General features: G+C 47.8%; 1 long non-coding RNA gene across 9 annotated transcripts; it reads left to right on the top strand.

The window, feature by feature from the left end:
• The first annotated feature begins 44,985 nt into the window (after nucleotides 1-44,985).
• Nucleotides 44,986-50,921, top strand: LOC109768061 (uncharacterized). 9 transcript variants are annotated; one of them, XR_012202361.1, is made up of 13 exons: nucleotides 44,990-45,617; nucleotides 45,709-45,878; nucleotides 46,277-46,336; nucleotides 46,421-46,509; nucleotides 47,260-47,353; nucleotides 47,456-47,556; nucleotides 47,755-47,843; nucleotides 48,328-48,429; nucleotides 48,511-48,611; nucleotides 48,753-48,858; nucleotides 49,533-49,585; nucleotides 50,136-50,286; nucleotides 50,611-50,921. It is a non-coding gene; the product is annotated as an uncharacterized lncRNA (long non-coding RNA). The 9 variants fall into 9 exon arrangements; XR_012202366.1 differs by having other exon boundaries at nucleotides 45,012-45,612; nucleotides 45,696-45,878; XR_012202365.1 differs by having other exon boundaries at nucleotides 45,015-45,617; nucleotides 45,696-45,878.
• Nucleotides 50,922-72,089: the final 21,168 nt, after the last annotated feature.

Raw genomic sequence — 72,089 nt, 5'->3', positions numbered from 1 at the left:
GTTGATAGCGCTGCAAACGCGCATCCAAAGCATGGTGGACAAAAACATCAAGCTCGTCGACATGATCCAGGTGATGCTAGTTCGCCGGATCCTCCCCTGCCAAAGCCAAATCTGCCCTCTATGGGAATTTGATCCGGAGAAGCACCAAACCTTGGAAAGGCTCTTCGGAACTACTCACGAAGATGCCTGGAAGTTGCTCTTTAAGGGCAATGAGAAGCCGCCGGTCATAGATTCAGACCGCGGGCATGATCTTGCCCATCCCGCTAATGTGGTAAGTCCTTCACGTCTCGGGACGCATCCTCTACCTGCTTGTTCAAGGAGGATGTCTAAACTTTACTATATTTTTCAGGTATGGAGAGAGAAAGCGGAGCGGATTCAATGTTCGGCTCCGCTGCCTGAAGAACCAGTCATCCTGCTCCTGGCGAAGATGCTGGTCCCGGCGCCCTATCAGCCGCCAGAGAAGAAGGCCAAGGGGGCCAAAGGTGGCCCCCGTCGCAAGGGTGCTTCGGACGTGACGTCCGAAGACGACGAGACCCATTCCTCTGCCGCTGAGGATGACGAGGAGGAGGAGGAGGAAAACAACCCTCCCCCTGATGCGGGGAGGAAGAAGAGGGCAGCCTCCATGAATCTGGAGGCGGAAGCGTCCAAGAGGGGGAAGGGCTCCCTTGCGGATAACTCCGCGTGGGACATCGACAGCAGTCCGAAGCGACACCCCCGGAACAAGCTTCTGGCCGCATAGTAAGTACTGAAACTCGTATATGTCCATATATCCGGCCTCTCCTCTTTACGGCATTAACCTGGTTGATTATGTTATTGCAGTCCGGCCCACGACAGCTCCCAGCGATCCTCATCAAGAGTTTCGTTGGATTCAAAGGCGATGGCCAGCGAGTCGCCGCCGGCCGCTTACTCTCCCACAGCCAAGGGCGACGCCGAGGTGCTGTCGTGAAGGACCTTCCCAGGCCAGGGAGAGTCTCAGGAGGCCGTTAGGGGGGCACCGGAGGGCGAAACCTCGGCTGCCGGACACATGGGGGAGCCGGTCCCCATGGAGACTGGCGATGGGGGCCATGTTCAGTTCGGCCCCCATCCACATACGATTCCGAAGACCTATACGGCTCCAGAATCCGGCGTGCAGCCTCCTTCAAAAGAAGGAGGTGTACCTATCCCGCCGGTGACCTCTGTCCAACCAGGGGCACCGGACAATCTTCTGGAAGCGCTACGATGCGCTTCCATTGTGGAGGAACACCGTATCCTCATGGGTACGGTGATTGAGAGGGTTCAGTCCGTCAAGAGCAGACTGACCGAAGCCTGCAGCGACCTGCTGACAAGTTTTGAGGTAAGCGATGCAGAAGAGAAAATCCCAATATAGACAGTAGCCCCTGAGACACTGTCCGGTGTTCGGAAAGAAAATCCGCACAGAGGATCAATTAATTTTCGCAGGAAGCTAACTAAGTATGTCTTATGTGAATAAGCAGGCGTCATTGCTGGCCGCGACCTCACATGCTGCCAAAGTCTCTGGACTAAAGCAGAGACTAGAGCGGGCCGAGGAGGAGCTCGGCCAAGCGAGGAAGCAGCTAGAAGACAAGCACGGTATGTAATGACTCGCTATATATTCGGAAAGAATAAATGATGTGTATTGACCGTAGTGTCATGATATGTGTAGGAGCGACGACCGAGGTCGAGGCCCTTAAAAAGGCCCTGGCCGAAGCCGAGGAGAAAGCTGCCAAGGAGCAAGCCGCCCGTAAGAAGCTCAAGGCCAGGCTTAACGAGGTCCAGCAAGAGCTCCAGGACGTTGTAAAAAAGTGCGAGGCCTTGGAGTGTGATGTTTCGGCTCGAGAGACCGAACTCGCCAAGGCTCGTCAAAGCGTGGAAGAGGCCCGGGTTGAAGCCCAGGGCGCCCTCCAGGAGATCCAGGAGGCCAAGAAGATCGCGGCGGGTAAGGCGTTTAGTATGCAAAGCAAGTATGTTAAGAAGAAGTATTTCTTACTAACCCGGATTCGGAGTTCTCCAGGGGTGTTTGCGGATCTGCCGCGCAGTGTGTCAGACGCTGCGGAGTTCTTGCGAGCCGAAGAAGGGAGCTCAACGGAGAAGCTGTTCTGGTTGCAATACCTTGCGCCAGAACATCCAGTGCCCTTCACCGATCAGCTAAAACAGCTGGTCGAGCTGCATAGGGTGGCCGAACTGGCCATGAAGGATTTAGTAATCCGGCTGTGGCCTGCCGCAGCTATACCCGGCAGCTACTTCGGGCTCGTGAAGCGGCTGGTGAGTGTCTATCCTTGGCTGGCCGTCGTCAAGCGATCGGCCTGCATCGAGGGCGCGCGCATGGCCTTCGCCCACGTCAAGGTATGGTGGGCGAAGATGGATGTCGTCAAGCTTGTGACTGAGGGGCCGCCCGAAGGCAAGGAGCACCGCATGCCCGAGCGGTATTTTGAAGACGTCCTGGAGGGGTCTCACATTGTGGCGACGCAATGTGCGCAAGACATTATCTTTGAATGAATACATTAATGCTGTCTCTGCCTTGTATGATGAAACAAAGTTGTTATGTAAAAAAAAATCACCTCCTGTGCGGCTGTGTTGTATGAAATCTGAGAGTTGGCCAGTCGTCGGCTTCTGCCCCCACGTAGGTAGTACGGGGGTGTTCGGGGTGTAATCTAAACACTCTTGATCCAATTGTTTGGTCCTTGAAGGAGGTGTTTAGCGCAGTGAACCAGGCAATCAGACTATTCGGCTTGAACACCCTCACTTAGCCATAGGAGTTTGACAATAAAAAGTTAGGCGCAGCCCCTGGTATCCAAACTAGGAAACTGTAAACACCTAATCGGGCAAGTACTGATCCCTCGCGTAATGCGGAAGAAATCTCTAAGGATTTGAAACCTCCGAAGAGCTGACCGGCTCTCGCCGCATCATGACAGTCAGTTTTCGGCTTTCTCTACTGAGGTGCTCCTTCGGGTAAACCAGGGCACAATCGCAGTAGTTCTCCCTTTACCACCTTAGCCAATTTAGCGGAATGTAAGGTAGCAAGCACAGGAGCCGGGAAACCCAACTATTGACCAAAGACATGATTCGGAGCCAATGCACATAGTGCTAAATTCGGGGTGCCGAACTGTAAAAAGTGTTTGGACTTTGTTGCCGTAGTGCGGGGCGCTATGAAGCCCCTGGCAAATTGAAACGTACCAAAGTGTACGGGTGCTATTTGAAAAGGTTATCAACAGAAAAAGGAAAACAGATAAGGAGCAAAGGTAATGAGCAGGGGCCCTAAAATTTGGGCCGCAAACTGTTTCCATTATAATTTGGTTAATGCGTCAAAGTGCATTGATACAAATAGTGCGATAAGCAACAGGCTATTTAGCATGCCACAACCAAGGGAGAGTTGTGTGTGGGTCCTGAAAATAGGTAGGGTGGTCGTTAAAGAAACCACCTAGAAATTCCCCTCTACATCCAAGCTGACTGCCGTCTTGGTGTATTTGTCCTTCGAAAGGACCTGCGATCAAGCCGTCAGGGAAGGCCTGTGGAAAAGAAACCTGAAAAAGGGAAAAAAAAGAAATAGTGAAATTATGTGTGCCCGGGAGCGGTCGAGCCATATTGTGGATCAAACTATATGATTTTCTAGGGATGAGCTTTCTTTGGCTATGTTATTTTGAGAGGACATAATTGCTTGGTTAGTATGCTTGAAGTATTATTATTTTTATGTCAATATTAAACTTTTGTCTTGAATCTTTCGGATCTGAACTTTCATGCCACAATAAATAAAATTACATTGAAAATTATGTTAGGTAGCATTCCACATCAAAAATTCTGTTTTTATCATTTACCTACTCGAGGACGAGCAGGAATTAAGCTTGGGGATGCTGATATGTCTCCAACGTATCTATAATTTTTTATCATTCCATGCTACTATATTATCTATTTTGGATGTTTAATGGGCTTTAATATGCTCTTTTATATTATCTTTTGGACTAACCTATTAACCGGAGGCCTAGTGCCAATTGTTGTTTTTTGCCTATTTCAGTGTTTCACAGAAAAGGAATATCAAACGGAATCCAAACGAAACGAAACCTTCGCGAGGATCTTTCTTGGAACAAATGCAACCCAGGAGACTTGGAGTGGAAGTCAGATATGCAACGAGGCGGCCACGAGGCAGGAGGGCGCGCCCCCCACCCTCGTGGGCCCCTCGTAGCTCCACCGACGTACTTCTTTCGCCTATATATACCCTTATACCCTAAAAACATCCAGTAGAGCCACAAAACCACTTATCCACCGCTGCAACCATCTGTACCCGTGACATCCCATCTGGGGTCTTCTCCGACGATCTGCCGGAGGGGGATTCGATCACGGAGGGCTTCTACATCAACACCATAGCCTCTCCGATGATGTGTGAGTAGTTTACCACAGACCTTCGGGTCCATAGTTATTAGCTAGATGGCTTCTTCTCTCTCTTTGGTTCTCAATACAAACTTCTCCTCGGTGTTCTTGGAGATCTATTCGATGTAATATTCTTTTGCGGTGTGTTTGCCGAGATCCGATGAATCGTGGGTTTATGATCAAGATTATCTATGAACAATATTTGGTTCTTCTCTGAATTCTTATATGCATGATTTGATGTCTTTGCAAGTCTCTTCGAATTATCGGTTTAGTTTGGCCTACTAGATTGATCTTTCTTGCAATGGGAGAAGTGCTTAGCTTTGGGTTCAATCTTGTGGTGTCCTTTCCCAGTGACAGTAGGGGCAGCAAGGCACGTATTGTATTGTTGCCATCGAGGATAAAAAGATGGGGTTTATATCATATTTCTTGAGTTTATCCCTCTACATCATGTCATCTTGCCTAATGCGTTACTCTGTTCTTATGAACTTAATACTCTAGATGCATGCTGGATAGCGGTCGATGTGTGTAGTAATAGTAGCAGATGCAGAATTGTTTCGGTCTACTTAACACGGACGTGATGCCTATATTCATGATCATGCAGAGATATTCTCATAACTATGCACTTTTCTATCAATTGCTCGGCAGTAATTTGTTCACCCACCGTAATATATGCTATCATGAGAGAAGCCACTAGTGAAACCTATGGCCCCCGGGTCTACTTTACATCATATAAGTTTTTGATCTATAATTCTAGTTTATTTATTTTGCAATCTTTATTTTCCAATCTATAAAACAAAAATAAAAAATATTTATCTTATTATCTTTATCAGATCTCACTTTTGCAATTGGCCGTGAAGGGATTGACAACCCCTTTATCGCGTTGGTTGCAAGGTTCTTGATTGTTTGTGCAGGTACTAGGTGACTTGCGAGTAGTCTCCTACTGGATTGATACCTTGGTTCTCAAAAACTGAGGGAAATACTTATGCTACTTTGCTGCATCACCCGTTCCTCTTCAAGGGAAAACCAACGCATGCTCAAGAGGTAGCATTTGTCAGCAAGGTACTTGATACGTCCATTTTGCATCATGCTTTTATATCGATATTTATTGCATTATGGGTTGTTGTTACACATTATGTCACAATACTTATGCCTATTCTCTCTTATTTTACAAGGTTTACATAAAGAGGGAGAATGCCGGCAGCTGGAATTCTGGGCTGGAAAAGGAGCAAATATTAGAGACCTATTATGCACAACTCCAAAAGTCCTGAAACTCCACGGAAGTCATTTTTGGAAATAATAAAAAATACTGAGCAAAGAAAATACCAGAGGGGGCCCACACCCTGGCCACGAGGGTGGGGGGCGCGCCCTACCCCCTGGGCGCGCCCCCTGCCTCGTGGGCCCCCTGGTGGCCCTCCGGTGCCCATCTTCTGCTATATGAAGTCTTCCGTCTGAGAAAAAAATCATAAGCAAGCTTTCGGGACGAAACTCCGCCGCCACGAGGCGGAACCTTGGCGGAATCAATCTAGGGCTCTGGCAGAGCTGTTCTGCCGGGGAAACTTCCCTCCGGGAGGGGGAAATCATCGCCATCATCATCACCAACGATCCTCTCATCGGGAGGGGGTCAATCTCCATCAACATCTTCACCAGCACCATCTCCTCTCAAACCCTAGTTCATCTCTTGTATCCAATCTTTGTCCCAAAGCCTTAGATTGGTACCTGTAGGTTGCTAGTAGTGTTGATTACTCCTTGTAGTTGATGCTAGTTGGTTTATTTGGTGGAAGATCATATGTTCAGATCCATTATGCATATTAATACCCCTCTGATTATGAACATGAATATGATTTGTGAGTAGTTACGTTTGTTCCTGACGACATGGGAGAAGTCTTGCTATTAGTAGTCATGTGAATTTGGTATTCGTTCGATATTTTGATGAGATGTATGTTGTCTTGCCTCTAGTGGTGTCATGTGAACGTCGACTACATGACACTTCACCATTGTTTGGGCCTAGAGGATGGCATTGGGAAGTAATAAGTAGATGATGGGTCGCTAGAGTGACAAAAGCTTAAACCGTAGTTCATGCGTTGCTTTGTAAGGGGCTGATTTGGATCTATATGTTTCATGCTCTGGTTAGGTTTACCTTAATACTTCTTTTGTAGTTGCGGATGCTTGCAATAGGAGTTAATCATAAGTGGGATGCTTGTCCAAATAAGGACAACACCCAAGCACCGGTCCACCCACATATCAAATTATCAAAGTACCGAACGTGAATCATATGAACGTGATGAAAACTAGCTTGACGATAATTCCCATGTGTCCTCGGGAGCGCTTCCCTTCATATAAGAAATTGTCCAGGCTTGTCCTTTGCTACAAAAAGGATTGGGCCACCTTGCTGCACGTTACTTACACTTGTTACTTGTTACTCGTCACAAATTACCTTATCACAAAACTATCTGTTATCGATAATTTTAGTGCTTGCAGAGAATACCTTGCTGAAAACCGCTTATCATTTCCTTCTGCTCCTCGTTGGGTTCGACACTCTTACTTATCGAAAGGACTACGATAGATCCCCTATACTTTTGGGTCACCAAGACTCTTTTCTGGCGCCGTTGTCGGGGAGTGAAGCGCCTTTGGTAGGTGGAATTTGGTAAGGAAAAATTTATATAGTGTGCTGAAATTTACTGTCACTTGTTAACATGGAAAGTAATCCTTTGAGGGGCTTGTTCGGGGTATCTTCACCCCGACCAGCAGAGCAAATAGTTGCTCCTCAACCTACTGAACCTATTGAAAATGTTTACTTTGAAATTCCTTCGGGTATGATAGAGAAACTGCTAGCTAATCCTTTTGCAGGAGATGGAACATTGCATCCCGATTTACATTTAATCTATGTGGATGAAGTTTGTGGATTATTTAAGCTTGCAGGTATGCCCGATGATGTTATCAAGAAGAAGGTCTTCCCTTTATCTTTGAAGGGAGATGCATTGACATGGTATAGGCTATGTGATGATATGGGATCATGGGACTACAAACGATTGAAATTGGAATTTCATCAGAAGTTTTATCCTATGCATCTTGTTCATCGTGATCGTAATTATATATATAATGTTTGGCCTCGCGAAGGAGAAAGCATCGCTCAAGCTTGGGGGAGGCTTAAGTCAATGTTATATTCATGCCCCAATCATGAGCTCTCAAGAGAAATGATTATTCAAAAAATTTATGCTCGGCTTTCTGACAACAATCGATCCATGCTCGATACTTCTTGTACTGGTTCTTTTATGATGAAGACTATTGAATTCAAATGGGATTTATTGGAGAGGATTAAATGCAACTCTGAAGATTGGGATCTCGACGAAGGTAAGGAGTCAGGTATAACACCTAAGTTTGATTGTGTTAAATCTTTTATGGATACCGATGTTTTCCGTAAATTTAGCACTAAATATGGACTTGACTCTGAGATAGTAGCTTCTTTTTGTGAATCTTTTGCTTCTCATGTTGATCTCCCTAAGGAGAAGTGGTTTAAATATCATCCTCCCATAGAAGTAAAAGTAGTTGAACCTATTAAAGTTGCAGAAAAGACTATCACTTATAATGATCCTATTGTTCCTACTGCTTATGTTGAGAAACCACCTTTCCCTATTAGAATAAAGGATCATGCTAAAGCTTCATTTGTGGTTCGTAAAAGCAATATTAGAACTTATACACCTCCTGAGCAAGTTAAAGTTGAACCTAATATTGCTATTGTTAAAGATCTCTTGGCTGATAATATCGATGGGCATGTTATTTACTTCTGTGGTGAGACTGCTAGAATTGCTAAACCTGGTGCTAAAGATAAACATAGACCTGTTGTAGGCATGCCTATTATTTCTGTTAAAATAGGAGATCATTGTTATCATGGCTTATGTGATATGGGCACTAGTGCTAGTGCAATACCTGTTTCTTTATATCAAGAAATTATGCATGATATTGCACCCACCGAGTTAGAAGAAATTGATGTCACCATTAAGCTTGCCAATAGAGATACTATTTCACCGGTCAGGATTGTTAGAGATGTTGAAGTCTCGTGTGGGAAAGTTAAATATCCTGCTGATTTTCTAGTTCTTGGTTCCCCACAAGATAGCTTTTGTCCCATTATATTTGGTAGACCCTTCTTGAACACTGTTAATGCTAAGATAGACTGTGAAACGGATGTTGTTACTATTGGTTTGGATGATATGTCTCGTGAGTTTAATTTCTCTAAATTTCGTAGACAACCCCGTAATGAGGAATTGCCTAGTAAAGATGAAATTATTGGTCTTGCTTCTATTGTCGTACCTCCTAATGATCCTTTAGAACAATATTTGCTAGACCATGAAAATGATATGTTTATGAATGAAAGAAGGGAAATAGATGAAGTATTCTTTAAACAGGGACCTATTCTGAAACACAACTTGCCTGTTGAAATCCTAGGGGATCCTCCTCCACCCAAGGGTGATCCCGTGTTTGAGCTTAAACCATTGCCTGATACTCTTAAATATGCTTATCTTGGTGAAAAGAAAATATATCTTGTTATTATTAGTGCTAACCTTTCAGAGCATGAAGAAGAGAAATTATTGAAAACTCTGAAGAAGCACCGTGCTGCTATTGGATATACTCTTGATGATCTTAAGGGCATTAGTCCCACTCTATGTCAACACAAAATAAATTTGGAGAAAGACGCCAAACCAGTTATTGATCACCAATGACGGCTGAATCCTAAGATGAAAGAAGTGGTAAGAAAGGAAATATTAAAGCTCCTTGAGGCAGGTATAATTTATCCCGTTGCTGATAGTCAGTGGGTAAGTCATGTCCATTGTGTCCCCAAGAAGGGAGATATTACTGTCGTTCCTACCGATAAAGATGAGTTGATTCCGCAAAGAATTATTACAGGTTATAGGATGGTAATTGATTTCCGTAAATTAAATAAAGCTACTAAAAAAGATCATTACCCCTTGCCTTTTATTGATCAAATGCTAGAAAGATTATCCAAACACACACATTTTTGCTTTCTAGATGGTTACTCTAGCTTCTCTCAAATATCTATGTCAGCTGATGATCAAGCAAAGACCACTTTTACTTGCCCTTTCGGTACTTTTGCTTATAGAAGTCTACCTTTTCGTTTATGTAATGCACCTGCTACCTTTCAAAGATGCATGATGGCTATATTCTCTGATTTTTGTGAAAAGATTTGTGAGGTTTTCATGGACGATTTCTCCGTTTATGGATCCTCTTTTGATGATTGCTTGAGCAACCTTGATCGAGTTTTGCACAGATGTGAAGAAACTAACCTTGTCTTGAATTGGGAGAAGTGCCACTTTATGGTTAATGAAGGTATTGTCTTGGGGCATAAAATTTTTGAAAGAGGTATTGAAGTTGATAAAGCTAAAGTTGATGCTATTGAAAAGATGTCGTGTCCCAAGGACATCAAAGGTATAAGAAGTTTCCTTGGTCACGCCGGTTTTTATAGAAGGTTCATTAAGGACTTCTCAAAAATCTCTCGGCCTCTGACTAATCTATTACAAAAAGATATTCCTTTTGTCTTTGATGATGATTGTGTAGAAGCATTTGAAATACTTAAGAAAGCATTGATTTCTGCACCTATTGTTCAGCCTCCTGATTGGAATTTACCCTTTGAAATTATGTGCGATGCTAGTGATAAGAAATTCTGGGACAAAGGGTTGATAAGAAATTAAATGTTATTCAATATGTTAGTAAAACTCTAGATAGTGCCCAGAGAAATTATGCTACTACGGAAAAAGAATTCTTAGCAGTTGTATTTGCTTGTGATAAGTCCAGACCTTATATTGTTGATTCTAAAGTAACTATTCACACTAATCATGCTGCTATTAAATATCTTATGGATAATAAAGATGCTAAACCTAGACTTATTAGATAGGTTCTCCTACTACAAGAATTTGATTTGCATATTATTGATAGAAAGGGAGCTGAGAACCCTGTTGCAGATAACTTGTCTAGGTTAGAGAATGTTCTTGATGACCCGCTACCTATTGATGATAGCTTTCCTGATGAACAATTAGATGTCATAAATGCTTCTCGTATTGCTCCATGGTATGTTGATTATGCTAATTACATTGTTGCTAAATTTATACCACCTAGTTTCACATACCAGCAAAAGAAAAAGTTTTTCTATGATTTGACACATTACTTTTGGGATGACCCACATCTTTATAAAGAAGGAGTAGATGGTGTTATTAGACGTTGTATACCTGAGCATGAATAGGAACAGATCCTATGCAAGTGTCACTCCGAGGCCTATGGAGGGCACCACGCTGGAGATAGAACTGCACATAAGGTATTGCAATCTGGTTTTTATTGGCCTACTCTCTTCAAGGATGCTCGTAAGTTTGTCTTGTCTTGTGATGAGTGTCAAAGAATTGGTAATATTAGTAGACGTCAGGAAATGCCTATGAATTATTCACTTGTTATTGAACCATTTGATGTTTGGGGCTTTGATGATATGGGACCGTTTCCTTCCTCTAATGGGTATACACATATTTTAGTTGCTGTTGATTACGTTACTAAGTGGGTAGAAGCTATTCCAACTAGTAGTGTTGATCATAACACCTCTATTAAGATGCTTAAAGAAGTTATTTTTCCCAGGTTTGGAGTCCCTACATATTTAATGACTGATGGTGGTTCACATTTTATTCATGGTGCTTTTCGTAAAATGCTTGCTAAATATGGTGTTCATCATAGAATTGCATCCCCTTATCACCCGCAGTCTAGTGGTCAAGTAGAATTGAGTAATAGAGAGCTCAAATTAAATTTGCAAAAGACTGTTAATAGATCTAGAAAGAATTGGTCCAAGAAACTTGATGATGCATTATGGGCCTATAGAACTGCATATAAAAATCCTATGGGTATGTCTCCGTATAAAATGGTTTATGGAAAAGCATGCCACTTACCTCTTGAACTAGAACATAAGGCATATTGGGCTATTAAAGAACTCAATTATGATTTCAAACTTGCCGGCGAGAATAGGTTATTTGACATAAGCTCACTTGATGAATGGAGAACCCAAGCCTATGAGAATGCCAAGTTGTTTAAAGAAAAAGTTAAAAGATGGCATGACAAAAGGATACAAAAGCGTGAGTTTAATGTAGGTGATTATGTGTTGCTATTCAACTCTCGTTTAAGACTTTTTGCAGGAAAACTTCTCTCTAAATGGGAAGGTCCTTACGTTATCGAGGAGGTCTATCGTTCCGGTGCCATAAAAATCAATAACTTCGAAGGCACAAATCCGAAGGTGGTGAACGGTCAAAGAATCAAACATTATATCTCAGGTAATCCCATAAATGTTGAAACCAATATTATTGAAACCGTAACCCCGGAGGAATACATAAGAGACACTTTCCAGAACGTTTCAGACTCCGAAAAGGAATAGGTACGTGGTACGGTAAGTAAACCGACTCCAAAACAGTTCTAATGGCAGTTTTTCTCCGTTTTGGAGTATTTAGAAAAATAGGAAAATAAGAAGCAGTCCGGGAAGGACACGAGGCTTCCACGAGGGTGGGAGGCGCGCCCTACCCCTCTGGGAGCCCCCTACCTCGTGGGCACCTCGTGTGCTCTCCGGACTCCGTTTTCTTGCACGATACTTCTTTCGGTCGGTAAAAATTCATTTTATAAACTCCTGAAGGTTTTGACCATCGTATCACGCAAATATCCTTTGTTTTTGTTTTGAGCTGTTTCTGTAGCAGATTTGGAGCAAGATGTCATCTCAGGATTCCGACGGAGAGAGCTATGTCTCACACCTCATTGCTGACCCAAAGACCTATGGGGATCTATCTCCTTGTGGTCGAACTACGGATGAGGAGAAGGATGCTCATTTGATGAGGATCAATAATTCAAGTTCGGAGGAGGAGGATGTCCCTCTACCTCAACCTGGGGATATGCACCTGAAGTTCAAGAAATCTAGTCTCCCTAAGAGGGCTAAACTATCTAACAACCGAGCTATTCCTTCTCGTTTTCGGCAGAAAAGCAAAGGAGATTTATGTGACAAGATCTTGAAGCTGGAATCGGAGGTTGATGATTTAAAGGAGGAAATTGCTCTTCTCAATTACAGTATGAAGAAGCTAAAGACACAACTGTCATCATCAACAACTCCATCATCACCTCCTCCGAAAAAGGAAAACTAAGTATCTGGTATGGGCACTCCCCTTGGCAACTGCCAACCTTGGGGGAGGTGCCCCGGTATCATATCACCATCACACTCCTATCTTTACCATTTTTCTTAATTCGATCCTTTTAGTAACATCTTGATCTAGTAGAATAAAGTTTTAGTATGATTTGGTTTTGAGTTTTGCCTTATGATCCCTTCTATGTAATCGAGTTCGTGAGATATATATAATAAAGATTAGTGTTGAGTCAAGGGCTTGATTATCTTGCTATGATCTTGAGGGAATAAAAGAAAAAGAAAGAATAAAAAGAAACAAATAGATCATATTGATCTTATGGAGAGTAATGACTTCACATATAAAGAGTATGATGATTAAAAATTGTTGAGGGTTGACAAGCATATTTTTGGTCACCGTTGCAATTAATAGGAAGTAATAAGGAAAGAGAGGTTTCACATATAAATATACTATCTTAAACATCTTTTATGATTGTGAGCACCCATTAAAATATGACATGCTAAAGAGTTGATGTTGGACAAGGAAGACAACGTAATGGGCTATGTTTTCTTATATCTGAAATAAAGTATATTGTCATGGATCATCCAACATGTTGAGCTTGCCTTTCCTTCTCATGCTAGCCAAATTCTTTGCACCAAGTAGAGATACTACTTGTGCTTCCAAATACCCTTAAACCCGGTTTTGCCATGAGAGTCCACCATATCTACCTATGGATTGATTAAGATCCTTCAAGTAAGTTGTCATCGGTGCTAGCAATAAAAATTGCTCTCTAAATATGTATGATTTATTAGTGTGGAGAAAATAAGCTTTATACGATCTTGTGATGTGGAAGAAATAAAAGCGACGGACCGCATAATAAAGGTCCATATCACAAGTGGCAATATAAAGTGACGTTCTTTTGCATTAAGATTTCGTGCATCCAACCATGAAAGCGCATGACAACCTCTGCTTCCCTCTGCGAAGGGCCTATCTTTTACTTTTATCTCTCACCCTTATGCAAGTGTCATGGTGATCTTCACCTTTCCTTTTTACATTTTATCCTTTGGCAAGCACCTTGTGTTGGAAAGATCCTGATATATATATCCAATTGGATGTAAATTAGCATGAACTATTATTGTTGACATTACCCTTGAGGTAAAAGGTTGGGAGGCGAAACTATAAGCCCCTATCTTTCTCTGTGTCCGATTAAAACTTTGTAACCACAAGTATTGCGCGAGTGTTAGCAATTGTGAAAGACTAAATGATAGTTGAGTACGTGGACTTGCTGAAAAGCTCTTACATAGACTCTTTCCGATGTTATGATAAATTGCAATTGTTTCAATGACTGAGATTATAGTTTGTTAGTTTTCAATGAAGTTTCTGATTCATACTTGACATTGTGAATAGATTATTACTTGAGCATAAGAAATCATATGACAATATATATATATGTTGCTGTTATAAGAATGATCATGATGCCCTCATGTCCGTATTTTATTTTATCGACACCTCTATCTCTAAACATGTGGACATATTTATCGTTATCGGCTTCCGCTTGAGGACAAGCGAGGTCTAAGCTTGGGGGAGTTGATACGTCCATTTTGCATCATGATTTTATATCGATATTTATTGCATTATGGGTTGTTATTACACATTATGTCACAATACTTATGCCTATTCTCTCTTATTTTACAAGGTTTACATAAAGAGGGAGAATGCCGGCACCTGGAATTCTGGGCTGGAAAAGGAGCAAATATTAGAGACCTATTCTGCACAACTCCAAAAGTCCTGAAACTCCACGAAAGTCATTTTTGGAAATAATAAAAAATACTGAGCGAAGAAAATACCAGAGGGGGCCCACACCCTGGCCACGAGGGTGGGGGCGCGCCCAGGTAATAAAAAATACTGAGCGAAGAAAATACCAGAGGGGGCCCACACCCTGGCCACGAGGGTGGGGGCGCGCCCTACCCCCCTGGGCGCGCCCCCTTGCCTCGTGGGCCCCCTGGTGGCCCTCCGGTGCCCATCTTCTGCTATATGAAGTCTTCCGTCCGAGAAAAAATCATAAGCAAGCTTTCGGGACGAAACTCCGCCGCCACGAGGCGGAACCTTGGCGGAATCAATCTAGGGCTCTGGCAGAGCTGTTCTGCCGGGGAAACTTCCCTCCGGGAGGGGGAAATCATCGCCATCATCATCACCAACGATCCTCTCATCGGGAGGAGGTCAATATCCATCAACATCTTCACCAGCACCATCTCCTCTCAAACCCTAGTTCATCTCTTGTATCCAATCTTTGTCCCAAAGCCTCAGATTGGTACCTGTAGGTTGCTAGTAGTGTTGATTACTCCTTGTAGTTGATGCTAGTTGGTTTATTTGGTGGAAGATCATATGTTCAGATCCATTATGCATATTAATACCCCTCTGATTATGAACATGAATATGATTTGTGAGTAGTTACGTTTGTTCCTGACGACATGGGAGAAGTCTTGCTATTAGTAGTCATGTGAATTTGGTATTCGTTCGATATTTTGATGAGATGTATGTTGTCTCGCCTCTAGTGGTGTCATGTGAACGTCGACTACATGACACTTCACCATTGTTTGGGCCTAGAGGAAGGCATTGGGAAGTAATAAGTAGATGATGGGTTGCTAGAGTGACAGAAGCTTAAACCGTAGTTTATGCGTTGCTTCGTAAGGGGCTGATTTGGATCTATATGTTTCATGCTATGGTTAGGTTTACCTTAATACTTCTTTGTAGTTGTGGATGCTTGCAATAGGAGTTAATCATAAGTGGGATGCTTGTCCAAGTAAGGACAGCACCCAAGCACCGGTCCACCCACATATCAAATTATCAAAGTACCAAACGTGAATCATATGAACGTGATGAAAACTAGCTTGACGATAATTCCCATGTGTCCTCGGGAGCGCTTCCCTTCATATAAGAAATTGTCCAGGCTTGTCCTTTGCTACAAAAAGGATTCGGCCACCTTGCTGCACTTTATTTACACTTGTTACTTGTTACTCGTTACAAATTACCTTATCACAAAACTATTTGTTACCGATAATTTCAGTGCTTGCAGAGAATACCTTGCTGAAAATCGCTTATCATTTCCTTCTACTCGTCGTTGGGTTCGACACTCTTACTTATCGAAAGGACTACGATAGATCCCCTATACTTGTGGGTCATCAATACTGCAAGAAGCGCAGGCACGCTACCCCCATGCCGCAGAAGCTTCTGCTCGCGCTCCTCGTGGCCTCGCGCAAGTTGCGCCATAACTTCCAAGGTCACCCCATCAAGGTCGTCTCAGCTTACCCACTGGAGAGGGTACTCCGGAGCCCCAATGCTGCGGGGATGGTCACCGAGTGGAACATCGACCGACAGGCATTCCAGCTGGAGTTCAGCACCACCAGGGTCATCAAGGGAGCCGCGCTCGCCGACTTCTGGCGGAGTGGACTGACGCCCCAGCGCTTGAATCAGGCGAGGACCGGTCTCTCTCACCGGGGAGCGAAGTGCCAGACGGCTGGGTCATGTACTTCGACGGCGCCTTCGCGCGCTAGGGCGCGGGGGCTGGGGCCGTGCTCATCTCGCCCACCCAGGACATGCTCTACTACGCCGTGCAGCTCTACATCCAGCAGGGCGAGAAGGTCTCCAACAACATCGCGGAGTATGAAGGACTGATCGTCGGCTTCAAGGTAGCGGCGACCTTGGGGGTGAGGCGCCTCACCATCAAGGGCGACTCTCAGCTCCTCGTGAACTTTCCCAACAAGGTGTATGAGCCGAAGGACGAGCACATGGAGGCATACCTCGCGGAGGTACGCAGAATGGAGAAGCAATTCTTGGGCCTGGAACTGCAGCATGTGCCCCGCGGCACAAACAAGGAATCTGATGATATCGCCAAGAGGGCGTCAAGGCGTCAGCCCCAGGAGCCCGGTGTCTTCGAGGAGCGGCTCTTCAAGCCTTCAGCAGCCCCTCCGGCTGCGGAACCTACGCCGCCTCAGGTGGAGCTTCCCCCGCCACCAACCTCAGCCCCCGCCTGCGGCCCGACCTCAGGAGTGCGCCTGCTCCTCGCGCTCGAACCCCAGGAGGGGTGCTGGACTGAAGAATTCAAGGCGTACCTGCTGTAAGGGACCCTGCTGGAGAAGGAGGAGGATGGAGAGCGCATGGCTCGGCAAGCTACAGCCTACTGCATCTGGGACGGTGAGCTATACCGAAAATGACCGAACAATGTTTCCTTGCGATGCATCTCCACGGAGCAGGGGTGTGAACTGCTAGCTGACATACACGGCGGAGACTGCGGGCATCATTCATCGTCGTGCACCTTGGTGGGCAAGGCGTTCCGCAGCGGGTTCTACTAGCCCACGACACTCAACGACGCAACCGAGCTGGTGAGATCTTGCGAGGCCTACCAGTTCCATGCCAAGAAAATCCACCAGCCTGCTTAGGGCCTCCAGACTGTCGCACTCTCGTGGCCGTTTGCGGTCTGGGGGCTGGACATCCTGGGTCCATTCCCTCGAGCGCCCGGGGGCTACCGCTACCTCTACGTTGCCATCGACAAGTTCACCAAGTGGGCAGAGGTGGAAGCTGTCCGCACCATCCCAGCCGGCTCTGCAGTCAAGTTCATCAAGGGTCTTGTGAGTCGGTTTGGAGTCCCTAATTGCATCATCACCGACAATGGCTGGCAGTTCACTAGCAATCTCTTTAAAACATATTGTGCTAATCTTGGAACGCAGATATGCTACGCCTCAGTGGCACACCCCAGAAGCAACGACCAAGCTGAGCGCGCCAACGCGGAGGTCTTGAGAGGCCTCAAGACAAGGACCTTCAAGAAGAAGCTCGAGGCCTGCGGCAGGGGCTGGCACGACGAGCTCCAGTCTGTGCTGTGGTACATCCGCACCACCGCCACCAAGCCAACGGGCAAGACTCCGTTCTTCCTCGTCTACGGAGCCGAAGCGGTTCTCCCTCACGAGGTCAAGCATCGCTGCGCGCGGGTCTTGGCATTTGACGAGGAACGTCAGGACGCCATGCGGGGGATGGACCTCCTGCTGGGGGAGAACGCCGCCGCCAAGCCTCGCTCCGAGGGGCAAGGTACCAGCGGGCGCTGTGGCGGTACCACTACCGCAGCGTCCGCTCCAGGATGCTCGAGGTGGGCGATCTTGTCCTGAGGCGGGTGCTCTGCAGGGAAGGGTTGTGTAAGCTCTCACCCATGTGGGAGGGCCCGTTTAGGATTGCCCGCGTCTCCAGGCCTGGCGTTGTGCGCCTGGAGACGCAAGACGGGGTCCCCATCCGGAACGCCTGGAACATCCAGCACCTCCGAAAGTTCTACCCATGAAGCAAGGCCCAGTGCCTGTGAAGGTCTCCGCCCATGACACTCTCACATAATAATGAGTGGGGTTGTACACGCCCCAGAGTCTCCAGTGTGCCGCCCTCGGGCCTCGGGGGCTCCCTCCCACGTCCTAGTGGCAGCACTTAGCTCCGCGCTGGTGAGAAGACTAGACTAGGTGTCGGACGCGGCTGTTCATTTGCTTTCTATAGCTGGTTTGCAACCTTTTAATGGAATTTGGAGTTCTGGTGTTTCTCGATTGCTTGGTTGAGTTCCCCTTTCTTTTACTTCTTCGCTCGCTTCTTTGTCTTGCGTCAGGGAGGACGGCAGTTTTCCGACGCTCTCCCTCGTGCGCCTCGCGCGGGGGCTAGGCAGGTGTGTGTGTGTGTGCGCTGAGCTAGCTTAAACCACAAACACACCTCGCCAAAGCCCTGTCGCCCCAGATCTTCGGCTCCCTTGATCTTCGCGAGACGCCCTCGAAGGAGCTCGTGACTGGCGCACCCTCCTAAGTCTATGCCCCACGGGTACTGCGACGTGGTGCACTAAGCCATGATTAGCCCATGCCTGAGGGCTCGCGCAAGGAGGAACAAGGCACCCGACAGATGTCCTAACAAATTTTGCAGCTTCGCGATGACTCCCGAGGTCAGCGGCTCCTGAGTCGGCAACAAGGAGGCCTCACCAGACGCCAGAAGGCGCGCCCTCATGAGACAGGAAACCACCCCGAGCATATCAAGCTAAGTTACCCCCTTTTTACATCTACGAGGAGCATGAACAACATCGGAGCAATAAGTATAGCATAGCAGCATAAGGACCATAGTTCATTACATGCCCCAGCAGGGCCATCTACTTTTTTCAAAATGCAGGAAGAAAGGAAAGGTCAAACAAAAGCGGCCCGCACGACCGCGGCAGCTCACGAGGCCTGGCTCCGAGGGTCCCCCAGACTCAGCTGAGTCTGAGCCCCTCTCGCGCTTCACCGCCGCGTGGCGACGGGACGACCCATCGCCGTCCTCGAAGCGAGCCCGGCGGTGAGGCGGCTGGTCGTAGCCACCACTGCTGGTGCTCTTGTTGGCGGAGAAGCTGCCACCACCGGGCAACCATGGCCGTCGCCAAGGGAAAGTTCGCCCTCAGCCTCGTCACGGTCGTCGCCCGGGCCGAGCTCGTCGTTGCCGCCGCTGTCTTCGGGGCAGCACCCTGCGCGGCGACCATCTTCCCCAAACACCCTCACGAAGAGGGTTGCGGCGCCAGCATACTTGAAGAGGAGGGGGCACCGCCTGCTCAGGCCGCGCGCAGGCGAATGTCTGCCAGCCGCAGGCCAGGGCCACATTGCCCGCAACGGAGACCTCCACCGCGACCCACGAGGCCTTGCTGCAGCAATCGTCAGCCTGCAGCCAGAGGCCGTCAAGACCCCCGGCCGGCAGCTCACCGGCAAAGGAGCGCAGAAGCTGGAGCCAGGTGCCAGCCGGACTCTCCGACCACACGACGAACTCCAGAAGCACCTCTGCCGAGTGGAAGCGCGACCGAAGAGGCCGGGCAACCACGGCACGTCTCCCCTCAACGCAAGGGCCGCTCCTCCTAGAGTGGCCCCCGCTGTGGGAGGAGACACCGCTGCGGCCGCCGAGGATGATGCCGGTCCCCGAAGGAGTACGACCACGCCCCCGAGGAGGCACAGCAGGGGTCACAGCGTGCTTGCGGGGGCGGCCTCGCCCCCTCTTGGGCGGTGGCGAGCCGAGCCCCTCCTGGCGAGCCTTCCCCTTCTCCGCTGCCGGGAACCTCTTCGTTGGCGCCATGGGACTACAGCAAGGCGGTGAGGCTAGGAGGAAGGAGAAGAAGCAGGCGGCGTGAAGAAGGAGATGAGCAATGGGGGCTTTGCCCCTCCCCTCATTTATAATCGGAAGGAGGCCAACCGCCGCCCCCACACACGTAATGATGGTTTTCTTCTGCATGCAACAGGGTCTCGTCAAGTCGAACGGTTGCCGAGGTAGCATGGGGAAGCGGAGGCGGCCACGTCCCGTCAATTGCCACGCGTCGACCAAGGCCGCAGGCGGTTGGGGCCCGCGGTGCTCCGCACTTGCCCTTTGGCTTCGCCTCGAAGCCAAGTCCGAGCGCGCCTTGGGCCCGGGGGCTACTGTCGGCGTCCTGGGAATGGAGGTGCCCAGACTTGCCTGCCTGCGGCCCGCGAGCGTAGCTCCGTCAACGGCCCGACACGGCCCAGCTTCAGCAGCAACCACTCAAGACCCTCGCGAGGGGCCAAGCCTCGCGAGTGTAGGATCGGAAGTATGTCTAGAGGGGGGTGATTAGACTACTTGACCAAATAAAAATCTAGCCTTTTCCCAATTTTAGTTCTTGGCAGATTTTAGCAACTTTGCACGAGTCAAGCAATCAACCTACACATGCAATTCTAAGAGTATAGCAGCGCAATGTAAAACAATTGCATATGAAGGTAAAGGGAGCAAACGCAATGTTGACACGGAAATTTTTTATCCGTGGTTCCGATAGGTGGTGCTATTGTACATCCACGTTGATGGAGACTTCAACCCGCGAAGGGTAACGGTTGCACGAGTCCACGGAGGGCTCCACCCACGAAGGGTCCACGAATAAGCAACCTTGTCTATCCCACCATGGCCGTCGCCCACGAAGGACTTGCCTCACTAGGGTAGATCTTCATGAAGTAGGCGATCTCCTTGCCCTTACAAACTCCTTGGTTCAACTCCACAATCTTGACGGAGGCTCCCAAGTGACACCTAGCCAATCTAGGAGACACCACTCTCCAAGAAGTAACAAATGGTGTGTTGATGGTGAACTCCTTGCTCTTGTGCTTCAAATGATAGTCTCCCCAACACTCAACTCTCTCTCATAGGATAGGATTTGGTGGAAAGATGATTTGAGTGGAAAGCAACTTGGGGAAGGCTAGAGATCAAGATTTATGTGGTTGGAATGGGATATATTGACCTCAACACAAGTGTAGGTGGTTCTCTCTCAGAAAATATGTGTTGGAAGTGTAGGCATGTTCTGATGGCTCTCTCCACGAATGAAGAGTGGGTGGAGGGGTATATATAGCCTCCACACAAAATCTAACCGTTACACACAAATCACCAAACTCGGTGGGACCGATTCAGAGAACTCGGTCATACCGATTTGGTTCATAATGTGAACGTTAGGATTCTCGGTGGGACCGACATGTCAACTCGGTGGGACCGATTTCATTAGGGTTAGGGCATAACGTAATCTCGGTGAGACCGATTACACAAACTCGATGAGACCAATTTTGGTAATAGACAAACAGAGAGTTGGTCAGGCAAACTCGGTGGGACCGATTCGCTCATCTCGGTTGGACCGAAATGTTACGAAAAGGAAACAGAGTATTTGCATTGCAATCTCGGTGGGACCGATCGCTCATCTCGGTTTGACCGAAACGTTACGAAGGGAAACAGAGAGATTACAATCCCATCTCGGTGAGACCGAGATCCCTATCGGTGAGACCGAAAAGACTAGGGTTTCTGGCAGTGGCTATGTCAACTGAACTCGGTGGCTCCGGATATGAAGTTTTGGTGGGGCCGAGTTGGACTTTTTGGTTTGGGACATATGTGGATGTGAGAAAGTAGTGGAGGGTTTATGGAGCATATCACTAAGCATTTTGAGCAAGAACCTCAATAAGCAACACCTCATCCCTTCTTAATAGTATTGGCTTTTCCTATAGACTCAATGTGATCTTGGATCACTAAAATAGAAAATGTAGCGTCTTGTGCTTTGAGCTTGAGCCAATCTTTTGTCCTTAGCATTTTGAAGGGTCCACTTTCTAATCCATGCCATGCCAATCATTGAGCTTTCCTGAAATATTTATCTTGAAATAGTATTAGCTCAATGAGCTATATGTTGTTAGGAATTACCAAAACCACCCAGGGATAATTGCACTTTCAGCGAGGTGGACGGCGCCAAGACCTCCCTGGGTGTCGGAGTAAATAGCCACGGGTAGCCTAACCGACTCCCCCTGGCTCTTCGAAAAATTATCAGGCCATTCAAGCCTTCAAGCATACAAAGCATAGGGCCGCCTTCCCCCGGCCTGCTATCCCCAGGGCCGACTCCCAGAAGCCGGCCATGAAGATAGTCGACTCCAGGGAGCCGGCCATGAAGATAGTCGACTCCAGGGAGCCGGCCCCAAGAGGACCGACTCCCAGAAGCCGGCCATGAAGATAGCCGACTCCCAGAAGCCGGCCATGAAGAAAGCCGGCTCCCAGAAGCCGGCCAAGACTGCACCCACTAAGACTGTACCCACATAACGGCGATAGGATGGGGCGTGGCCACAGTACAGCCCACTACCCCCGAATCCCGGAATAGGCATGGCCACAGGGCGCCGTACGGGCCAGCCATCCCCCGTCCGGCGCGGCACTGTAGCCGTGTTGGCCTCGATGTCACCCACGACAGGCGTCAGTACGGCCCGTAGGCGGCGGGCCCCTTTTGCCAGAGAGACACCCGAAGGCGGCCTGGCCTCCTCTAGTCGGCCAGGGGTGTAGCCGGCTCCCAATAGCCAGCTACCCCCCTCCCTCAAAACATGTGTCTCATTAAGGAGACAAGACGAGGTAAGGCTACAGTGAGAGCCCGCAGGGCGGCGACACTGTAGCCACGCTTACCTCGACAAAGCCCTCGTCATCAGAGGCGAGGCAACAGTAACCAGCCGCCGACAAAGCCCCCAAGCGGTGGGGCCGGCCTGTCGGCCAAGAGGCCGGCAGCCGGCGGGACCCACCAGTCGGCGGGCCCCAATGACCGGTGGAGAAGCCGGCGATCATAGACGCTGACGGCTGGGACCCGTGCCCAGCCGGATTACCATTGTACCCCTGGGGGGTAGGCCTATATAAACCCCCCGGGACACCCATGCAAAGGGTTAATCTCATAGAATTCCACACACCACCTAGAGAGAAAAGGAGAGCTAGCCTCGCCCTTCTTCTTCCTCTAGCCAAACAGCTCAAGGAGCGCTTGTAGCTACTTGTATTGATCTAGTGATCATGCGGAGACCCCGCAGAGCAGGACTAGGGGTGTTATCTCCACGGAGAGCCCCGAACTTGGGTAAGATCCGCCGGCATGCATGTCTTCGCCTCATCCCGTTTCCAGGCACCGGCGATGTTTTAGTGGCTCCCACAATGATAAGGCACCCATTGGCATATGTCGCACCTACCACCCGACATTTGGCGCCCACCGTGGGGCCAGGTGCACCGTCATCCGGAGACCTGTTCTGGACGGGAACCCTTTTTCTCCCCCACGAGCGCAGCCAGCCTGCTACGCCCGACGGTGCTTGCCCCGACGCGCTGCAAGGCGTCGACGACGCCTGCGCAACAAGCTGCCTCACTGATCTTCTTGGCGAGACTCGCATCTCCGACGAGCCCGCGTCTGACGCGGGCACGGACTACCCCGAGAGCCGCCTCGTCAGCCTCCTCGACCAGCTTCACGTCTCCAGCGAGCTTGCTGTAGACTTGGAGTCGGTCGGCTCCACCGACCCGATGCTTGTCGACTCCGACACGGCATCGTTCGATGCCTACCCCTCCGACGTGGTAGTCTTCGACGACCCTCTCCCTCGAGCTGACAATGGCAGCAACGATGTCACTGAGGTGCTGGTCATCAGCCACGTCGCCGACTCGGGCGAGAACGCCCATGACACCCTACAAGCGGCGATGCATGACTTGTCCGTCCCCATCCCGGCCGACGCCGACGCCGAGACCCTGGAGGCACGCCGCCTCGCCCTCATCGCGGAGGGCTAGAAGATAGCCTCCATGAGACGCCTCACCGAGGCCCACCAGCGCGAAGTCGACCGCGCCGCTTTTGGTACGCCGCCTCATGGCGGGCCGAGCCAAGCCGGTCTCGTCAAGAAGCATGGCGCGGCCATCGCCAGCATGCTGGGGGCAGACCGCCCCGTCTACGCCACACCGCTCGAGAATCTGCGAGCCGCTCAGGCGGCCGCAGAAGAGCTGAATGGGCTGGGGGCTGATGAGCTCCCCTACATGACAAGGCGCATACAGCGGCTGATCGATGCGGCCGCAGAACGGCATGATGCCGGCGCCCGCGCTGAGAGTCCTCCCCCACGCCGAGAGCACGCCGCGACATCCCGGTCGCCGACTGCGAGCGGCGCCCGCGCAAGGAAAGACAAGGAGCCGGCTGCTAGCCGCAGCCGGACTCGAATCACCATCGAGCGCGACGCGGAAGGCCGCCCTTGAGCAATGGAGCGCCAAGGCAATCCGCCTCCTCCCCCGCCTTGTGGGGAGAGATGTCCCACCCCGCCGCCTGTCATGCATCCGACTCTCGGTGGCCGACTAGGCCACCGCGAGGGAGTCGGCGAGAACGACGCCCGCCACCGGAACGACCGCCTAGCTCGATCCCTGGCGCTAGAAGAAGAAGACGATGTCGGCCCGCCATGCTTTGGCCCCCGCATCCGCGACGAGCCCTTCCCCAAAGGGTTCTCGCTCCCCAGAGACACGCCCAAGTACAACGGCTTTGTGAAGCCGGAAGATTGGCTCATCGACTACTCTACCGCCGTCAGCATAGCGAACGGCAACAGACGCGTAGCCGTGATGTACGTCCCTCTCATGCTGCAAGGCACGGCACGCACCTGGCTCAACAGCCTCAAGCCCCACAGCGTCAACAGCTGGCTGGACTTCACGGAAGTCTTCGTCCGCAACTTCACCAACACGTACAAGCGGCCTCCCAAGCACCGCCAGCTCTCCTTATGCGTCCAAGGGCCCAGCGAGTTGACCCGCGACTACCTCACGCGGTGGGCCGAGCTCCGCAACTCCTGCGAGGGGGTGCACGAGGTTCAAGCCATCGAATACTTCACCACCGGGTGCCGAGAGGGCACCCTCCTCAAGCACCGACTCCTCTGCGATGAGCCAGCTACCCTCGACGAGCTGCTGGTCATTGCAGACAAGTACGCCACAGCCGACTCCTCGATGAAGACCGAGCTCCGAGTGGACGCCTCTGGGAAGGTGCTCGCTCCGGCTCCTAAGACGCCGGCTGGCGACTCCAATCGGCGCCCCTACCAAAACGACCACAAGCGCAAGGCCCCTATGCCGCCTTCCACCAGTCGGCAGGTGGCCACAGTCGAAGATGAGCAGCCCGAAGAACGCCCCGCTCCCAAGAAGAAGGGCGGCAGGCCGGCTTGGCAGTCGGCCTTCTCCTACGAGCAGACTCTCGATGCCCCCTGCAAGTTCCACAGCGGCGCGAAGCCGTCCAACCACACGACCCGAAAGTGCCACTGGCTCACCCGGATCTCCAAGGACGAGGGGCTGGTGCCGCCTCCGCCTCCTGGCCCGCCGCCTCCAGCCCCCAGCAGCCGGCTGCTCGACCAGCAGTCGGAGCCATTCAAGATGAGTTCCCTGATGAGCACACCGCCTACGTCGTCTTCACGAGCCAGGTTGAAGACAAGCGCAGCCGGCGCCGACAGCACCAAGAGGTCAACGCAGCCGCCTCCAGCAACCCCGAGTTCATGCATTGGTCAGAAAGGCCTATCAACTGGAGCCGGGCCAATCACCCAGAGGTGATGCCGTCCCCTGGCTCCTACGCATTGGTGTTGGATGTCACCCTCGCAACGGAGAGGCGGGCTGCCCGATTCTCCCGTGTTCTGATTGATGGCGGAAGCAGTATCAACATACTGTACCGCGACACCATGGAGAAGTTGAATCTCAAGGCGAAGCAGCTCATGCCAAGCCGGACCGTGTTCCATGGCATCGTACCCGGCCTATCCTGTTCCCCGATCGGCAAGATCAAGATGGATGTTCTCTTCGGAGACAAGGATCACTTTCGCCGAGAAGCAATCTGGTTCGAGGTAGTGGATCTGGAAAGCCCTTACCACGCTTTGCTTGGCCGACCTGCTCTGGCCAAGTTCATGGCTGTGCCCCACTACGCCTACCTGAAGATGAAGGTGCCGAGCTCGAAGGGGATCATCACTGTAGCCGGCGACTACAAGAAGTCCATCGAGTGCGCTGTAGCCAGCAGCCGGCTGGCCGAGTCCCTCGTAGTGGCAGAAGAGAAGAAGATGCTGGAGCGAGTTGTGGCCATGGCCGGCAAGCAGCCGGCCTTGTCCCCCAACCCCAAGGAATATGATGCGCAGGGCTCCTTCCAGCCGGCCAAGGAGACGAAGAAGATACCTCTGGACCCGTAGAACCCGGAGAGGTTTGCAGTCATTGGTGCAAACCTGGACAGTAAATAGGAAGGCGAGCTCGTCGACTTCCTCTGTGAGAATCGAGACATCTTTGCATGGTCCCCAAAGGACATGCCAGGTGTTCCGAAGGATTTCGCCGACCACAAGTTACACGTCCGAGCGGACGCGAAGCCGGTCAAGCAGCCTCTCCGCCGACTGTCAGAAGAGAATAGAAGAATCGTAGGAGAAGAGATATCCCGGCTCCTTGCCGCCGGCTTTATTATGGAAGTGTTTTTCCCAGAGTGGCTTGCCAACCCAGTCTTGGTGTTGAAGAAAAACAACAAATGGCGTATGTGTATAGACTACACTAGCCTCAACAAGGCCTGCCCCAAAGATCCGATTGCTCTGCCACGGATTGATCAAGTAATAGACTCCACAGCCAGATGCGAGCTGTTGAGTTTCTTGGATGCCTACTCAGGATACCACCAGATTAAGTTGGACCCAGCAGACCGCCTGAAGACCGCCTTCATCACACCATTCGGAGCTTTCTGTTACCTGACTATGACATTCGGCTTGAGGAATGCCGGTGCCACTTTTCAGCGTTGCATGCAGAAATGCCTCCTCAAGCAACTCGGCAGAAATGCCCACGTCTACGTAGACGATATTGTGGTGAAGACAGAGAAGCGCGGCACCCTGCTGGAAGACCTCAAAGAAACATTTGCCAACTTGCGCCGATTCCAGATCAAGCTCAACCCCGAGAAATGCATGTTCGGAGTACCAGCCGGCCAGCTTCTAGGCTTTCTAGTCTCCAAACACGGCATTGAGTGCAACCCTGTGAAGATCAAGGCCATTGAGAGAATGGAGATTCCCACCAAGTTGCGAGACGTGCAGAAGTTCACTGGGTGCCTGGCCTCCCTAAACCGCTTTATCAGCCGGCTAGGAGAGAAGGCTCTCCCCCTGTACCGACTCATGAAGAAATCCACTCATTTCGAGTGGAATGACCAAGCAGACCAAGCCTTCCATGAGTTGAAGAAGATGCTGACCACTCCTCCTGTCCTGGCGGCGCCGACTGAGAAGGAGCCCATGCTCCTCTACATTGCCGCAACTAGCCGAGTGGTCAGTACAGTCATCGTGGTCCAGCGCCCAGAAGAAGGCCGAGCCCAGCTAGTCCAGAGGCCGGTATATTATCTAAGCGAAGTACTGTCTAGCTCAAAGCAAAACTACCCACACTACCAGAAGATGTGCTATGGAGTGTACTTCGCCGCGAAGAAACTGAAGCCCTACTTTCAAGAGCATCCCATCACGGTCGTATGCACCGCCCCGCTTGCCGAGATCATAGGCATCCGGGATGCATCCGGCCGGGTGGCTAAATGGGCCATTGCGCTGGCGCCTTACACAATCTTCTACCATCCCCGCACCGCCATCAAGTCCCAAGCATTGGCCGACTTCCTCGTCGACTGGGCCGAGACCCAGTACCTAGCGTCGGCTCCCGACTCTACTCATTGGCGGATGCACTTTGACGGGTCCAAGATGCGCACCGGTTTGGGAGCCGGCATTGTCCTCACCTCTCCCAAAGGCAACAAGCTCAGATACACGCTGCAAATCCACTTTGCCGCCTCCAACAACGTGACTGAATACGAGGCGCTCATACACGGGCTCCGGCTAGCCAAAGAGCTCGGCATACGCCGGATCCTGTGTTATGGAGACTCAGACTTGGTGGTCCAGCAGTCATCTGGCGACTGGGACGCCAAGGATGCAAACATGGCGAGCTATCGATTCCTCGTCCAGCAGATCAGTGGGTACTTTGAAGGGTGCGAGTTCCTTCACGTGCCACGGGCCGACAATGACCAAGCAGATGCCCTGGCACGGATCGGCTCCACCCGACAGGCTATACCAACCGGTGTCTCTCTCCAGCGCCTCCTCAAACCGTCTATCAAGCCGTCTCCAGAATCGGACTCTATCTTCGTACCGCCCGCCCCCGATGCAGCCGGATCCGACTGGAGGAACCCAGCAGGCGGCTCGGGGACTTCGACAAGCGGCCCGGGGACTGCCGTAGTCGCACCCGACTCGAGGACTTCAGAACCCGGCCCGGGGACTGCAGCAGTCGGCCCAGGGACTGCAGCGACACAAGAAGCGGTGGTCGACTCCAATTCTCCACCACCCAACCCACCCACCCGAGTCACAGTGGCCGTACTAATAGTAGAAGAAGTCATAGGTCCATCATGGGCCCAGCCCATCCTCAACTTCCTAGTCAAGAGAGATCTGCCGACTGATGAGATCTCGGCAAGACTAGTGCAATGCCGAGCCGGAGCATATGCAATATAAACAGAGAACTTGTCAAGCGCAGCGTCACTGGAGTCTTCCAGCGCTGCGTCGAGCCAGAGAAGGGTGTAGCAATCCTCAAGGATATCCACCAGGGCGAATGCGGCCACCACGCAGCCTCAAGATCACTTGTGGCCAAAGCTTTCCACCATGGTTTCTTCTGGCCGACTGCTTTGGAAGATGCCAAAGAGATAGTCAAATGCTGCAAAGGATGCCAAGTCTTCAGTTCCAAGCAACACCTGTCGGCTTCTGCACTCAAGACCATCCCCCTCACCTGGCCCTTTGCCGTCTGGGGGCTGGACATGGTGGGCCCATTCAAGATAGCCCGCGGCGGCCTGACACATCTGCTTGTCGCCGTGGACAAATTTACCAAGTGGATCGAAGCGAAGCCGATCAAGAAGCTGAACGGGCCGACTGCCGTGACATTCATTGCCGACATCACTACTCGGTATGGCGTGCCACACAGCATCATCACCGACAACGGCACAAACTTTGCCAAGGGAGCACTGGCACGTTTCTGCACGACACAGGGCATCCGACTGGACTTAGCGTCCGTTGCCCACCCACAGTCAAACGGCCAGGTCGAGCGAGCAAACGACCTCATCCTCTCCGGCATCAAGCCCCGACTGGTCATACCACTGGAGCGCTTGGCCGGCTGCTGGCTCGACGAGCTGCCGGCTGTCCTCTGGAGTCTGCTTACTACCCCAAACAAGTCAACCAGCTTCACTCCGTTCTTCCTTGTATATGGTGCCGAGGCTGTCATCCCAACTGACATCGAATTCGACTCGCCTCGGGTCACCATGTACACGGAGGCGGAGGCCAAGGAAGCGCGAGAAGACGGCGTCGACCTGCTGGAAGAAGGCCGGCTGTTAGCACTCAGCCGGTCCGCCATCTACCAGCAGGGTTTGCGCCGTTACCACAACCGGAAGGTCAAGCAAAGATCCTTCCAAGAAGCCGACCTTGTGCTTCGGCTAATCCAGTGAATAGCCGGCCAGCACAAGCTCTCGGCCCCTTGGGAAGGCCCTTTCGTCGTCAGCAAGGCACTAGGCAACGACTCCTACTACCTGATCGACGCACAAAAACCAAGAGCACGCAAAAGGGATGATTCCGGCAAGGAGTCCGAACGACCATGGAACGCAAACCTCCTGAGAAGATTTTACAGTTGAAAGCAGTATGTATTAGGCTACCGCTTTTGTGTTAAATATGAGACCAACGGCCCCCCCGAGGCGCACTCGGGGACTGCCCTCCTTTATCTATGAATGACGAGTGTCATACTCATGAATGTATTATTACATTTGATTTTCTGTCTGGCACCGGGTTTGACTAGTCGGCCCGGGGCTGGCTGCCTTAAGTTATATTAAAAGTTCTACCTGAAGTCAGACAAGTAGTGTGCCGGCACCCGAGCCCTCTCTTGTTGAAAGTCGCAGCTCGAAGAACTGACTGTCCGACTGGCAAGAGCCAAAGGCAGAAAGGATGCCCACACGAAAAACGGCTAAGGACTAACGAACTTATATAACGCAAAGACGGCCCCAACCACGCCTACCGGCTGTCAAAACAGCCGGCTGGCCGGCCTCCCAATCACTTTGCTATAATCCAACAAAGCTAGAGTACTTGCCCTCCCAACTGGCCAAGCACTTCCCGAGCCACAAATTGCAGAGCAGCTGCCCGGCTGGGAAGGCAGCAACCAAGGGAGGGCGGCAAAGGAAACAGCCGAAGGATGAAAAGCAAAGAACAAGGGAAAGCCAAACGCATGCATAATTATATTTACACATAAGGCCCCCAACAGGCCGGCAGTCAATATAGTTTGAATACACCCCTAGTGGGTGGAATTGTGCAAACTTAACAAAATACTGTTCCAAGAGTGGTAAAACGGGAAAGTAGAGGCAGCAGACTAGACTAAGGGCGCAGCAGGGGAGCCGGGCTGGTCGGTGGAGACGGTGCCGCCGGCTGGAGGAGTGGCCGGCTGGCGGGTCTCGGCTTGATCATCGCCGGCTGCAGGCGGTGCACCCGCGCGTGCCTTGTTGCTGGAGGCACGGTCAAGCTGAGGCTGATCGGCCGCTCCACCATCTGGCACGGCGTCTTCACCCTCCTCCTCCTCCTCCTCGCCCTCGTCGCTGGAGTCGATCTCCTCCGCCGAGTCCTGGCCATCTGCCGGGTTCAGCCCAAATCACTCCTCCGGCTGGGCAATGCCGTTGTTGTCCACCTCAGGAGCGAAGGCGCTGGTGTCGGTGTAGTCGGCAATCGCCGAAGCCCGCTGGATGATAGCCGGCCGCACCGGCTCCAGCTCCGTGTCGGCCTCCTGCCGCCAGGTGGCCAGCTGGTCCAGACTCAGCTCGGGATACCAGGCCTTGGCGAACTCCAGCGCCCGCCTGGCGCTGGACCGAGCCGCAGAAGCCTTCCAGGCCTCGAAGCGGCCGACCGCCACCTCCAGCCAGTCGGCAGTCCGACTGGGGGTGCAGGGAATCACCTCACCAGGCCAGAGAGCGGCCAACACCTACGCCCAACACGCTGAAGCCGGCGGAGCATGCGGTGAGCCGGTTGGAGGCGGGCTTGAATCGCCAAGAGCTGCTCCTCCAGCGACCGGCGAGTGTTCGGCGTGATCTCGGCGCCAGCCTGCCTTTGTGCCTTGCGGTGGGCCTCGATGACCTGGTTGGCGGCAGTAGAGTAGCCAGGGAAGTACTCTGCGAAAGAAAGAAAGAAAGAAAGAGAAAGAAGAGAAAAACACAAAGTCAGAAAATGAGCCAAACGGCAAGTGGCAAGCAAGGACGAAGAAGAGGGCGGCCTACCGTCAACCAAGTCTTCGATCTGGCCGTAGCCGTTGATCAGCGACTGCCTCGCTTCGGCCCAGCTTGCCGCCTCTGTCTCATATTCGGCTTGGAGGGCGGCCTCACTGTCCTGCACTGCCTTCAGGGCCGCCTTGTGGCTCTTCTCCTGGTTGGCTAGCCTCTTGGCCAGGCGGTCACGCTCCTGGGCCAAGGCGTCAAACTCGGCCTCCTTAGCGCGGAGGGCGGCCTGAGTCCCACCCAGCTGTTCCCTCAGTCTGGCATTGGCCGCTGCAGGCATGGCAGAAAAGAAAGAAGCAATAAGGAAGAAGTCGTCAAGGAAGATCCGACCTGACTGCTCAGCAGTCGGCCCAAATCTCGGGGACTACACCCAGTGGGTGCGCTGACGCGCCCCCACGTGAGATAAAGGACGGAGCACTTACCCCGACTCTCAGATAGATCAGCATTCTTCTGGCTCAGCTCCCGACCCTGGGAGTTGAAGGCGGCCGCACGGAGGTTGTGGTAGTCCTGCAAGATAGGCAGAGAAGCGTATGAGAACAAGATAGCAAAACAAAGCCCGCTAAGAAGTTCCAAGCCGCCTGCTCAGCAGCCGACTCGGAACTCGGGGACTACACCCAGTGGGTGCGCTGACGCGCCCCCACAGAAGAAACCAAGATCAAAAAAGCAAAAATAGGAAGACTAACCCGAATGGCCGCTCGCGTCGCAAGGAACTCGTCATTGTATTTCCTCAGCACCGCAGCCTGGGACTGAAGCCGGTTCCAGACTTCCTGCGCCGCCACGTTCACCACGGCCGTCCCTCCACCCAGCGTCCACCCCGAGCTGGCGCTGGCCGCCTCCACGTCCCGGGCCGACGAGCTGGAGCTCGCGGCCTTCTGCGGGTCTGATGCGGCCTTCCCCGCACGCTGGCGCGATGGCGACTGGACCACCAGGTCCGCCCTCGCGGCCGGCTCGCCCCCGGCCGATTGCGCAGGCGGCACGTTAGGCCGGCTGCCTTGAGCCGCCCCAGTCGGCGGGGCCGGTGCCGCCTCCCTCTCCGGGACGATGACATTGTCCTCCCTCTCCAACCCCGGCTGGTCGCCGCTGGCTTCCTCCGGCGGGGGCTCCAGGACCTCGGGCGCCGCGACACGCAGAGGGGTGACGAGCAAGGCCCCCTCCGCTGTTGCCGCGGCCGCAACCTCCGCTTGGGCCTTGGCCGCTGCGTCGGCGCGCGCCTTCGCCGCCTCCTCCTCCTCCTGTGCCGCCTTGGCGGTAGCCGCCCTCAACTCCTCCGCCTCCCGCTCCTCCCGCGTGTTTCGCTCCGTCGCCGCCTGAAGCTCGGCGCGGGGGTCCATGCGGCGGGTGCTCCCGGATCCTCCCGGCGATCCAACGACGGAGGCGGCAACAACCCGCTCAAACGAAAGCGGAGCCCTAATTTTTCAGAAAGGGCAAGGATTCAGAAATCACCAAGAAAAGAAGAAAGAATGTACAAAGGAATATACACTTACGCCGACACCATCTGCGGCTGCTTCACCACCTTGCGGAAGCGGGCCGCCTTCGCGGCCGCCTCATCCCGCCTAGTCGCCGCCGCCCCGCCCTTGGGCTTCTTCGGTCGGCTGCCGAACAAGCCCGACGCGGCACGACGCTTCTGCCCGCCGCCCCGAGCAGGCGGCGCGGCGGAGGAACCCGCGCCGTGGCCTGGCACCAGCTGGCGGCGTGGGACGATTTCCGCCTCGTCGTCATCCGGCCAGTCGCCGAAACTGGCTCCAAGCCTGGAGCCGCCTGCTTCGCCGCCGGCTTCGCCGGCACCCGCCTCGGTGTTTTCATCCATGGCGGCCGCCCCCAAGTCGTGGTCCTCCAGGTCATGCTCCGCCCGGTCGGGGAGGAATCGGCGCTCGGCCTCCGACCCGGCTGCAGGTCGAAGGAGAGGGCTCTGCCAAGGCATGCCGACTAGTCAGAGTCGGCCAAAAGGAACTCGGCGACAAAACTAAGAGAAGAAAGGGAAAAAGAGAACATACCGTGGGCGGAGGATGTGCACGGGAATATGGCTCCTTGCCAAACCGCCACTCTGCGGAGAGCTTGCAGTTTGCAAGATAATTCACCATATGGGCCACCTCGTCGTGCGGCATGTCCTTGGTGCACATCCGACTCGGATCGAGTTGGCCGCTCATCTGACAGATCAGGTGAGGGCGGCTCTGAAGCGGAAGCACCCGGCGCGCGACGAAGGCGGCCAGCAAGTCGGACCCAGTCAGGCCCTCCGACTGGATCATCACCCGCAGTCAGGCGACGGCCGCGGCTCCAGCCTGCGACAGCGTCACGGCCCGATAGGACCACTGGGGCCGCCTCCTAGCCGGCGGGCCGGCTACGAAAGCCGGCAAGTTGACGTAGTCGCCTTGCGGGGCGACGTTCTTCACGTAGAAATATGACTTCTGCCAGAGCTTCACCGACTGGATTAACGTGATGATGGGGAAGGGGTTGTCGGCCGCCGGCCTCCGCATCGCGATGAAGGCGTCGCTCTGGGCCGGCACTCCCTGCATGCGGGTGCCCAGCTTAGATTGGAAGAACTCCCCCCAGAGCTCGAGGGTGGGGAGAACGCCAAGAAAGCCTTCGCACAAGGTGACGAAGGCGGACAGCAGCACCACCGTGTTCGTAGTGAGGTGGTGCCACTGGAGTTGATAGAAGTCGAGGAAGGAGCGGAAGAAAGCGCTCGCCGGCAAGCCGATGCCGTGCAGGAAGTGCGAGTGGAAGACTACCCGCTCGCCTTCCTCTGGCACCGGCGTGATCTCCTTCGCAGGCGCGAGACGGACCCACACCTGGTCCGCGCCGGGCAACCGCCGCGTCTTGCGGAGGAACTCGATGTGGTCCATATGGACGTTGGAGCCGTCCCAGTCCCCGTCGTGCTGCATGATGGCGAGAAGCTAACGAGGAAGAGTGCGGCGGCGGAGAAAGCACGGCCCTACGGCGGCAAAGCTGCGGGGCGGAGTGTAGATTGGTGGGACGGCGCGGCGGCGAGGCGCTGCTGCGAGGGAAAGCAGGAGGAAGAAGAGGACGGAGAGGAGAGGAGCGTGCGAGCGTCTGTCGCTTCCCCTCCTCCCCCTACTTATAGCCTCGTGCAGCGAAGCCGAGGAGGCGAGGCGTGGGGAGGAACGTGGGATTAACTGCGCCCACTCCCCCACGTCTCGCGATTATTGCGCCCTAACGGCGTGCGGAAACCGCCGCCGGAAGACGTGCGGACAGCTTTGGGCCGCAAAGAATCCGCGCCTGGGCCTAGGCGTAGGAGTGGTGGGCCCTCAGCCTGCGGCGACGTCTTGTCGCGCGCGTGGGTTGGCAGGCTCTTTTCAACCAAGGGACGCCACGTGGTTCGCAGGCGGCGAGCGGCCGACCCGCGGCCCGGTGCACGCGCCAACAGACTCCCGCCTTCCGACTTTAAAAAATTTCGCCAAGACGGTGCGCCCAACCGAAGCCGGCTCCCAGCTGCTGGCTCGTCAAGATAAGAAGCTGACCGAGCTTCTCGACCTCCTCTCAGCCTCGAAGCCCAACCAGCTTTGGGGACTACTGTCAGAGTAAATAGCCACGGGTAGCCTAACCGACTCCCCCTGGCTCTTCGAAAAATTATCATGCCATTCAAGCCTTCAAGCATACAAAGCATAGGGCCGCCTTCCCCGGCCTGCTATCCCCAGGGCTGACTCCCAGAAGCTGACCATGAAGATAGCCGACTCCAGGGAGCCGGCCCCAAGAGGACCGACTCCCAGAAGCCGGCCATGAAGATAGCCGACTCCCAGAAGCCGGCCATGAAGAAAGCCGGCTCCCAGAAGCCGGCCAAGACTGCACCCACTAAGACTGTACCCACATAACGGCAATAGGATGGGGCGTGGCCACAGTACAGCCCACTACCCCCGAATCCCGGAACAGGCATGGCCACAGGGCGCCGTAAGGGCCAGCCATTCCCCGTCCGGTGCGGCACTGTAGCCGTGTTGGCCTCGATGTCACCCACGACAGGCGCCAGTACGGCCCGTACGCGGCGGGCCCCTTTTGCCAGAGAGACACCCGAAGGCGGCCTGGCCTCCTCTAGTCGGCCAGGGGCATGGCCGGCTCCCAATAGCCAGCTACCCCCTCCCTCAAAACATGTGTCTCATTAAGGAGACAAGACGAGGTAAGGCTACAGTGAGAGCCCGCAGGGCGGCGACACTGTAGCCACGCTTACCTCGACAAAGCCCTCGTCATCAGAGGCGAGGCAACAGTAACCAGCCGCCGACAAAGCCCCCAAGCGGTGGGGCCGGCCTGTCGGCCAAGAGGCCGGCAGCCGGCAAGACCCACCAGTCTGCGGGCCCCAATGACCGGCGAAGAAGCCGGCGATCATAGACGCTGACGGCTGGGACCCGCGCCCAGCCGGATTACCATTGTACCCCTGGGGGGTAGGCCTATATAAACCCCCCGGACACCCATGCAAAGGGTTGATCTCATAGAATTCCACACACCACCTAGAGAGAAAAAGAGAGCTAGCCTCGCCCTTCTTCCTCTAGCCAAACAGCTCAAGGAGCGCTTGTAGCTACTTGTATTGATCTAGTGATCATGCGGAGACCCTGCAGAGCAGGACTAGGGGTGTTATCTCCACGGAGAGCCCCGAACCTGGGTAAGATCCGCCGGCGTGCATGTCTTCGCCTCATCCCGTTTCCAGGCACCGGCGATGTTTTACTGGCTCCCACAATGATAAGCCACCCGTTGGCATATGTCGCACCTACCACCCGACACTGGGGGCGGTCTCACTAGGCTGGCTCCCAAGGAGCGGAGATATCTATGCAAGGGGCACCTCGCGAGGTTCGCGTGACGTGAGCCATGACGACCAAGGCCAGGCGGGCGCCAGCTGCCGCAGTGTACCAGTTTCCTCTTTGGTGCTAAGGAGGCAAGCGCAGGCGAGGAATCCTGAGGCATCAGGCAAATTTTTCCATATCGGTGTAACAAGACCAAGACCGCCAGGATGGCGGGATAGAGGTCATCACGGAGCCCACAGCGGTGTCACCACCAGAGCCTTTGGCAGGTGAAGACTACTTTTGTCAGGATAGCTTGTACTAGTTGTCCCCCTTCAAACTTGGCCATTGTGGGATCCCTTCCCACCTAAACATTTGGGGAAGAGGACCAAGGCCACTATAAATAGGACCTAGCCACCACCGTAGAAAGGTACGAATCATTCAGATCATCCTCACACCCCACCAGCTCATTGAGCCCAAGAACACCTCACCTCCTGAGGTTGTTCATCCACTATATTAGTTCATCCTCAGCCCCTCGAGGCAATCCACCACACACTGGAGTAGGGTATTACACCGCGAGGTGGCCCGAACCAGTATAAACCCCAGTGTCCCTTGTTCTTTGGGTTCATCGAGCTAGGCCGTGGAATCGCTGAGCGAGCGAGCTGGGGAGAGAGTATCACCCTAGAGTTTGAACCTCTCAAGGGTCTGCGAAACCCGTGATCTGACACATTTTTTTTGTGCAGTGTCACGGGGAGGCATGCCAGTAGCTGTGTGAAATGATGGTAGGAATGCCAGAAGTCCGCCGTGCAGGCTCACCGGGAGGCGAGACATCCTTTAACCGCCGCCCACCTCGCTCCCACTAGTCTGTACTAATGGCGCACCCGAGCCACTGGCCATAATAGGTGGCCGCACGCACGGTCCACAGTGGTCACCATTATCTGGACTCTAGAGTGTATGAGGATGCCGCCGAAGCGTACCATCGGAGGGAGTGGCGATGCCGGGGCTGGTGAAGCACCCGCGCAACGCGTGAAGCTGGGCACAGAGGTTGCTATCACCGCCGACGAGGTCTCGTGCGGGCAGCAACACGACCTTGACACCGTTGGCGCCGTGGTGACCACCCCAGCTGGAGCCGGTGGTCAACAGCAACTCCGGCAACGACTGCGACTCCTACGTAAAACTGGTTAGTCATCTATACCCATTTGTGCGGCAAACATAGCATGTGTTTTCTCTGGTTACTCCCCCACCCCCTCTAATTTTTTTGGAATACAAATCCTACGGTTATGTTCTCTCAGTCCATGAAATCAGAGTAATTAAGATCTGTTAGATGCATGTAGGGTATTGATTGTTTGAATGGTTTCCGTATAGGGTTAGTAATTAATTGTTTGTTCTATGCAAATGATTTTTGCTAATAATCCGACTAGGGTTGGCGTGTGTGCTAATAATTCGTGGCCAGATCTTGAGAATTGATTTTGAATGTCCTTCATATATATATTTGTGCCTTTTTTTCTTCCAGATCTTGAGAATTGATTTTGAGTGTCCTACATGTATGTTTCTGCCATTTTTTCATATTGGTATGTACATAGATGAGGCTCCGTCCAGCGGCGCTGCCGGTTGTAGATTTTGGACCCGGCAGTGCGGCCAGAAGCGGCCACGGCCCCCTGGATCTGAGGAACCAATAAAATCTCCGGTGGACTGCATCAGGGATCTCCCAGACGCCGTGCTTGGGGAGATCATCTCCCTTCTCCCCACCAAGGATGGCTGCCGCACACAAGTCCTCGCATCTCGGTGGCGCACTTAGTGGCGTGCCGCGCCTCTTAATCTCGACTATCGTTAGCTATCTGTCGATGATGATTCTGAACTCCCCGGATCCATCATCTCCTCCCACCAGGGCTCCATTCAACGCATTCGCATCCCAGCATGCTACCTGCTGGACATACCCGCACGGTGGGCGCCTGGCTGACATCCCGGCAATTCAAAAAACTCGAGCAGCTTGAGTTCTACCATTACTACAGCGATAGGTTACCACCAATCGCTGCATCTGTGCCCTCACCACCGATGTCCATCTCATGGTTTTCCTCCTCTCACCACACTGCCACCTTGACCCGGTGCCATCTAGCAGACAATCTGGTACAAATGCTTCGACTCCCACTGCTGAAAAAACTAGCGCTTGTGCTCGTTGATTTGTCGGAGGCCTCACTGCACAGCATCATCCACTCCAGCTGCCCTGCCCTAGAGTGGCGGGTGCTTTTTTTGGAAATGGAATCCATATCCCTTGTCTCAAAATAAAGTCGCCTCACCTTGTAAGCATTGGAATTCATTTTCAAGGACAGGAGCTCATCAACAAATATGCCCCTTCACTTCAAAGGTTGCTTCGTGATTCTTGTTATAAACCCTCGCAAATAATTATGGTCTCTGCGCCTAAACCGGAGACCTCGGGTGAAATTCGTGATCCGTTTAAACGTTACAAGATGGTGGTTAGCTCCACACTTATTCAGGTACCGTATATTATCCATGTACACTTTTGTAATCTACATTTTTCATTTGTGCGCATAAGTTAAATATCATCTTGGAGTACACTTTCGATGCCAGTATTATGTTATATGCTGAATGAAGAGCTTGTCCATGGACGGCCTATCATGGGTGTTGGATTCTGTCAAGACCTTATATATTTCTATAGGGTGTCTTGATCTGAACACCACTATTGGCTTGATGCGATGCTTTCCATGTCTAGAGAATTTGTATATAGAGGTGATGATTTCACACACATTGAAAGCCCATATATAATGTACTACAATCAACCGTTCAGCTGCCGCTCCTTCGACTTACTCTATTTTAGACATTAACTGTTTTCAATCTTCATGTCTATTTTGGTACTAGGACTTCGAGAAAAAGGTCTAACCAATGGATGGCAGAGGAAGCACAAGGATTTTCTCCGATCTCATGACATTCGTTGGAAGACAAAAGCGATGGAAGGATATGCATCCAACCGTGCAAACACTACCTTTGCACATTCTTCATGTTGAATGCGAGGGCACTATTGTCCGTGAGGATTAAGTTTCTCGACAAGAAATTTCTCACGGATGGATATGTGGAACAACATAAAAACAAGTTTCAGGTGGACAAAAGGGCTTCTGAACATGCTCGGCTTCTGTTTACAACAATTTGTCGTCATCATGGACCAGTAGATCTTTTGTACCGGGATCTTGATTTTATGGATTGGACCGATCCATTTAATTGTGATTGCCGAAACTTTGGTTGAGTTAGATTTTATTGCCCTGTTTAATCTTGGTTTTGTCTAAACCTGATGAACAATTAATCCTCGTGCTTTTGTACCTTTTGTAAGATGGAGTTAGATATTGTTATCATTTTCAACTCGGCTTTGACCCATATTTTCTTTCATACTGGGCCAATGGCTTGCCATTTGTTTAATTAAGACATAAATATTATAAGCAATCACAACATAGGGAAAGAACATCATTCTTGTGGGATCCTTGAGATCATTGTTCATTACAGAACCCGCAAATTCTTCGCGCCCGCAAGCACCCACAAACTTATTTTCAGCTAGCACACCAAATGGGCTATAATTCATAATAAGAAAAGCTGCATGGTAATGACAGATTTGATTCTGACATTTGGGACCCATGAGAAAAAAATTTATCCAAAGCGGTGTCGACTTGACAATAAACATTGAGAAACCTGTTTTTAAAATTACTGTAAATCCAAAACTCGCCTGGAAATCATGAAACTTGCCATGGTATTATGACATGGCACCAACATGCTGTGGTAAAAATTAGTCCAATTTGGGACAAGTTTTGGTATAAATTTCTTACAAACTGGAGCTTCTCTCAAAAAGCCTCATGGTTCCGAGAGGGAACTTGTCACCTATGTGTGCGAAATGACATATGCTGTCTCTTCCTGCCTTGATTTATTTTAAGAGGCAACATGCAACTATAGGAGCGTCATCCTAAAAATATGAAATTATTCAGGATTTGTTTTGCTTTTCTATACATTATTTGAGTTTTCCAGGCATTTTGGAACATACTTTGGTATGTGCAAAGGTCATGTGTGTACTAGCCACTTATGTAATTGGATGTTCAATCTGTTTATGGAATCAAGTACTTATAAGTTATAAGTACATATATGTTGTTGATATGTGTGCAATGACATCGCACACTGATCAAACTAGAGAACCCGTCAGTGATGATTTCATCAATCCCTGACAATTGTATACCAGCAAGTATTTGCCCACAACACACACGGCTTATTAGCAGCAATCGTTTGTGTTATTATCGTTCTTCGCACACATATCTGATTACGGACCTGTTTGTCGCGTATCACACACATCTATTATACCCCTATAAAAGGAAGAGAATGCAGATCCAACTAGACATATTAGCCGTCTCATTAGTACGGTCATAAAGCGCACTAACGAAACGCTGTTAACGAAAGAGTTAATTACACCTGGGGTACATAAACTTGCGCGGCGGTAACAGATTCATACACAAACAAAAAAACCCCATAAAAGTCATACACCAACTCTGATGTGGTAACGTTTAGCTACAAAACTGTCCGAAATGTGCCAACTGGGCTGCCACGTGGGAAGAGAAGGCTCGCGGCTGGTCTTGGGCACTTTTCTACATTCCCCCTTGTGTAGTACAATATTTGTAGATCGGTCCGCGCGTCCAGATAAGTACAAGCAGCGGTTCGACCCGGTGCTCAGAAACCCCCCTTAACCCCTGGCCTTCTCTGCCTCTGCCTCGACGCCGTCGCCTTCTCTGCCTCGACGCCGTCGCCTTCTCTGCCGCCGGTTTGGACGCCACCGCCCATCGACGCGGCATGGAGCCGCTACTAGGGGGGCCGGGGAGTTCCCTCCTGAGTACGGTACGCGCTCGATCGACCTCGTCTCTTGCTGGGTTGCCCCCTTGTCCTAGGGTTTTGATCGGGCTAGGTTCTTCAGGATTTTGGTGGAAAGATTGATGTTTTGTTGCCGCAATTCATGCGATGAAGGGAATGTAGGCGTTCGATAGGATGATTACTGTTGTTTTGTTGCTTTCCATGTTGGCTTGCGGTGGTAATGATTTGGGGGTTAATTTAGGGGTTGTTCTTGGATTTGAAGGAAGATGTGACTGTTGTGATGTATGCACTCCCCTGTGATTACTGTGATGGATGCCCTGTTATGGGTATGAATTGCTCTGTCCTTGCTGTTGAAATTCAGATATGGCTCTGTACTTGCTGTCGAAATTCAGTTAGTGAATGTTACAGTGAATTCAATTAAGTGATGATAAATGTTGTTAATTATTTATTGGTGTACTATATAGTCAAAAGAACTTCATTTACTACTGTGGTTTGCATCATAGTTTGAACAAAAAATCTGTCTTTTTTTGCAGTAACTTCAGGAGAAGAATCTCTGTTGTTCTTTGTAGCTTTTGAGCACAATGGCATATTTATTGGGCAAGGAGTGAACAGATCATATATTGGCAGCAGTTATTGTGAATTTGACTATTGTCATGCTGACACTTGGTCCTTAGATATGTTGAAGTTTTGCCTGGACAAGTTGGATTACTCCCATGGTTATCCAGACCTGCAAGTGTACTGGTGCTTGCCAGGCAAAGACATAGTAGATGGCCTTGTTTGTGTGGATACTGAAGAGGTCATTGCTGCTATGGTCAATGCAAGCAAAGAATGTAAGACACTGCTGTAATAGTGGATGAGGAGGACAAGATAAGAACTTTGTATGATGATGTGATCCTAGATGGGCCCCCTCTGCCAAGGGTAATTACTCCAAGGAAATTGCCAAGGCCTGCTGAAGGAGAGCATGGAGAAGAAGAACATGGAGAAGCAAGAGAGGAAGCAGAGCAGGGAGAGGGAGAAGATCATGGACATGAAGCAGAGCAGGGAGAGGCAGAAGATCATGAACATGAAGCAGAGCAGGGAGAGGCAGAAGATCATGGACATGAAGCAGAGCAGGGAGAGGCAGAAGAAGAGCAAACAGAGCAGGGAGAGGGAGAGTTTCAAGGAGAAGAAACTGACAGTGATTTTGATGAGAGTGAATATGATGTTGAAGATCTATATAATGATTTGTTTGTGGAGAATGTGGATATAGATGTCCATGATAACAATGAGAAGGAAGGGTACATTGAAGAAGAAGACCCTTTAGATGATGATGATCTAAACCTGAGCAAGGATGAATTGTCAAAGTTGCAGTACACTTTCAAAGCCTACAATCCAGCAGTGGATCTGAATAATCCAGTTTTCAGTGTTGGTTTGGTGTTTGGTGACATGAAAGAGCTGAGGATGGCTTTGGATGCATATACTGTTAGGAAGAGAGTGAAGATCTATAAGAAAAGAAATGAATCTGAAAGGCTTAATGCAGTTTCCTCACAAGGTTGTCCTTGGCAACTAAAAGCTTCAAAAGACAATAGGACTGGTAGCATTGTCATAAGGCAGTACAATGACACTCACAAATGTCAGAAATCATTTGATTCGAAGTGTTTGACAGTTAAAATTCTCACACAGAAATTCATTGAGGAATTCAGAGACAACCAGACCATGGATTTGGGTACATTTGGTAAGAAGGTCCAGAGAGAGTTCAAACTGCTACCAAACAAGATGAAATTGGGAAGGGCCAGGAAGGCAGCTCTAGACCTAATTCATGGGGATGAAGCAGAGCAGTACAACTTATTGTGGGACTATGGGCAAGAACTCAGAAGAGCTAATCCTGGCAGCAAATTCATAGTTTCCACTACCAAGGTGAAGGAGAAGAATGATGCACTGCCAAAGGATCACCTGTCCTCACTCTATTGGTCATATGATGCTTGCAAGAGAGGTTTCCTAAAGGGATGCAGGCCAATTATATTTGTGGATGGCTGCCATTTGAAAAGTAGGTACAAAGGTATATTGTTGACAGCTGTGGGAATTGACCCAAATGATTGCATCTATCCAATAGCTATGGGAATGGTAGAGGTTGAATCCACTTACACATGGGAATGGTTTTTGACAACACTAAAGAATGATCTGAATATTATCAACACAAGCCATACACCATAATGAGTGACAAGCAAAAGGTATTGTTCCTCATCCATTGCATTAATATGCATGCTTTATGTATGAATTGCATGGGCTATTTCATATGAACTTATGTGAAAATCCATTGCAGGGTTTGATAAATGATGTTGAAAAAGTTTTCCCAGATGCAGAGCATAGGTTTTGTGTTAGGCACCTATACCAAAACTTCCACAAGAAATTCAAAGGTGAGACATTGAAGAATCTGCTATGGGCCATGGCCAGATCTACAAACTTACCAAGATGGAATGAGAACAGAGAAAAAATGAGCTCCAGCCCCAGCCATGGGATCCATGGCCACAACCTCCGCTCCAGCCCCAGCCATGGGATCCATGGCCACAAGCTCCGCTCCCAGCCGTGGTGCCTGCAGTTGATCAGCAGACTGCCCTGCTGAACTCGTACGGCACTGCGGCGAGGGAGGACTCCAGCCGCAGATTCACCGGCGAGCATTCTGTCCTGGGACTGCCCGCTCCTGTCGATGCAGACCCCGCTAGAGTGAGGCAGGCCATGGAATACCACGGCGCCGCGCGCGACGCCATGGTCAGGAGGCAAGCTGCAGCGCCTGGGAAAGCACCAGCGCAGTACAACCATGCTATGGAGCTGAGCTGCAGCCGTCCGGCACCTGAGTACATCGACTTGCCGTTCGACGAGGACTAGAGTTTCAGAAAAGTTCAGAACTAGAAACTGAATTTCTGCTAAGTGGTCAGTGTTAATCAAGTTAGTGGTCAGTGTTAGTGCTTAAGTTAGTGCTTAAGTTTCAGAAGTGTTAGTAGTCAGTGTTAATCAAATTAGTGGTCAGTGTTAGTGGTCAGTCTTAATCAGGTTAGTGCTCAAGTGTTAGTCTTAGTGGTCAGTATTGTACTTTGCATTTGAACTGAATTTTAGTTTCAACTGTCTCCTAAGTACTTTGCATTTCAGAGCTTCTTTATACTTAAAAATTGTCACATTTGTACAATAACATTTCAGATTTTCTGCATTACACTTTCTAGTTTCTTCATCTTACAATCACACAAATCCCCTGCTAAGCAATGCAACCACGGCATATACCACAACACTGGCAAGAATCACAAGTACAAGAAACTGATCTAATTTTTCCCTAGTTTTTCTCTGCTCATCTATTTTTTTCCTCTCTTTCTTCAACCTCTGAATCTCCAGTTCCTTCTCAAACATACTAACTTGCAGCTTCTTGTTATCATCTGCAAGCTTGCGAATAACAAGCCTTGATCTCCCCTGCCATGCATCATCCATCCAACTCAAATACCCATAGGAGTTTAGCCTCTGTCCATTTCAATTGCAGAAACACATTCAGTACAAAATTTGGACATGGCAAAATTCAGTGAAACAAGCAAAATTCAGTGAAACCAAATCGGATACCTCATATGGACAACTCAAAAAACGTCGTCCTGCATCAAATCCTTCATTGCACACTCTCACAACAGGCGTCAGTTTGTAGCCACATTCAGCCTTATGACCTTGGCGATTTTCATTTGCACTGTTCTCCCCTCCCTACAAATCACGCGTGCAATCAGACACAAAAATCCACGGCAACAAAACGATGAAAGGACACACCTTCATGGATTTTTTGGAGCCAAATGTAAGCTCGGAGCTCATTCTCCACTCGCAATCCATGTTGCTGCTGCCGCCGGCGTAGTTGAGGCTGCCGGTGTGGTTGATGCTGTCGCCGTGGTTGATGCTGTCGCCGTGGTTGAGGCCGCCGTTCCGACCGCCTACCATGGTCGCACGACGGGATCTGGCCGTCGTTCCCTCCATGGTCGCACGAGAAGGGCGGCCGCCGCGCCGCAACAGCTAGGGATCTGGAGAAAGAAATTGGGGATACAGAGGAGTTGGCGGCGGGTCAGTTTCAATTAAACTGGGGGGTTATCTGCAAAAAATGCCATGACACAGTAGACCGACCCAGGCGTGCGTGGAAGCCCATGTGTACACTTTGCATGCGAGTTGGGCCTAAATGAGTCCGCATCAGAGTTACTAGAGTTACTGTATGACTTTTATGGGGTTTTTTGTTTGTGTATGAATCTGTTACCGCCACGCAAGTTTGTGTACCCAGCTGTAATTAACTCTTAACGAAACCATATTGCAATTAGCAATGTGCGTCCCGACCCACATCTCCCGTTGCGCCCCTCTCCCGAAAGGAAACCACCCACTCCGCATGCCCCACTCATTGCTCCCACGCCCCACTTTGCCCCTCCCCCTTCCCATCCGACGACCCTGCCCGCGCCACCGGCGAACATGGCATGCCACCGCGGCGCCGCCCTGTTTCTACTGCGCTCCTCCTCGCCGTTGTTGACGCCGTCGGCGGAGGCGCAGGAAGCATCATCTGATGAGGCCCAGCTGCCGCCGCGCCCTCTCATCATCCAGCTGCCGACCGCAGAGGAGAAGAGGGCCGCTGTCGAGGCACCCACTACTGCGGAGCTGCGGTGCGCAAGCTGGAGGATGGCGGGGGAAGCCACGAGCCCCGCACGACCGTCGCCCCGAGCGCTAATCCGGAGCCACCCACCACACACCACAGCTGCTTCACCACCGACGGCCGCCACTTCACCGGGCTGCGGTGCCACCGCGCCCGGAGCCAAGCCTTCGTGAGCCCCGCGCGGCCGCCGCCCCGTCCCGACCACTGAGCTGGAGCCCAACTTCCGGGATCCACTTCACGTCCGTCTCCTTCACTGGTGCCGCTGCTTCCACTAATTGGCCGTCATGCGTTTGCTGCCAATGATTCGAGAAGACGAGCCAGCAAGTGGCGGTGATGACACTGCGAGTTCACGATGTACGGTACGATAGCATAGCACAATTCATGGTTAATATCCTTTCCTGAGAAATAGTCTTCTTACATTTGTTTCATCCATGGAGGTTGATTTTGCAGAACATACACACAGGAAGCCTTTCTCATCCTTTCTCATCTTTCTCGACCGAATTAGGGAAACGCCCGCATTGCAGCTACCAAAATCACAACTAATCATCACTCCACCCGCAATGGATATTTCTTCTGAAGATATCTAGTGTGCTGGTCTTACAAATTCGTTATAGCCGCAGGTAAGGGAAATGGCACAACCAGCGGCATTGCAAATACATTGCAAGTCTGCACTAAGATCATTGGCTCATGACTCACTTTCTGTTCTGAAAGTATACTTGTCTGCTTCCTTTTTGTGTTTATTTCTCTTTATTTTTGCACTTTGGTAACTTGGAGCAGTCATTAGTTCTATTATTTTCTTCAGCTGAGAAGCCCAAATATGCTCTACATAATGACAAATAAAATCACCTAAAACAAATTGACATATCTTCTGTCCCCAATCCAACATATATTTATTCTCTCTGTTTTATCTAATTATGCTGGGAAAGGGGGATCTGAACTAAATTCTCTCAGTAGATTGGCTACCATATCTCATATATGAGAATCTAAACAGTTTACATATCTAATCCAATATGTTTAGGAAAAACTGGCCTTGATTCTGAAATGGATAATCTAATATTAAGGCAAGTTTTTTAGCAAAGTGAGTATGTTGCATAAGATCTGCTATGTGCCATCATGCAAATACATTGCCTCAAAGTTCGCGGTGTTAATCTTTTTACAAAAGGCAACTTGCTAGGATTGGTTCCCAGTCGAGGAAGCGATGCACACGAGGGCATGCTTGCAGGAGAAGAGGATCCCCAAGCCTTCTTAGTGGTACGAATTGATGTTTTGTTGCACAAAGGTCTATTTCATTTCTTTAAGGACACTTGAATCTTTGATTTTTTATTTCCCACATCTGGTCGCTTGAAGGAGATGTCCATCCTTGATCACTAGCTACCTTATGGTTCAAGTATTGCACTAAGTTATTTCTAAACATTGGCCGAGTGATGAAATAAATGAACCAACATTTCTTTATGCACCTAACTACAAAAATATATGCGTGTTGCTGTTTTCTTGATCTTCTGTTTCAAGTTTTCGCATCAGTTTTTAATTCTTAAATGATTTTGGCAATTGCATCAGCATCATCATTATATGTGCTTCCTCTTACGTCTTAACCGTGTCTATTTCATTCACACCATATAACATTGCATTGGTTTGATGTCTCTATCAGAAGATAACAACATGGAAGAAAAGGCGTGGTTCTCTGTCGACTGGATTCAGTGATGATAGAATTTTGGTTTAGTTAGAATATGTTGGTCGAGAGATATTGCAAGGGGTGTGTAGTGAATTCTGAACAACACTAAAGCAGGATAATATCATCGACCAAACAGGAACCGTATTCATATCATATCCTGGACGTGGTGGTGGTAGGTGATTGCATCAGGACTGACTGGTGAAGACAACAATGTCGATTGTGTTGTTGCAGTAGAGTAGTGATCTAATACTCATCGGAACATGCTTGTCCTAATATAACAAGTTGTGATTGTTCTAATATAACACACTTGCTTGATTTGTGTCTTACAGAGTTAGTGTGTCCAAGAATCAGTGGATAGCAGCAGGTCTCAGTAGACCATTTTCTACAACACTAACTTCCATAGCAATTCATACAACATTCACGGTATACACAAGTTATATTCTTTCCATATGTTGCCATTGTTTGTTGATCCCACAAGCTTAAGTTGGTTTACAACTTCCTAATGGTGTACATGATGTTTATCAGACAATAATTCTATCAAGGTGGATTGAGGAACCAAGGGGCGTAATACAATAGTGAAAAAAGGATAAAAGTTCGAACACTAATGAAGCATAGTTTCGTTGAGGGTAAGATTTTAAAATGTGAGAACAGACACAAAAAATGCTTATGGTTTAATTATCTGTATGTATTTTGATGTAAGATGATTCTTCAAACTTTTCTGGGTAAAGATGTAATATGCAATATTATTTTTAATTGCGTGACAGCTTGCCAAAGATACATATGATATTGAGTCTAATATTGTTTGCAATCAAATTTCTTGGTAGTTTTCATCCAAGAAAGACACGCTTTGGTATTCCTAGCCGCAGGCACACTCTTTTGGCGACTCTTCCCTCTTGGATGCTCCTGGACACCGGTATGCTCCTCTGGGTCACTTTTCACTCTTCAACTCATGAAGGGGGTCTAGAATTTCAACCTTTGTAGGTTAAATTGTATGTGTGGAAACAATTGTTGTCATCTATTTTGCAGATATTAAAACCCAAAATTTTGAAAGCTCATATGTGTGCATGAGACAAGTAGTAAGATGCATTTGATGTTGCTTTGATATTACCCCATAGAAGTGTCCCAAATTAATACTCCCTCCGTCCCATAATATAAGAACACTTTTCAAGGTAAAAAAAATTGAAAAACATTCTTATATTATGGGACAAAGGGAGTAACATATTTAGTCGCCCAGTGAGGAGAAAAATCTTACATGTGTTCATCAAAGATGTGTTGTGATGTATTGAATCTTGATATGCTTTTATGTAAGTTTGCATAGTGCATGGAATGTACCCCAAATCGGTGCACATGTTTATGATTTGTGTACTAAAATTTTGGACGTGCATTGCACGTGCAAGCTTACTATTATACAAAGAAAAGAAGGCAGCAGGCAACAGTTTACCATGAGCAAGTGTGGCAAGCACAAGCACCTGCTTCTTCCTTACTGGGTGTGCGAGATGGTTCGTTCATTGACTTCGAGCCTACTGTATCGATGGTAATTATATCAACAGTAATGTCTTTCCTTTCGTCTTCTGTCATAGGTATATGTACGGCTGCAACCTCAGTGAGTACTCACCATCGGACCGAACATATGAGTGTTCAATGCAATAAGCAAACGGTGACAACGGTTCCTGACATGCAAGTACGCACAACTATACTTGAGAGATTATCAGGACTTCCATTTATGTGCTCAGTTATATGTGACGTGTTCCAAATAGAGGGAGTGTACTCCTGCATCAAATGCATTGACTATATGTTTCTTGTTACAAATTTCTATTTACAGGCGGAGGATCATAATCCAGGTGCAACTCTGACCGGAACCGGGGAACTTTTCCCGACGAACACACCAGTTCATGATCATGGGAATGAAAATTCAAATGGTGCTCATGGTTGGTATGCCCGACTGTCTGATGAGAAAAGAGCGGAATACAACCAGAAGTGTCATACATTATACCCGCTTTATAATTCAGCACCATTGAATTGTCAATTTCCAGGATGCATTTACTTCTATCTATCATGACATTCTGCACGCTCTCCTTAGATGGCACTGCACAATTACAACTAATAATTATGAGCCCTCCAATCTAAATGAATCACAGGAAATGTAGAGTTTTAGTAAGAGTCAGTGGGAGCATTCTACATGCCATCGTCAAGAAAAGAGGGAACAATCAATATTATAGAATACTAAAGTGGGTAAATTGTTGTTCTGCTTTGTTCTCCAAACAGATCTCTTCCTTGGTATAAATTTATGATGTGTACTCAATCTGTTGTATTAATAAGTATCACACTGGAATTAGCCTGTCCAATAGCTTAATATATTTTACAATAGATTTCACTTTTTGTTTTTTTTATTCTAAAGAAAAAAAATACTTAATGTTAGTATATCCTAGACCTTTTCATTTGAACTCCATGATTCCCTAATAGATATAACAGTTATCTTGTTTCAGTTAGGAGAAAAAATGAATTTGTTTGTCCGACCTTACATAATCTCTAAATATTGCGGTCGTATCTTATAACTTATCTTTTAGTTTCTCTTTGCCACTAAGCACAACATTTTTTGTAGGCTACCAAGCATTGGCATACTACTTATAATCTTCCTATCATGTTATGCAAAAGGTGAATCTGTACTCATTAAACTTTGTTAAATAGTAGGTCCTCCTAACTGTATGCCAAAATCTAATTATTTCTCTGTGTCTATAGTATGTTAGTCCAGCAAAATGGATGTTCTTGAGTATGAAATTTTGCTGGCTGGTTAAGATTTGATTTATAGTTATTAGTAGCATTTCAGGTAGGTGTAGTTCTTGCTAAGTTTTTTTACACGATTCTGAATTGATAATAGACTAAAATCTCGAGATAATTGATAGGACCAAGGTACGTATTGTTTATAATGACTCGTGTTATGATAATGCAAGATAGATTAGAAAGAGAGTGCATGAATCATTTCGATAGAATATTAAAAACTTACATATGCACTTGTTCATATGTAAGTATCCATAGGGACCTGCCTTATGTCTCTGTGTGTGTGTGCGCGCGCGTGTGTGTATGTGTGCGTGTGCGTGTGCGTGTGCGTGTGCGTGTGTGTGTGTTATTCCATCCACGAAGTCGCCACCAAGAACGGTTCACTGATAGTATCAGCGTGCATGTTTCCATCCCGAGTGGAGCTCAGGTTATTAATCAACATGGAGGCGTGCCTTAGCCTGGATCCCAACAAGATCATCGGGAGCTTCGGGAAATTTGAGACGCCCGTTCTCCATGTGGCCAACGCCAACTAGCTACAGGCATTGCGCCGGCCTCGGCAGGGGTCGGTCAAGCCCAATGTGAGTTACCAATCTTCTTAAATTAGAGTGTCGTAATTGATTTACTTATTATCATAGCAATATGCTTGGATGGTAGTAATTCATGACGGGATTAACAGTACCCCGTCACAGAAACTTCTACATTCAGTTACAAGGACTACTTATGTCTAGTTAAACATGTTACAAACCTAACTGATTGCTTGATAGTTATTATTTGAACTGCTGATATATATAGCTTAATCTAGAGTAAACAAGCCATATAATTGCTGTTCTTAGCACTGCATTGATAAGCACCCCATTCTTTGAAAATTTTGAATTTTATCTTATTTTAAGTTTGGATACCAGCACCATTTTGGGACAGCTTTCATGAAATGGCTAGGTTGAGCCAAGCTGGAAAATATGAGGATTTTCTCCAAGCAGGACCTGAGCTCAATGCACCAAGAACAACATCAATTGAAGCAACACTTCATGTATATATATAATGTATTGTGAGCCTTGGATCGAGCTCATGTGTGAGGCTAATGTATTGTGAGCCTTTTACTTTGAAATGTGTGATAATGATGTGACAGAGTTATGGATTGTGGACAGCAAATTTATGTGACAATTCTGTAATATGGTGCCTAATTAAGTGTAGATCTGATTATTTGGTTTTTGAACATGTGGAGTACCCATGATGGCCTGACAATGCCCAAATGATGCCAATTTTTTTTGTCTAATATAATACTGATAATTCTGGTAAGTTTTAGATAGATTTGAAAATAACTTTAAATTTAGTTCAGTTTTGGTCAAATTTTGATTAAAATGCATTTTTTCAGAACAATTTGAAGAATTCTGTCAAATCAAAAGTAATATAATTATCTTTCTGGTCAAGTTTCATACATTTTTGCCTGAAGGAATTAAAAATACCCTCAATTTTCTTTTCCAGCCACATTTTTGGTGAAATTGTGACCAAGTGTTCACGAATATTCAATTTTTTTCTTTGTAAGATCAACACGAATATACTTATGAATGTGTAAGTTCAGAAATTTTTCCTCACAGATATAAAAATAACTTTAAAGTACATTTTCAGGTGCAATATTTGACCAAAAAATGATGTTATCCAGAAAGTATGTTACCAAGTGCAGCTATACCACTTGTTCCTTCATGGTTGATTATAATATATCTGCCCTTGTGGACGTTGTACGGTTGAAATGGACAGCTAATTTCTTGGACCCCTAAGAAAGGGCTCACTTCTCGGACGTTAAAGCTATGCATGCATGGTCCAAAACTTTCTCGGACGTTAAAGCTATGCATGCATGGTCCAAAACTTCCTGCCCCAGTCCACACTCCAAAATTAGTTGAAGCTATGCATGCATGGTCCAAAACTTCTTGTCCGAGTCCACAGTCTAAAATTACTGCGCGAGTCCGTCGACGAAGGATTGTAGCCAGCCACCTTTGTCTATAAAATGGCGAACCTGCAATGCGAGTTTATCTACTACCCTTATAACCACGAAGAAACCTTTGCCTACGATTCAGAGGTAATGTCGCACGAGATCCTATTATGGAATTTTGATCATTTGGTCACTCAAAGTACAATCATTGAGCTATACTATAGATCATGATTCCTATCAACCCACTAAAAAAAGTGTACACTATTAATGCAGATGGATGTTCTTGATATGGAGCATGGCTCGCTCACCAGTAGTATTTCTAATTTAATTTGCACTCTTGCTCTAAAAATTATCTTTAGCTAACGATCAACATCAAACTGACTTACATTTTTTAGATGTTTCGGGAGTGGTCATGTATGTTGGTGCTCTTGAGACAGATTGCTATGCTGCAGATGGCATGAGAGAAGTAGCAATAGTTGCGGGCAATCGCAATATAATTTTTCTCAGAGTTTTTGGAAACACACTTAAGCTATACGAGGAAGATCTCTAGCAAGCAGAGTTCAACAATGTTGTTCTTCAGGCCTCCGACATGGAGGTTGATCATACATCGAGTAAGTTTATTACTTTGATTTTATTAGCATCTGATGTTTCTTACCATCATATTAAGTATCTATGAATGTATATTAGGGTCCCTTCTTGGGACGGACGCATCCACAATCACGTTCGAACACTTCCCGGCACCCTCTGATGGTCCGACGCGCTGTGATTTAGACGGTAACTCTTCATGTACATACTTTTTTTGCAAGTGCATTGTTCTGTTATGTCCCACTAAATCTAATTATGTTTGTCTCAGATGTTAGGAAGTGCGTGCGTCGAGACCCCTCTATTGGGGAGGTTGGTGCTGATTCGATGGGAACATTAAATAAAGGTCAGCGAGAAATTACGCGAGCGCGTCGAACTGGCTGAAGAACCTAAAGCAAATAAACAAATATGGTAGAGCCAAAGATGATGAAAATTATTGGCCGGGCTAGGCAGGCGCGGAAGGGTCCTCTTAGATCAAGCCTAGGTGCTGAAGGGTGCTTCTTCAGTGTAGTGTTGGTTACCGCGAGGAGCTTGAAACTTAGTCATATTTTGCTTGGTCTTTAAGATTTTTATTTTGCCACTATATTTACTCATTTGTATTTTTTGTTGGTCATATTTTGCTTGGTCTTTGAAAAAAGAAGTCTGGGGCGAAATATCAACTCAGCCTACGAATCCGCAAAAAAACTCAGCCTACGAATCGCCCGCAAATATGAAAAGGAAAAAGGGACTCGGCCTACGAATCGCCCGCAAATATTTTCTGGTGCAACCAAACTATCTTTATATGCATGTTATTCTGACATATACTTGTATATTAGTCGAGACGTGCATTTGCACGTGCACGCTTACTAGTCTAGTTAAGTTGAACCATTTCTGTTCTCTTGGCTGGACGCAAATAGTTCATCGGAATGAACTGTATGCCCTCTATCGCACACACCTTGATCTGGCTGACCGTTTCTATTGTGTTGCCCAATCGAAAACCATTCATCCGAGTGAACTGTATGACGTATATCGCATACACCTTGATCTGGCTGACCGTTTCTGTTGTCTTTGCTCATTACAAACAGTTCATTGGGGTGAACTGCATGCCGAATATCGCAAACACCTTCATCCGGCATCCCGTTTCTGTTGTTAAGCTCATCACAAACAGATCATTCGAGTGAACTGTATGCCACGCATCGCTCGCAAACATTTTGTATATTTTTTGATAGTTTTATTACATCACCATTTGCGATTAATGCACCGCACACAATTTCGTCGAAGGGTCTCTAATTGTGGTGCCGCGTTAGCAGCATCCTGTAGTAGTGGTTCTTCTAGTTTTCGCGATAATCATGATGATGATCTTAAAGTGATTGGTGTAACTCCTATTGAATCTTTATTTTCTAATATAAAACTTGATAAAGAAGGGACTCGATATGAGTCAACTTTAGCTAGAAGGCTTCCCAATAATTTGGAGGGTGAAGATCTCAATGGAAAATTTAATAAAAGTGGGATTGGCAAGGTCAAAACTTTAACTAGTGATGAGCCCACTCTTTTGGATTTCAAGGAATTTATTTATGATAATTGTTCTTTGATGGATTGTATTTCCATGTTGCAATCCATGCTTAATTCACCTCATACTTGAATTAAAATAAGGCTTTTACTAAACATATCATTGATGCTATAATGAAATCTTTTGAAAAAAACTTGAGTTGGAAGTTTCAATCCCTTGAAAGATTTATGATGAATGGGTACCTACTATTAAGATTAAGATTAAATATTATGAGTGCAATGCTTTGTGTGATTTGGGTGCTAGCGTTTCCACTATTTCAAAAACTTTATGTGATGTGCTCGGTTTCCATAAACTTGATGTTTGTTCCTTAGATTTGCACTTAGCGGATTCCACTATTAAGAAACCTATGGGAAGAATTAACGATGTTCTTCTTGTTGCCAATAGGAATTATGTGCCCGTAGATTTTATTGTGGTTTATATAGATTGCAATCCTACATGCCCTATTATTCTTGGTAGACCTTTCCTTAGAATGATTGGTGCAATTTTTGATATGAAAGTAGGAAACATTAGATTTCAATTTCCATTAAGGAAGGGCATGGAACACTTTCAAGAAATAAAATTAAGTTTCCATATGAATCTATTATGAGGGCTACTTATGGATTGTACCAAAGATGACAATGCCTAGATCTATGCATTATGCCTACCTAGGGGCATAAACCAATAGCGCTTGTTGGGAGGCAACCCAATTTTATTATTATATTTTTGCTTTTGTTTTTCAATAAATATACAATTATACTTCTCTTATGATTGTGTTTTAGTCTTTTTATTCGTGTTTGTGCCAAGTAAGATCTTTGGGATGGTTTGGAAAATTGTTGATTTGATTCTGTGAGAAAACAAAAACTTTTGCGCCCAGTAACAGAATTGATCTGATCTGCTGGAGTGACAAAAAATTCTGAATTTTTTCCAGCTTATTTATATATAAATTTCCCATGTTTTCCTAATTTTTCAGAATTTTTGCAAGTACAGAAGTTTGGCTAAAGTCCAGATTACTACAAACTTGACATATTCTGTTTTCATTGTGTTGTTTGCTTATTTTGATGAATCTATGGGTAGTATCGTGGGGTGTGAACCATGGGTAAGTTAGAATAAAGTAGATATAACACCGATATAAATGGTAATGAGTTTACAACAGTACCTAAAAGTGGTTATTTGCTTTGTTTCACTAACAGATCTCACGGGTTTTCTGTTGAGTTTTGTGTTGTGAAGTTTCAAGTTTTGGGTGAAGTTTTGATGGACTACGGAATAAGGAGTGGCAAGAGCCTAAGCTTGGGGATACCCAAGCCACCCCACGGTAATATTTAAGGACAACCAAGCATCTAAGCTTGGGGATGCCCCGGATGGCATCCCCTCTTTTGTCTTCAGTCCATCGGTAAAATTACTTGAGGCTATATTTTTATTCACCACATGATATGTGTTTTGCTTGGAGTGTCTTGTATTATATGAGTCTTTGCTTTTTAGTTTGCCACAATCATCCTTGCTGTACAAACCTTTTGAGAGGGACACACATTAATTGTGAATTTATTAGAATACTCTATGTGCTTCACTTATATCTTTTGACCTAGGTAGTTGCTCTAGTGCTTCACTTATATCTTTTTAGAGAACGGCGGTGGTTTATTTTGTAGTGTAGCGACCCGACCTCAAACGGTCAAGCCTTTGTGTATCTGTGCCATCCCTGGATCAGTATGTTGGCACACACAGTACATCAATGTATATATCAAAGTGCAATCACATGTATAAATAACATAAAACTAATATATACCTCATAAGTCTCAGCGAAAACAATCATACAGGTGTGGAGTCCCATCAACGCCATCGACAAGTTGTGTGTAGACCGTAACCCTATACCATACTCTTACTCGTTGTAGAAATCCTGCAACATGATACATTGCAGCCGTGTAGGTCAGTACATTGAATGTACCGGCAAGATCACTGTAAGAAAAACAGATGATAAAACTATACTATATGCAGTATGGCTTTGTGGCTCTGGGTCTGAGTTTTGTTTGCGTAAAAGCTGGTTTTATTTTTCCTACATCAAAGTAATATCAGGAGTATGTACTACAGAGTTCTCTACTATGACATGGTTCCGCCAACCGATGTCTCACAGCCCAAATCATCATAAGTTGCCAACAATTATGTTATCAGTCTGGTATTGAGAGTTTCGAGATAGATCCAAGTCTAGAGGCTCAATTTGTCCGTAACCGGGGACACGGCTAATTGATTAGGTTTTAACCCTCTGCAGAGGTTTGTACACCTTACCCGCAAGATTCGATCCCTCCCTTTTCGTCCTCACACTTCAGATCGTTTGAGAGCAGGACGATCGCAACATGGTCTTCCGAAGAGTTCCTCTGACCACTGTCCGGTGCCCATCCAATCCTACCGTAGCTCTACATCTGCTGGCACCGTCCCAGCCAGAGTCACCACTAGGGTCAACCAAGCCAGAGCCCATAGTGACTTGCGGTTGCACATGTAAGCTTCCGGGCATGAAGTATTATTCCGTCTCTTAGAGCCTGGGTGGAGCTTTCCGCATGATATCATGGCGATTCTCCAGAATCACTGAGTACTGGGCGCACCATATACCCTTCTTAACCATTCTCCACCCAGAGGTATATTGAATTCTTGTCTTGAGTCTTGAAGTCTTAAGGTCTTGTAGATGCAGGCCTTGTAGATGCCATCTTGAAGTTGTCGTCATCGACGTAGAGTCCTCCTTCTCACACCACTCACGAACACTCATACCAATCCCCGTCTACGATAGCGTAGCATAATATAAACAATGTTCCCGGGTCTTGGTAACAGGGGTGTTGGTTCCTACCTCATGCATTCTACTCAACTACAAGAAGTCAATATATCTACTGGAGGGATTATGACTGGTGACCCTAAATGCAATAAAAACATAGGTATGGATAACATGGTCAAAGTGAACTTGCCTGGTAAGTTGATGAAGATAATAACGCTCTTGGAATCTTTGATAAACTATTTGTCACTCCGAGAGAATCTATATAGTCAAACATTGTATTCACATAAGCAATAATCCTAGCAAACAATCACTGGTGCGCGTCGGTCCTAAACAAACGGTTTTTAACCCCTTTCCGCAACGACATTTGGAACCGTCGCCAAGTGAGTATGGGCGATAGGGGGGGGGGGTCCTTCCCACACGACCCAGAAATCGTCGGGGATAGGGCCCCTACAGTACTCCTACTCGTTTCTGCTTGCATTGCCATCGCAGTCGGTATTCTGTGGCGCTACGTTTACGATGCGCGGCCCATCACAAACGGTTCACTATAATAGAACGTGTATGATGCGCGGCCCATCACAAACGGTTCACCGTTAAGAAGATTAGCTAATTGTTGTACGAGTGTCGGACAGGATTACGAAACGTCGGACCGTCGTAACATCGTCGTACACGACAACTATCGCACACACTATTCTGTGGTACAACGTTTACGATGCATACTTCATCAGAAACAGTTCATGGTTGCGAATCGTGTACATAAGGCAACTAACACAAACGTTTAGTTTGCCCGCACCGTTCGTGATATTGTCTGACATCGCACACGCTTTGCAAACGGCAACTGTGTGCATGCTTGCACACGTTTCCTCTCTGTGAACCATCCCGGATTATGGTGCATATCGCAAACATTTGTGTTTTACCAACCGTGTGTGCCGTAACAACCTGGAGAGCGTAATTTCACCGTAATTTAATTGCTGCTTTTCCAAATTGTACCGGATTTGGATTTGAATTTGAATTTGAATGTATGCTACAGCTTTATTCATATCCATCAGGTTCAAACAACCAATGCATTATTCGATTCATAGGTACATATGTTCAAGAATTACATAAGAACCAAATAAAGAATGATGAACCACAGTTGTGTACTTGTACTATTAAAGACGGTAAAGAAAGAGGCGAAATATATTCTGGTTGCTGAAAAAGGTGAAGCGGAATGCCCATATTGTGCCCTCCTCCATGTAGAAGGCACGCACGACTCTAGTCCAACCCCTTGTGATGGCCGACCGCCCATTCTTCACGGTCTTCATGAAAACATCTAGATAATCATCGTGTTCTGGTAGAAATACTTTATCCTTTGCATGCCCACCAATCATGTAGTTTGAGAGGTAATCTTGAGTAAACTGCTTTGGCAACCACTGCAAAGGAAAAAGATTCAGACATTGTCATCTAACACAACTCATTATGGGCAGTAAAAAGAAGGCTGCAGATTTCTTACTTACCATCCTGCAGTTCGCTATTGTCTTGGATAAAGTGTAAACAAATAGTTTAATTGCCATCTTTGGACCCATTTTACTAACAATCTTTATCAGCTTCCTCACTTGATGCTGGTTCATCGATATCTCATTGCCCCATACGCAGAAAGGGTCGAAACGCGCATCTTTACCAATGGCATATGTACCTAAAAGTACCAAGTTAATATTAGAAGCTAAACAACAATTGCACAATGATGTAGTACAACACTCTTTTATAATATGTCTATATACATCCGTATGTGGTAGTCCATTTGAAATATCTAAAAAGAAAAATATTTAGGAACGGAGGGAGTATCTTATAACATCCAATATACTCACATATTAGATGAATTAACATATTATATTATGGGCCGGAAGGAGTTTAGTTCATTCTTACAAATTATCGGCTGATTAACTGCTGCTGTATCCATGGGTTACAGTTAGTTTGAGCTAGTTCAGGCTCAAATAGCCCTAAAGTATATCTAAACATGAGGGCTAGTTTGAGCTAGTTGCATCTATAACCCACCCAAAAAAACTATCCAACCCAAGAGGTGATAATTGTAGCTAGTTCTCCTAGTGCATTTATTGTCAATCTAACCTTGCCATCCAAACAACTCTTTGGATGGAGTTAGTTCAGGGTTAGTAATGAGCTAGAAACTAACTCTAACCTCTAGCTAAGTTGAGTATCCAAACAGGGCTGTGTTATTGCTGTTGCTGCCGCTGCTCTTCTATGTATATCTAGACATCATTACACTACTGGAATTAGCTTATTTGCCGTCTGCCAACTCTTTGCCGTCCGCTTGCTGACAGTAAAGAAGGTCTTTGCCGTCAGCCACACGAAAACGAACGGCAAAGATATGGCTGATGGCAAACAAGGTCTTTGCCATCAGCCAGTTCTTTGCCGTCCACTGGCTGACGACAAAGAATCTTTGCCGTCCGCTAGCAGACGGCAAAGAGGTGGGTGGGTCCAGGTATTGTTTAACCAACTCAAGCCCACCGGCCCCACCTCTTTGCCGACCGTTGGCTGACGGCAAAGAGGCGGGTACGTTAACGGCCGTCCCGCCCCCGTCCTCTGTCTCTTCTCTCCACTCTCTCATTTCCTCCCCACCTACACCCGCGCCGCCGCCGCCGCCCCGTCTGCCGTAGCCGGCCGCCCGCCGCCCCGCACCCCTCCCCTGCGCCCCCGACCTCCACCGCACCCCCGCCGCCCCTTCCACGTCGCCCCGCCCCCCCGCCCCTCCGTCGCCATCCCCCACCCACACCGGCCCGCGCCGCCGCTGCCGACCCCGTCCGGCGTAGCCGGCCGCCCCGCCACCTCGCACCCCTCCCCGACCTCCACCGTGGCCCCGCCGCCTCTTCCACGTCGGCCAGCCACGCCACGGCCGTCCCCGCCCTGTCGCCGTCCCTGCCCCATCCCGCCGCGGCCGTCCGGCCTCCCCCTCCACCGGGTCGCCGCCTCCTCCAGCAGCCGCCGCAGCCGTCCGGCCTCCCCCTCCACCAGGTGAGCTCCTCCCCCTTTTTTGTTTAATTAGTTTCTTTTTGTTTCTTTTAGTTTAGTTTCTGTTTTAGTTATAGTTTTAGTTTTAGTTTAGTTTAGTTTATTTTAGATTAGTTTAATTTAGATTAGTTTTAGTTTTAGTTTATTTTAGATTAGTTTTAGTTTTAGTTTAGAAGAAGTAGAAGGAGGAGGGAGGAACAGGAGGGAGAAGAAGAAAGAAGAAAAGAAGAAGAAGAGGAAAAAGGAGAAGAAGAAGAAGAAGAAGAAGAGGAGGAGGAGGAGGAGGATAAGAAAGAAGAAGAAGAAGAAGAAGAAGAAGAAGAAAGAGGAGAGGAGGAGAAGAAGAAGAAGAAGAAAGAGGAGAGGAGGAGAAGAAGAAGAAGAAGAAAGAGGAGAGGAGGAGAAGAAGAAGAAGAGAAGAAGAAAAGGAAAAAAGAGACCCCAACCCGACCCCCGACACCTCGGCACGACACCCCGAACCCGACCCCCGACCCCCGACACCCTGACACCACACCCCGACCCCGACCCCGACCCCGACCAACCGACACCCTGACACCACACCCCGACCCACACCCCGACCCCGATCCCGACACCCTGACACCCCGACCCCGACACGACACCCCGGCACGACACCCCGACCCTGACACCCCGACACCCTGACACCACACCCCAACCACCGACACCCCGACACCTGACACCCCGACCACCAACACCCTGATACCACACCCACCCTTACCCCCGACCCCGACACCCTAACACCACACCCCGACCCACACCCCGACCCCGACCCTGATACCCTGACACCCTGACACCCCGACCCCGACACGACACCCCGACCCCGACACCCCGACACCCTGACACCACACCTCGACCCCTATATATTTGTGTTGATCGGGTGTATTTTTATTATGTTCATGATTATGATACACTTAAATTATATACATATTATTATGTTCATGTCAGGTATCCACATTTTTTATGTTGTACTAATTTCGTTTACTTTTTGTCATTGCAGGTGTTGACAGGATGCTGGGCAAGGGTCCAGAGCGCCCCGATCCTCCTGCGAGCACTACTGGGAGGGGTGGTTCCATTATTCCAGCCCAGCCCCTCCGGAGAGCGCTGCTAGACAGTATGCAGACAACTATGGCGGGCGCTTCTTCTTCGGCTGGGAGAGGTCGGGGGAGGACGAAGAAGGCTGGTAGAGGTGGACGTGGCAGCGGGAGAGGTAGGAAGGCTGTTACGCCTTCCTTGCCGCCACCCTCAGCTGATTCACCCGACCACAGGACTGCTCCGTCTGACGTGGACCTGTCTCGGACTCCGGTCCATGAGCCTCCGGTCGCTGATCCTTCGCCCCACCAGACTCGGGTCGTCGATCCTTCGCCCCACGTGAGTTCGGTCCCAGAGTCTTCGTCCCAGAAGACTCCGGTCACGGGGTCTTCGTCCCACGAGACTTCGGAGGCTAGTGGCCCGGAGGATGGTAGCGAGGACACCTTTTTAGATGATAGCTATAGTGACGACGAGCTGGTTGAGAAGGGAAAGAAGGTCTACAAGCGTGGCTGTACAAAGCTCCCGCCCGTGCCGACGACCCCCGACCAGAGGTGGTTGATTGCGTCTAAAGGGTTGAAGTAAGTGCATTTACTATTTTTAACCTTTTGCCTTCATGTTCCTTCAAATTAATATCTAATGCGTTGGCCTTGTCATACTGCAGGGGCTGGGTACGCCCCCGTGGTGTCCGCAGGCCCAACCAGGTCCTTGGTGTGCTTTGCCGGCAGCACTTCCCTGGGTGGGTCACGTTGCCCGGTGAGGGTCAGGCTCCACATCTAGCACTGACCTGGGAGCTATACTCGGTTGCCCCGGCCCCGCCGGAGGAGAGGGTCGACGGTGTCTTGTGCAAGACGGTGGCTGACATTGTGTTCCCTCGGTTTTGGGTAATTTCTCCTTTACGGAATTAAAAATCAACACTACCTAGTGATTGTACTAATCAGTGTTGTCTTGTTTGATTGCAGACCTTCTACAGGGTTCAAGAGGGAGAGCAAGAGGCCGCGTGTATGGTTGTCGAAACCGAGTGCAAGCGCCTACTTCAGAACTTAAGGCACGAGGCTCGGGTGCAGGCTGTTCGAGACTACTACGCCTCGAAGGGTATTAGGAGGGGCAAGAAGAAGTGTCGTGGCAAGTTTCTGAGTAAGGAGAAGTACATGCAGGTAATTACCTATTCTTAAGGCCTTGAACTTAGTTTTCTTGATTTGATTCGTAGGCGTAGCGCTGAAATTTCTCTTGACTCACTTAGGTGCCCCCGAGACGGTGTGTGGATAAGATGGAATGTTGGGAGGCGTTGGTGGATGCGTGGCGCTCTCCCCAATGGAAAGTCAAACACCAAAGGGCCAAGGATAAGCGCGACCAAATGGAAGGTGTGCCACACCATCAAGGGAGCTCCAACCTGTTTGAGTACGGGGATAACTGGGTATGTGGTTTGCTACATGATTCATGCAATTCATTCTTCATGCTAGCATTTATCCCTTCCAAAATGACTTAATTAATATGCTTAGTTAGTTAAAAAATGGCATAACTACCTTGGATAGTTCATTTATGACATATTTAGCTCTAAAATGACATAATAACCTTAGATAGCTCTATAAAATGACTTAATTAATATGCTTAGTTAGTTAAAAAATGGCATAACTACCTTGGATAGTTCATTTATGACATATTTAGCTCTAAAATGACATAATAACCTTAGATAGCTCTTAAAATGACTTAATTAATATGCTTAGTTAGTTAAAAAATGGCATAACTACCTTGGATAGTTCATTTATGACATATTTATCTCTAAAATGACATAATAACCTTAGATAGCTCTATAAAATGACTTATTGGAAATGATATTTGGTGTTGCATGGCTCCCGACAAGCATTGACCACTCCTTCTGCCAATGCCGGAACCCCGACCGGTCCTTCACCTCCGTCTGGCACTGGCGCAGCCCCGACCATTCTTACACCTCCGTGATAACGGTATTTTTCTTCTTATTTAGCGTGTTTAGTCCATTTATGACATAATTTAGCCTATTTAGTCCACAAATGACATAATAAGATGAAGAAAATCAAGGAAGAGGAAGGAAAGAAGGAATAGGAAGAAAAGAAGAAGAAGAAGAAGAAGAAGGAGGAGGAGAAGAAGTCTAGAAGAACAAGAAGATCTTCTTCTTCTAGTCTTCTTCTTCTTCTTCTTCTCCTTCTTCTTCTTCTTCTTCTTCTTCTTCTTCTTATTCCTTCTTTCTTCTTCTTCTTCTTCTTCTTCTTCTTCTTCTTCTTCTTCTTCTTCTTCTTCTTCTTCTTCTTCTTCTTCTTCTTCTTCTTCTTCTTCTTCTTCTTCTTCTTCTTCTTCTTCTTCTTCTTCTTCTTCTTCTTCTTCTTCTTCTTCTTCTTCTTCTTCTCCTTCTTCTAGAAGAAGAAGACTAGAAGAAGAAGAAGATCTTCTTCTTCTCCTTCTCCTTCTCCTTCTTCTCCTTCTCCTTCTTATCCTTCTCCTTATTTAGCCTAGTTAGTCCACAAATGACATAATAAGTTGAAGAAAATCCAGGGAGAGGAAGAAAAGAAGGAATATGAAGAAAAGAAGAAGAAGAAAAAGAAGAAGAAGAAGTTCTTCTTCTAGTCTTCTTCTTCTTCTTCTTCTAGTGTTCTTCTTCTTCTTCATATCTCATAATATGCTTAGTTAGGTCAAAAATGGCATAATTAGCTAGGTAAGCTCAAAAATGGCATTTTTCTTCTTATTTAGCCTAGCTTCTTCTTCTAGTTTTCTTCTTCTTCTCCAAAATGAAGTTAGCTCTAAGTTATATCAAAAATGTGTAGCGACCCGACCTCAGACGGTCAAGTCTCTGTGCTTAAGTGTCATCCCTGGATCGGTATGCTGACACACACAGTACTCGAGGATTTATAACAGAGGTAAATCACATGTATAAAGTAACGTAAATACTATTACGTCAATCCATATAGCGGAAGTAACAAAGGTTGTGGATTCCCATCAACACCAACGGCAAAGTTGAGTGTAGAAATCGTAACCCTAACGTATCACTTACTCGTCGTAAGATTCCCGCAACATGAGACGTTGCAGCCACAAGGGTCAGTACATTGAATGTACTGGCAAATTCACACCATAGGATAATGATGAATAAAGGCTATCACTACATGCATATTTGGCTGGTGGAAAAGCTCTATGGTTATAATGTTTTTGTGAAAGCCAATTTTTCCCTACTGCAAAGGAATATATTTTATTTAACTACAAAAGTTGATTGATAAATATTGAGAAGGTTCCTCCAACTCAATCCCCAAATAATAATCATTAACCCAATCAAATTAATTTAAATAGAGTGTTGGGAACAACATGATAATCCAAGAACCAAAGACTCAAAATTGTCCATAACCGGGGACATGGCTAACCATGATTAGTTTGTACACTCTGCAGAGGTTTGCGCACTTTTCCCCACAAGACTCGATCTCCTCCATTTGATTTCTCGCACTACATGGTGTTTGAGAAACGGATGACCGAGACACAGTCTTTCAGAAACAATAACTCTTTACTCCGGGTGGACAGTTACACCTACTTTCCATCAATACTCATATACTCCATCCTTATCCTTGATAGTGTCGGTCTTCTCAGATTTTCAGGAAAATTCCTTCTCTGGCCCTTTCGGTAGCGGCATAACCTTTTCCTTAATTCTTCTGTCCTTTCATCTTGGTAGGATTCTTCCGAGACTGGGTCTTCATAGCTGACGGGTCTGACACCAATACTAAACAACTATCGATCTCATGGGGGTTAACAATTTATGGTTTCTTCTACAGAAAACGGGTCTGGGTTGAACCTCACCGTATGTCCTACGACTGGAAACAACTGCCTTGTACAGAGGAAAATACTTATACCATTCTAGGGTTTAAACAAGGTTTTTTTATCGTCGTCTCTCTACTATAGGTAAGTCACTCAGATTTACCATCCCACATAGCAAGGCGAATAATAAGGGTAAGTCGGTATGGTGATCAATCCATCCCGCACCCAAATCATTACCCTGTATATGGTTTAGTGAATCTCGCATTCTAACACTCGGTCATCCTCACAAGCATTGCAGAATTTCTCTTGTCGACGAACCAATGTTCGGATAAATCCATGGATTATGCAAGCCAAACAAAAATCTATCGTTCCTTCACAACTCTCAGGTTTTGCGTTACTCCTATAAGATCGTCTGTCGATAAAAGTCATAACTTCTTCCAGGGTTTTTCCTTCAGCAAGAGTGTGCTTGCTTCTTGGCAGGTCCTGGGCATGTGGGTTATGGCCCATCTCATCACTTGTAAACCTTGAACTCATCATCGGGGAAACTGATCCTTAATCCAACGTCAAACTTCCTAGTATTCTTAAATCCATCCAATTGTACTGTCTTCCTTCCTTCTATTGGCACCAAACTAGGACATGATTACTCAGACTTATCATGGAATTTCCATTGATCCATATTTCCAACATCATACCACCTTTATATCCAATAGTAATTCATCTCTTCATCCTCGTGGGATATCCCACATACCGAGATAAAACTTATACTTATGAAATCCATACTCCACTTCGTGGAACATCATTATCCTTTCCAGGGGAATATTGGCCATCTCTGCATGGCACTTTTCAACTGGGAAACATGAAACACGTCATGAACTCCTGACAGTCCTTCGGGTGACTCCAACTTGTTGGCCACTTTTCCCATACGCTCCAAAACTCGGTATGGTCCTACAAAACTCGGGGCTAACTTTTCCTTAACTCCAAATCGTTTAACTCCTCGCAGAGGTGGCACACGAAGATATACCCTGTCTCCGATTTCATAGACTACCTCCTTGCATTTTGAGTCTGCATAACTCTTCTGCCTGGATTGAGCTACCTTCAGTCTATCTCGAATCAACTTAACCCTCTCTTCTGACTCTTTGATCAAATCTGGTCCAAACAACTGAGGATCTCCAACTTCATCCCACATCAACGGTGTCCTGCACCGTCTCCCATACAAAGCTTCGAAAGGGGCCATCTTCAAACTGGCTTGGTAACTGTTGTTGTATGAGAACTCCGCGTAAGGCAAATTATTATCCCAACCGGATCCATAATCTAATGCACAAGCTCTCAACATGTCCTCCAGAATCTGATTGACTCTCTCGATATGTCCATCTGTCCGCGGATGAAAAGCTATACTAAACTCTAGCCTGGTACCCAAAGTCTGATGCAACTAATGCCAAAACTTTGAGGTAAACAGTGTTCCTCTATCTGATACGATGGTCCTCGGAACTCCATGCAGACATACGATCCTGGTCATATATATCTTGGCCAACTTCGCACTTGTATAGGTGGTTTTCACGGGGATAAAGTGAGCCACTTTGGTTAAGCGAATCAACTACTACCCAGATAGAATCATATCCCGACCTCAGACGGTCAAGTCTCTGTGCTTAAGTGTCATCCCTGCATCGGTATGCTAACACACACAGTACTCGAGGATTTATAACAGAGGTAAATCACATGTATAAAGTAACGTAAATACTATTACCTCAATCCATATAGCGGAAGTAACAAAGGTTGTGGATTCCCATCAACACCAACGGTAAAGTTGAGTGTAGAAATCGTAACCCTAACGTATTACTTACTCGTCGTAAGATTCCTGCAACATGAGACGTTGCAGCCACAAGGGTCTGTATATTGAATGTACTGGCAAATCACACCATAGGATAATGATGAATAAAGGCTATCACTACATGCATATTTGGCTGGTGGAAAAGCTCTCTGGTTATAATGTTTTTGCGAAAAGCTAATTTTTCCCAACTGCAAAAGAATATATTTTATTTAACTACAAAAGCTGATTGATAAATATTGAGAAGGTTCCTCCAACTCAATCCCAAAATAATAATCATTAACCTAATCAAATTAATTTAAATAGAGTGTTGGGATCAACATGATAATCCAAGAACCAGAGACTCAAAATTGTCCATAACCAGGGACACGGCTAACCATGATTAGTTTGTACACTCTGCAGAGGTTTGCGCACTTTTCCCCACAAGACTCGATCTCCTCCGTTTGATTTCTCGCACTACATGGTGTTTGAGAAACGGATGACCGAGACACAGTCTTTCAGAAACAATAAATCTTTACTCTAGCCCACCTCTTCAAGAGGTCATGTAACCTACTCAACTATGCTAGAGCCCATAATAGCTTGTGGCTGCACACAGAAGTTTCTAGCATGAATAACCTTATGATCCCTTTGAGCCTGGGTGGCATTCATAGGGTGATCACACGGGTCCTCCGGGATCCCCTTGGGCAAGCACTGGGTTCTCCAGGTGCCCGGGCATACCACTGGGTACTCCAGGGTGCCCCAACCAATCCACCCAGATGTGTGTTAAAGTAACCACCTTAAGTTGAACCATTAATTAACATCCTCACATCTGTCATGGAAATTCACTCAAACCCAATCCACGTCTACGAGCATAGCATAGCAATATAAGCATAACGTAGTACCTCCCAAGGGTTGAATGCAAGTCAATAGGTTCCTACCTCATCAACTACTTCCCCATACCCACATGTTATCAAATCCTAACCATGAATGTTTGAGGGTGAATCTAATGCATAAAAAACTGGGTATGAAAGGGATATGATCAAAGTGTGAACTTGCCTGCAATGTTGATGAAGATGATTCGCACTCAACACTCTTGATAGATCTACTCGTCACACTCCGTTCAATCTATTGTAAGCAAGCAATAGTAACCACACATAAGCAATCACTCAAAAGATCAGAAAGATCGAAGAAGACTATTCGAAAAACATCAAAACCAAGCAAATAACTCTTGCAACATAAGACAATTTCTAACAGTACCAAATTATGTGAATTTGGCCTTATCAGAACGTTTAGGTCAAGAGCTTTAATATGCAGAAAGAATCAACTGAAACGGAGCTACGAAACTCAAATTACGATCAAACGAAGTTTGAATTAAAATCTGGTCTAAATCAAATTTTAAACTTTCAAAAACATGTTTGAGTTGGATTACTAGATAGAGGGGATCATAACGAAGAAGTGGGCGTTGGTTTCATTGGATTTGGACAAACGAGTAAAAAGTAGTGATCGTTTGAAGTACAGGGACTAATCTGTAAAAACTTTAATCACAAACGGGTCCCTGGTAGAAATAAAATAAAATGAAAAGGCTACTAAACGAACGTTCGCTAACGAACGCTAACGAACGAAAAACCGTTCGGTGCAAACCCTAACTAACGAACGTTCGTCAAATAACTAGACTAAAAAGAAAACCCGCGTTTTAAAGAAAAACCGAGAAACCCGAAAATAACCGATCTAGGGTTCGGTTATTTTATACCGGTCCTTGGCGGTTCAGCGGTCTTCGGCGGAAAATCGGCAACTCATCGGCGAGGCTGCGGACTCCGGCGGGTCCGGCGAGCTCCGGCGTTCGCGGCGGGGTGCGGCGATGGGCGGCAGCAGCGGCGAGGCGAGGCGGAACGGCAGCGCGCGTGCAGCGGCGGTGGCGGCGGCAACAGCAGCAGCAGTATGCGGCGGCGGCGGAAAGCGAGGAGCGGCGCGGCGGAGCAGAGAGAGAGGCGGGGGTCGGGCGGCGGCTTAAATAGGCGGAGGGGGCGACGGGTGGCGTGGAGGAGGGGTCAAGGGGAGAGGCGGCGAGGAGGAGTCCGCGGAGGGGACGGCTCGGACGCCGAGGCTGCGACGGTGGCGTGCGGGATCCGGCCTCTTGCGTGAGGTCGGGGACAGCGCGGCTGGGCGGGGCTTGGCCTGGCTCGGTTGGGTGCGGGGCCGGCCCAGTCGGCGAAGGAGAGGATCTTTTTTTTTCTTTTTTTAAACACATACAAGCGGAAATAATAAACAAAATAACAAAATATTATATAGGCATATAATATATCAAAATTTTCAGAAAAATATTTCCTACAACCTGAACATTTTCCTAACGTCAAATAAAATCCACACAAATTCAAATAATTCAAAGAGTGCTACTGCCCTACTAAAATCCAAATAAAAATCATTTTAAAAATACCAAAATGATTTCAAACTTATTTATCTCCAATTTTCTGATGTAGGGAATCATGTTACCCTATTTTCCATGTATTTTATTTTTGGAGAAAAATAATTTGAATAAAATCCAAATAACTCCAAATTGAAAAATAATTCCAAAAGGACTTTGAATTTGATCCTTTGAAACTCCCAACTCATATTTCATATGCTTTGAAGAAGTCATTTTATCTTCGCTCGTGAAAATCATTGAGTTGCATAAAGTTTCAGAATTGGAAATATTCTCAAATGAAATTCAAATATTTTCAACACCCCTTGTCATTTAAATAAATGGAAGAAGTCATGTCATCTTTTCTCCAGGGTTTTGTGGTGAAAAGAATTTGAATTCACGGAAATCATAAAAGCAAAAAATGAAAGTTTGGGAAATCCCTTTTATTCCCTCTCATTCATCTTTCAAAAAGTTTTGAATTCCACTCAAATTCACTCATCACAATCAAGCAACAATCAAATCTATCTATTTAATATAACATTCCAAAATTTAGAATTTTGGGATGTTACAAACCTACCACCCTTAAAATGAATCTCGTCCTCGAGATTCGGAGAGGCTAGAAAGAAATAGGTTAGGTTCGGGGTCTCCTCAAAAATCCATCAATCGACTCCGGGGGTCTAGGGTGCTACCACCCTTAAAAGCATGGTTACGGTTCCATCAATACTCATATACTCCATCCTTATCCTTGACAGTGTCGGTCTTCTCAGATTTTCAGGAAAATTCCTTCTCTGGCTCTTTGGTAGCGGCATAATCTTTTCCTTAATTCTTCTGTCCTTTCATCTTGGTAGGATTCTTCCGAGACTGGGTCTTCATAGCTGACGGGTCTGACGCTAATACTTAACAACTATCGATATCTCATGGGGGTCAACAATTTATGGCTTCTTCTACAGAAAACGGGTCTGGGTTGAACCTTACCGTATGTCCTACGATTGGCAACAACTGCCTTGTACAGGGGAAAATACTTATACCATTCTAGGGTTTAAACAAGGTTTTTTTATCGTCGTCTCTCTACTATAGGTAAGTCACTCAGATTTACCATTCCACATAGCAAAGCGGATAATAAGAGTAAGTCGGTATGGTGATCAATCCATCCCGCACCCAAATCATTACCCTGTATATGGTTTAGTGAATCTCGCATTCTAACACTCGGTCATCCTCACAAGCATTGCAGAATTTCTCTTGTCGACGAACCAATGTTCGGATAAATCCAAGGATTCTGCAAGCCAAACAAAAATCTATCATTCCTTCACAACTCTCAGGTTTTGCATTACTCCTATAAGATCGTCTGTCGATAAAAGTCATAACATCTTCCAGGGTTTTTCCTTCAGCAAGAGTGTGCTTGCTTCTTGGCAGGTCCTGGGGCCTGTGGGTTATGGCCCGTCTCATCACTTGTAAACCTTGAACTCATCATCGGGGAAACTGATCCTTAATCCAACGTCCAACCTCCTAGTATTCTTAAATCCATCCAATTGTACTGTCTTCCTTCCTTCTATTGGCACCAAACTACGACATGATTACTCACACTCATCATGGAATTTCCATTGATCCATATTTCCAACATCATACCTCCTTTATATCCAATAGTAATTCATCTCTTCATCCTCGTGGGATATCCCACATACCGAGATAAAACTTATACATATGAAATCTATACTCCACTTCGTGGAACATCATTATCCTTTCCATGGGAATATTGGCCATCTCTGCATGGCACTCTTCAACTGGGAAACGTGAAACACGTCATGAACTCCTGACAGTCCTTCGGGTGACTCCAACTTGTTGGCCACTTCTCCCATATGCTCCAAAACTCGGTATGGTCCTAAAAATCTCGGGGCTAACTTTTCCCTAACTCCAAATCGTTTAAGTCCTCGCAGAGGTGGCACACGAAGATATGCTGTGTCTCCGATTTCATAGACTACCTCCTTGCATTTTGAGTCTGCATAACTCTTCTGCCTGGATTGAGCTAGCTTCAGTCTATCTCGAATCAACTTAACCCTCTCTTCTGACTCTTTGATCAAATCTGGTCCAAACAACTGAGGATCTCCAACTTCATCCCACATCAACGGTGTCCTGCACCTTCTCCCATACAAAGCTTCGAAAGGGGCCATCTTCAAACTGGCTTGGTAACTGTTGTTGTATGAGAACTCCGCGTAAGGCAAACTATTATCTCAACCGGATCCATAATCTAATGCACAAGCTCTCAACATGTCCTCCAGAATCTGATTGACTCTCTCGATCTTTCCATCTGTCTGCGGATGAAAATCTGTACTAAACTCTAGCCTGGTACCCAAAGTCTGATGCAACTGATGCCAAAACTTTGAGGTAAACAGTGTCCCTCTATCTGATACGATGGTCCTCGGAACTCCATGCAGACATACGATCCTGGTCATATATATCTTGGCCAACTTCGCACTTGTATAGGTGGTTTTCATGGGGATAAAGTGAGCCACTTTGGTCAAGTGAATCAACTACTACCCAGATAGAATCATATCCCGACCGGGTTCTGGGAAATCCGGTAATGAAATCAATGCCAAGCTTATCCCACTTCCATTCGGGTATCGGCATAGGCTGTAGTAATCCGGCTGGCTTCTGATGCTCTGCCTTTACTCTCTGGCATACATCACCTACGACTACATACTCCGCAATATCCTTCTTCATACCAGTCCACCAAAAACGCTCCTTCAAATCCAAATACATCTTGGTGTTTCCAGGGTGAATCGAGTATGGTGAGTCATGAGCCTCCTAAAGTATTTACTTCCTGATCTTTGCATTATTGGGCACATATACATGGTCCTCGAACCATAAGGTGTCGTGCTCATCCTTACGAAAACCTTTGGCCTTTCATTTGCTCATCCTCTCTTTTAACTCAGCAATCTCTTTGTCATGCTTCTGAGCTTCACAGATCTTTCCCAACAATGTAGACTGAACTTCCATTGCTGCAACAAAACCTTTGGGAACAATCTCCAACCGAAGTTCCCTAAGATCCTCGGCTAACTCCTTTGGTAATCCTCCGCTTATGAGGGTATTCGTCCTTGTTTTCTTTATGGTTGTGTCCTATTTCTCCACAAATCTTGTATGCACAAGGTTTCCTCATATCCTTTCTATATGGGCTCAACTTCTGGGACACAAACCGAGACTTTAGCAGAGTCAACTTAAATTCTTTCCAAGTGGTTACTCCTTGCCATCCATTGATGGTTTGGTACATCCTCCACCAAGTAGCAGCACCTCCTTCAAAACACTGAAGAGCATGCTGGGTCATATTCTTTTCGGCTATAGGGTTATTCTCCTTGTGATCCTCCATGTTCTGAATCCATCGGTCCGTCTCCAATTGACTTATCGGTCCAGAAAATACAAGCTCATCTCCATTCATCCTCTAATGGGTCCATGGGTTTGGGGTGAGATAAGAGAGAGGGAGAGAAAGAGAGAGAGAGAGAGAGAGGGATGCACACAATACGAACAATAGTTTTGAAAAGACAGATTTTTATTGTGGCTGTCAGAAAAACATCAAA

Source organism: Aegilops tauschii, chromosome 2 (assembly GCF_002575655.3).
Source record: "Aegilops tauschii subsp. strangulata cultivar AL8/78 chromosome 2, Aet v6.0, whole genome shotgun sequence".
Lineage (NCBI taxonomy): Eukaryota > Viridiplantae > Streptophyta > Magnoliopsida > Poales > Poaceae > Aegilops > Aegilops tauschii.
The sequence above is the reverse complement of the archived record's forward strand: the minus strand, read 5'-3'. Positions and strand labels throughout refer to the sequence as shown.